This window comes from Phragmites australis, chromosome 3 (assembly GCF_958298935.1).
Source record: "Phragmites australis chromosome 3, lpPhrAust1.1, whole genome shotgun sequence".
Taxonomy (NCBI): domain Eukaryota; kingdom Viridiplantae; phylum Streptophyta; class Magnoliopsida; order Poales; family Poaceae; genus Phragmites; species Phragmites australis.
In genome coordinates this window covers 2,771,711-2,828,423 of record NC_084923.1, presented here as the reverse complement: position 1 = coordinate 2,828,423, position 56,713 = coordinate 2,771,711, and the positions used below count along the sequence as shown (strand labels likewise).

At 44.1% G+C, this 56,713-nt stretch overlaps 5 protein-coding genes, 1 long non-coding RNA gene and 2 pseudogenes across 10 annotated transcripts; 4 read left to right on the top strand and 4 right to left on the bottom strand.

The window, feature by feature from the left end:
• Window positions 1–15,332: 15,332 nt before the first annotated feature.
• Window positions 15,333–22,587, top strand: LOC133911560 (ABC transporter C family MRP4-like). The gene is made up of 11 exons (XM_062353856.1): window positions 15,333–17,948; window positions 18,027–18,347; window positions 18,426–18,512; window positions 18,763–19,437; window positions 19,517–19,681; window positions 20,373–20,667; window positions 20,804–21,018; window positions 21,209–21,514; window positions 21,592–21,655; window positions 21,758–21,997; window positions 22,172–22,587. Exons 1-11 carry the CDS (start codon window positions 15,900–15,902, stop codon window positions 22,273–22,275), a joined length of 4,521 nt encoding a protein of 1,506 aa, XP_062209840.1. The 5' UTR covers window positions 15,333–15,899; the 3' UTR covers window positions 22,276–22,587.
• On the bottom strand, window positions 22,407–23,537 carry LOC133911563 (uncharacterized). Its single transcript, XR_009908665.1, has 2 exons — window positions 23,031–23,537; window positions 22,407–22,656 (listed from the first exon to the last, which is right to left on the bottom strand). It is a non-coding gene; the product is annotated as an uncharacterized LOC133911563 (long non-coding RNA).
• Window positions 23,538–23,827: 290 nt separating this feature from the next.
• LOC133911562 (protein REVEILLE 5-like) lies at window positions 23,828–25,455 on the top strand (annotated as a pseudogene).
• A 430-nt stretch (window positions 25,456–25,885) lies between these two features.
• On the bottom strand, window positions 25,886–28,850 carry LOC133911561 (hypothetical protein At1g04090-like). The gene is made up of 2 exons (XM_062353857.1): window positions 28,684–28,850; window positions 25,886–27,728 (listed from the first exon to the last, which is right to left on the bottom strand). The coding sequence occupies exons 1-2, from the start codon at window positions 28,787–28,789 to the stop codon at window positions 26,182–26,184; spliced, it is 1,653 nt and encodes a 550-aa protein (XP_062209841.1). The 5' UTR covers window positions 28,790–28,850; the 3' UTR covers window positions 25,886–26,181.
• Window positions 28,851–30,500: 1,650 nt separating this feature from the next.
• On the bottom strand, window positions 30,501–34,079 carry LOC133911559 (RPM1 interacting protein 13-like). 4 transcript variants are annotated; one of them, XM_062353854.1, is made up of 5 exons: window positions 33,767–34,079; window positions 33,115–33,531; window positions 32,853–33,057; window positions 32,104–32,190; window positions 30,501–31,975 (listed from the first exon to the last, which is right to left on the bottom strand). In XM_062353854.1, exons 2-5 carry the CDS (start codon window positions 33,195–33,197, stop codon window positions 31,187–31,189), a joined length of 1,164 nt encoding a protein of 387 aa, XP_062209838.1. In that variant the 5' UTR covers window positions 33,198–33,531; window positions 33,767–34,079; the 3' UTR covers window positions 30,501–31,186. The 4 variants fall into 4 exon arrangements, with proteins under 4 accessions (XP_062209838.1, XP_062209836.1, XP_062209835.1 ...); XM_062353852.1 differs by having other exon boundaries at window positions 32,853–33,557; XM_062353851.1 differs by having other exon boundaries at window positions 32,853–33,531.
• A 3,711-nt stretch (window positions 34,080–37,790) lies between these two features.
• Window positions 37,791–55,116, top strand: LOC133911557 (uncharacterized). Of its 2 annotated transcripts, none has more exons than XM_062353850.1 (2): window positions 37,791–38,083; window positions 54,302–55,116. In XM_062353850.1, exon 2 carries the CDS (start codon window positions 54,320–54,322, stop codon window positions 54,782–54,784), a length of 465 nt encoding a protein of 154 aa, XP_062209834.1. In that variant the 5' UTR covers window positions 37,791–38,083; window positions 54,302–54,319; the 3' UTR covers window positions 54,785–55,116. The 2 variants fall into 2 exon arrangements, with proteins under 2 accessions (XP_062209834.1, XP_062209833.1); XM_062353849.1 differs by lacking the exon at window positions 37,791–38,083 and adding an exon at window positions 52,536–52,826.
• Window positions 40,459–40,627, top strand: LOC133913916 (U2 spliceosomal RNA; annotated as a pseudogene).
• Window positions 55,117–55,388: 272 nt separating the features above from the next.
• On the bottom strand, window positions 55,389–56,445 carry LOC133913402 (uncharacterized). The gene is made up of 3 exons (XM_062356544.1): window positions 56,126–56,445; window positions 55,762–55,934; window positions 55,389–55,633 (listed from the first exon to the last, which is right to left on the bottom strand). Exons 1-3 carry the CDS (start codon window positions 56,297–56,299, stop codon window positions 55,498–55,500), a joined length of 483 nt encoding a protein of 160 aa, XP_062212528.1. The 5' UTR covers window positions 56,300–56,445; the 3' UTR covers window positions 55,389–55,497.
• Between the last annotated feature and the right edge of the window lie 268 nt (window positions 56,446–56,713).

Genomic DNA, 56,713 nt, shown 5'->3' with positions numbered 1-56,713 from the left:
TGAATTGTTTATATCTTTTTTCAGAAGTGAGCCATCCTCTTCAACTTCTAGAAGGGAACTTGGAGTATGATGTAGCCACGTAGGACGAGCTTGGCTCCTCGGGTAGTTTCTTTTTTTCTTTCTTTTTTTTTTTTTTGAAACAACCACGAATGGAACTTGTATCAAATAAGAAAAAAGCTCCACACGTTGAGTTGCTCTCTTAATTAAGAGAAAAAAAGCGAAGCTCACATGGTACAACATGCAAACTATCTAGCTAAATTAGATCTATAATATTATAATACAACCTAAACTCTTAAACATCTAACTAGCTAGACTAGATTTGCGATGCTCGAGAATGCCCCGAAACAAAAGAAAGTCGAACCCGTGAGAAAGGTCTCTCATAGACGACGTCTCTAAAGAGGGCACCGTCGATCAATCCGAATCATCAAAGCCAAACTGAACAACGCTAAACCCTAACTAGACTCACTGACGCATCAAGCTCAAAGACAACCTAGACATTTACCCACACCGAGACTAACCACGGAAGCACACAATGCAAGGATCTCCGACCCTTAGCTTGGCAACAAGATGGGCGAAACTCAATAAGGCATTGTCCTTACTCTACACATGCCGAAGCCGCTCAAGAAGTAACTCACCAACGAGGCTTAAGGTGATGCAACACGTCACCAATGGCCACCCAAGTGCGTTGACTCACATAGCCAAAACCGGTGGCGGTGCACATATATGGACACCGTGCAGCCAAGTGTGTCCGCCTCCTGGACAAGGTCCATGCCCACTGGAGTCCGCAGCCGCCGCTGTCGCAAACCAGCATGCCGTTCAGAGTGGGGCAGTCTAGCTCGGCGCAGAATGGCAGGCTAGCACTGACCGTCGCGCCCGTGGAAATCGTCACCACGGTCGTAGACGCTTCCTCCACGGCCATCGTGTCCTTGGAAACTGCTGCATGTTGAACATGGAGGCGCGCAAGGACGTGGTGGACTTCCTCATCGGCCTCCTCCGGGTGCCCGCGGGCCTCATGGCGTGCGCCCTCGCCAAGCACGACATGCCCACCCCCGGATCTCTAGGCCAGCTCTACGCGAGTGTGTGGTCCCTGGACGACGTGTTCTTCGTCACTGCCTCCCCCAGCCACGACACACTCCTCAGCCCCGTGTAGCCATCCACTGTGCTCCCGCTGTTACTCGGTGAGGGTGCACTCCCGCCACCGTCACCGCCATATCCATCTCCGATGACACGGTACTTTCGATGTGCCAGGTACTCAATGTCATGCCGTTGGGAGCCGGGCCTCCGCACCATGCTCGAGCTTACGGATCCAGCCGCCAGTGGCGCAGATCTGGCTGCCGTGACATTGGGCCACCATGCACACCAATGGGTACGTGGATCCGGGCACCATGGGTGTGAAACCGGCTGTCGCGCCGTGTCGTAGGGTGTGCCACGCTGTGGATCTAACCGTTGGGCGCACCACATACCTGATTGTCGTCACGATAAGGGGAAGGTGAGATGGAGGGAGAGAGAGAAGGATAAATGAAGCCGCAACATCCGCCGTTGCCACCGCTAGCCGGTAATGGCGGCAGCGGCCACACGGAAGAGGCTGCCGAGGAGTGTAGGCAGAGTGTGGGCGTCGCTCCTAAGTCGCCTTAGGAGGCGACACAAGGGCCGGGGGTCCTCCTCGGGTAGCTGCTGAGCTTCTTGGGAGAAGCATATATTGCACGTTGGGAAATGGAAGGTGGTGTATGATGAAAGATGAACTGAAATGCCGTGTTGTTCTCACTTTCAGCATACCAGAATATGAGATATTTGGTGCCTTATTCATATATGTACGGTCAAAAATAGGCTACCTAGTTTATTTAGAGCATGTTTGGTCGCTCCTCTCACCGGAGCTGCCTGAGCAGGTCTAGCGTCCAATTTCGAACGCCTGCAGTTGGATGCATTGACCGAAGCTGAAGTTGACGTCCAAGGCTCCCATCAAACAAGTCATTATGCACAACGATTCCCTTCACGGTCAAGAATCTTTTGGAAGAAATTTTTGTTTCCTTCATCATTTCAATAATTACCTTTTATAGTTCTCTTTACGAATGAATTTTTAAGATTATTTCTTTTAAAACGAGATTCTCATTTCTTTTTACGAATCTCTTCAAATAAAAGTTGTTAGAGATGAGTAAAAATAAAGAAAATAAGAACGAAAAAAAGAATTAGGAAGTGAATAAAACGAAGGAAAAGGGCTTAAGATGGTCTCAGGCTGCCTTTATTGTATCGATAATACTACTCTTCTTACGCTCGATGCATCGGACGCTCAGTCCAATAAGTGAAAAAAATATATAATATTATGGTGGGTATTTTCGTATGATATTTTGTTGCAATTTGTGTTTTTCCGTGTTGCAGACTATATGCACAATTGTTTCAGATATTCAAATTTAATGTTTCAGATGTTATGAAAATTTATTGTCATAGTTATTTTCGTATGCTGCATTTTGGAATCTCTTACGTACAGATTCGGACAAAAAAAATTATCCATTTTGAGTTAATTACTATATATGGATTTTTGCCTAAAATATTACATGTAACATGACGGGATGTTGCGGTAGTAATTTTTCTCTCAGAATTGGATGCATACAACAAGCTATTTTGGTATATTTTTTTATGTTGCAAGTGTTGATTTTAGATATTGCAAACGCTATTTTTAGATGTTTCAACACACTATTAATTGGATCGGACAATGAATCAGACGTCTACGCCATGTTGCGTGTAACATATCAATATATTGTGGTGGAAATTTTTCGATCTCAATGGTATGGCTACGATGTGATTCAAGTAGTATGATCTGACGATACGAAATCATCCGGAGCTATGGCTAGATCGGACATCCGGACGTTAGGAGCATCGTTATTGTATATATTGTAGTCCGTAGGAACCAGCTTAACCATGATGACAACAGATTTTGAACTATAGTCTGTAGTTAGTAACAATTTACAGCCATCTAGTTACAAACAAACACGCAGACAAACATACGTTTCGGTATCTGGTATTCCGAATGGTTGATACGTAGCGATGGTCGATGCATTTGGTAGTATATTACTAGATCACTGAACATCTGAACCTCTCTGAATGTTTCGGGCCCTTGGTAGTTTTCACCGGACCAAGATCCTCTCCTGCCATGCAGTATCCGTTTTGGGCTCGGCCTAACCCGGCTGACAGTCACAGTGCGGAAGAGTGGCCGGAAAGGGTTCACTTCAGGCCCTGCCCAGCATTGCCCGCTCTGCGTTCGATCGACGAGGCCTCCCGGACCCGGCGCACTGGACGCACGTGTAGGGCGCCGTTTAAAGCCCACCTGGCACATGAAAACGATGACTCATTTAGCCGTTACGGCCCAGCCCAACGTGTTCAACAATGCCTACCCGGTGCAGGTCTGCTCTTGTACTACCCCAGGCCTGTGCTGAATTGTTGTGTCCTGCTTGGATTCACAGCATCCGACAGTCCCTTGGTCAGATGAGATGGGGACCAGACACACAGTGAAACTGAACGCTCAAATCACACAGGTAACTTGATGCTCATAGCCAGCACCTCGTACAGGTGACAGGAAGGGGCGAAGGGCATAGCCGTTTCGCTCTCGCAGACAGAAGATGCCGCAGGGCACAGAATGCCACGCTTTCCCCGAACAAAGTTTTCTTTTCAGCCTCCGTTGTTGACTTGTTTCTGCCGTCGCCTGGGGATCTTCAGGCAAAGACGCCTGTGCAACTTTTCCATGTCTGAAGAAACCGCCCGATGCTTCTGTAAGTACTCCAGCTGGGCCACTCACAGGGTGGGATTTGTGAAGAATGCAATGATGATGCTTCAAAAGGGCAAAGCAGATGATCCACCAGCAGTCGCTTGCAGATCGCAGATGCCTGAAATGTGCGATCAGTACAGTGCCGTCTTCATTTGATCTGTGTCACTGTGATCAAGATGGAACAGAGAATCTGAGAGAATAAGGCCAGCTACACCTACATGTGCACCACTAAGAGCATCTCCAACCAAGCTCTCATATTTGACCTCCTATTTCTCTTATTTAGGGGCTCCTTATCCAAATTGCATCCCCTATTTCTCAACGTATTCCAACCGACCTCTCATATTTGACCTCTATATTCGAATCACCTCTATTTTATTAACGGTAACTCTCTCTCTCCTCTCTCTCCCCTCTCTTCCTCTCTCTCTCCCCTCTCTCCCAAATGAGGGGTTGGATGAGGAGCCCCTAAATGTAGGGGTGAGGGAGGAGATTTGAGGGCTCCTCAAATAAAGGGGGTCGGATGGGAGGTCGGTTGGAGATCAATTTTCATCGTTTTTTCCTCAAATATAGGATAGGGGGTGAGAAGAGGGTTTGGTTGGAGATGCTCTAAGAGAACAATTACTGATGAACGCCCTCCTATCTGTATACTTCCGGTCAATAAATACATATCATTTTGGTTAAATATTTGATTAAAATTTTAAAATTTTAACTAACAATAATTTTCAAAATATTTAGTTTGTAAACTTTAACCTCATATGTAGCTTTGTCTTGAAAACCACTTTCATAAATCACAAATTCAATATATTTATAAATATATTCTAATAAAATAGTGGTCAAAGCAATGCATTTAAGATATTATCGAGTCTAAAATATTATATATTTATGACGAGATAAAGCAGTAACTAGAGTACACTATTTAATTGATGAATACCACCTCTTGGGTGTAGCTGGAGAAGAGAATCTAGCATGGCACATCTCGTATGCCGAAATCGCCGCTGTCACATGCTGCATGTACGCATGTAATTGCTGCTACCGAGCAGCCTAGGCAGTCCAGATGTAACAATAAAGAATGCGCACGGCACTGGTCCAACAGCATTCCTACATACACATCCCTTATATATTTGCTTCAACGGGCCAAATCAAAACAACTGACTTTTAAAAAGCCTACTGACCTGCCGGTGAAAAACCGGTTAAAAAAATAATAAGACGTAGGAGAACTAAAACATGTTTGGTTGGCATCCGTAAGTTAGCCGTGCCATATCGAGTTAGGTATATGTTTGCTTCGTTACCTTACTGTGGGGTGTCAAATAATGTTATGCGCGTCTAGAGAGAGATTCGTCATAACGTTTCTCGTAGAATGTCCGGTAAACGAATCGTTCTCCACCGGTTCAGCGTCACACCAAAGTCTGTGCTGCGATTACCTCCCAGGAAAAAAAATAGGATGCACTCTTGGCACGTGTACCTCTCGGTGAAAGTCTGCGCTACGATTACCTCCCAGAGAAAAAAATAGGGTGCACTCTTGGCGCGTATACCTCTCGGTGGAGCGAACCTGACCTTATCCTTTCTTCATCGTTGGGGTGCTCTATTCCCCACCTCATTCGGCGTGCTCCTCACTCGCCTGGTGCGCAGCCTCTCACCCCATGGAGACAGAGAAGATGGTGAAGGGCGCTTAGAGTCAGGGCCATGGGGCTCAGATGCGCTGCGAGGCTGGGGTTGGTCATCGGGCTCAAATTTGTCACAATTAGTTTGTGCGCAATGACGAGCAGCCGCCCGCCCGTCTGTGTATGTCAACCGATCGCTAGTGTGCGCCGATCGGCTTTTTGCCCATCCGCGTACACCAACTGGCCGTCTGCCCACCCGTGTACAGCGACCGACCGTTCGTAGAGAAATCTGCTCTACGGGTTCATACTACAGAGCCATTTTCACACACTTGTAAGATCTTCTTTACCATTCTAATCACTTTAGGAGGAAGGGATCATAGAAAAAAAATAGTAGGAAGTAGAATCTAGTGCATTATCTGATAGATAACTATTATAGAAAATAGCTAGTATTTTGCTGCAGGTCTCATATTGATAGATAACTAGCATTTAGTATTCCGCTATGTTCTTGCTCCTTGAATCCCTGTTGCCTTACAACGCATTAAGATATGGCAAACATCTTGATCATTTCACAAGCTGTTGCAATTTGTAGTTACGCAAGTTATTATCTTCCTGAACTTTCCTAGCAATGTTAATTCAGTGATTGCATGAATACTTCAAAGGAGTATTAAGTAGGGATTGTTTGATTCATCTTTATGTTTCTGACTACTATATTGTAGATTGTAATGATTTGTGATGACAATGGTGAAAAACTAGACTGTTGCAGGTTTAAAAGTTCATACTTTCTCACTATAGCTCCTGTTCTAACATTTTTCCTCTTATTTATGCTGCTAGGTGCATCTTCATGTTTAACTTGAGCATTTAGTATCATTTCACCTACTTGGGAGTTGATATGGAAGCGGACGACTAGAGCACCTATCGAATCATCACAGCTCAAAGCATTAAGCAATTAAAAAAAATCTAGTCAGCAATATTATATTGTCAAAGTATGATGTCGATATCTCTATTGTTGGACCTAATTTACAGATAGAGCAATTCTAGATAACCACATCACAACCAAACAGTCCCTAAATCGAAACAGCTGATGAAGACTGAAGGTGATGATTTGTAAGGCTGCGTAGAAAATGTTTGATTTGCAGTCGCAGTTTTGGTTCGCTTTATGTCACGTTTCGTACGTCGACGTTGACGTACTAGTCCATGACAAAAATTTCATTGTTTAGTCAAAAACAAAGCCAAACTTCTACATCACCTCTTCTCATCGACCTTTCGCCCAGAAGATCCAGAAGTAATAATTTGTGCCGAGGAAAGAGATGGCAAAATTGTTTGCAATTTTCTTGTGATGTAATTAATGCTTCGTTCAATAATAATAATAACAAAGTCTTTAATTCCTAAAAAAATTGAAGTAGATTGGAGATGAAACCCAACTAAAAAAACGAGTAACAAATGTATTAGTTATAGTAAATAAAAGTAATAGGAGATCGGTAAAAAATAGCAACAGGAGATCGGTAGCCTAACTCTGAAGTACTGCCTGTTCCCTCGCGAAAATAAATGTACTCTTTCGCTTTTGTAATTCATGTGAGTGCAGTGTGCTTCATGTTTTAACGGAAAAGCTATTTCGAAGTCGGGTGTTTCTCTCTCCTTCCTCACTCGATTTTTGCGTTTGTCCGATACAATCAAGATGCATGGTAGTCTAGCTCCTTCTCTGATGAGATTAGGATTTCTCCGGCTTGACTCTGGCGAGGTTTGTTAGGGGTTTTGGGGTGGGGTTTCATCGGAATGGATTTAAAAGGGAAGACTATTTCGGTATGCTAGTCTGACAATGATAACAGATGTGAGAGCAGTGTGATGAGAGATGGATCATCGGTTAGGCGGTACCGATACGAGAGCATCACGATGAAAAGTTGACAAAACCGAAATAGTGCGGCGATAACGGCGATGAGCTACCAGAGACCGGAGAGGTAGGTGGGGCAAAGCTATCATACAATAGTTGTGATCGTCGGCAAGGTGGAAAATAGTTAGGAGAGAAAGAAACAGCTAGCCGCTGGATCTTGATCTGTCAGCTGAGAAAATCGAGTAATGGGGTGCAAGAACGTTTCAGCGTTGTACAGAGGGATCCTCCTAGCTTTTAAAGTCGATGATGTTTCTGCACAAACAGTGGTCATAAGCGGGTACCGTAGTACTTAAGAAAACAGATGAATTGAGGAAGTGCTGTTATGGTGCTATCTTTTGTTCATATTTAGAGCATTTTAAAGCAATCGTTTCACAATACTGTTAGGGAACCATCAAGAACGATGGCTCCCCGCCTCCCACCGCTAACACCTGTTTTCTTTAACCATGGATCCACGTCAGATACACATCGGAAGTCGGCGCCACCTGCACGCTGCCCCCGCTCGTGGGCCCCGTTCGACAGCTCAACCTCTACTGGCGTCGTTTCCTCCGTCTGCGCGCGCGCGGTGCCGCTTTCCGATCGCGACGCTGTCCGCGTGGGCCACCGTCTAGCTATGCCTGGGCCTCGGAAGGCGGGAGCGTGGCTACATGCATGCCAGCATGCAGCCGCCCACGTGTGTGCCTCGCCTGCAGAGACCCCACATGTAAGGGTAAGTTTGTTTGTGTTTCTCTAAGTTTAAATAAATAGAATTATTGAAAAGTGATTTTTAGAAAGGTTAGAAGTCTGTTTTTAAAAAAATAAAATAGAAACAGAGAAGCTAACTGAGAGTAATTTTTCTGAAAAACCACAAGCTGAAAAGTTAAAATTTTGTTGTAAAAATTTAATAGCTAAAATCTAAAATCAACTTTTTAGAAAAGCCAAAAGCATAATTTTTTAAAAAAACTGAAAAAACTAAACAAACAGACCCTAAACACGATTCAATTGGATCTTTTGTCCAACAATGTAGATCGCCAATGGCTACATGATGTAACATTTAAGAAAAACATTAAGATGTTTATGGTCACGGGTTTAAATAAAGATAGCGTTAAGTATTTATAGGTGGAGTCAGTAAAGATTGAGTGAGGGCACATATTCCTGTTTAAATTCTTTTTTTATTGTACTTAGGTCTTTTTCATAAAATTGCAAATGCTTAGTCACTGGTATGACTCTGCTTAATTTTTAGGCTAGGTTCTCCCCCTGTAAGCACCTACATAAAAATTCTAATTTTCAATGCAAATAAAAATTACAGGTGTTTACATATAGTTAACTATTCTATTAGTACTAATATAAGCAATAATGTTTAAGTAAGCATATTGCCCTTCACTTAAACATCTGTGCTAATGCTGTTAAAATAAAAAACTTAGTTTTTCTATAAACACCTCATAAATACCTACTGTACATGCTCTAATACTACTTAGTTGTTAGAAAGAGGGAATTAAAGCCTGGAACTAATAATCGATGTGTTCTGGTGATTTGACAGAGATTGCCCATTTGGTTGAATAACTTGCCAACTTGTAAAGATCCATTAATTTTCCCAATCCAAGTCCTTGTCTAGGTAGTTGCCATTTGTCAATGTGTTTTCTCTAGTCGCTTAAAAAAACAAAAGAAAACAAAAGAAAGGTACATCCAGAAATTAGGAACCATAACACAGTATTGCAGGATTCTGACACTTGAGGGTACCTTTGGTTTGAGTATAACCTTGTTTCGTCTAAGTTTAGTTACGTCATATATTTTTAAGTATTTAGTTAATTACTATAACTATAACAAATTATACTTCGTTAACTCTCTACCTCACAAGTATATACTTAGTTTTTTTTACTAAATTTGTTACATATGTGACCAAGAATTTAGTAGTTATACTTTTTTAATAAGTTACACTTGACTAAATTTAGATGTAGCAAATATAGTTGTAATACAAACAGGCATCCGTCTCTCCGGTGAAGCAACAATTCAACCTCACGTGTTTCATAAGGAAATTAAAAAGAAGGTCGAGTTACCACTGTCCGGCAGAGAAAGAAATTTTATGAGATTAAATCCTTCATATAGGCCTGTACAACACCGCGACACGTGTCCACTTGTGTGTAGGCACGCACGCGCGCCGTCCCATCGGGTCCTACGCGTGTGGGACTAATAAAATTTCTTTCCCCCGGCCAGTATGTTCGGAGTCACTTTGGAAAACAGGTTCTGCTGCTTAGGGCACGCGTAATGTGCAAAAAAAAAAGAGACTTTTAAGTTCTACTTATAAAGCTTAAGATCAACTTATATACTAGGAGATCAGGTCTTAAGGGAAAAAAGAGCTAAAACCCGGCCTCAAGCTTTAGGTCTGGTCTCAAGGCTTGCATGTGTGTAGGAAAGGACGTGGAGGGTGGAGGAGAAGTAAGGTGGTTGATCTTTTTAATTCTTTTATTTACTAGTGGATCCAATCTTAAAGGCTATGTAGTCTTTATCACGTCACCATGTCATAAGGCCCATCTAGACCTTATACACTAGTGATGCCCTTGTATGCTTGGACAATTAGACGTGGATCCCTTGCATGCAGTTTTCACCTTGGACCCTGCATCCATCTGCTCCTTAATTTTCTGTCATCGAGCTGATACGCTGAAAGCCACTTGTAGGCTTGTTTGTAGCTGGTCTGCCGTGTCTCATTTCCTCCTTTTCTTTTTTTGAAGGAACCCTGCCCCAGCTACGTGATCACACACACATGTACGACCCTTTTACGCATGTGCCGCGGTGGCACGCACACTTGCACGACTGCTCTAGTTCCTCGGTCCCATTCTTCCAGACACACGCACGCACGCTTTTGAACCACCTCGAAAGCGCAGCACGCACGGGCATCTCCGCATTCGTCGGCGCTCATCCGTCCGTCGTGCACCCACCTGAAAACTTTCCTCCAATGCCGGTCGTTTGGTAGAAAATCCTATAAAATTCAATCTTCTCATAGAAAGACTCTTTCTCGTATATACTATATGTCTTTATTTTTTCTCTCAGTGCACATGTCAGCTATTAGATCACTAAAGTATGGTGTAAATCAAAATCTTAAAAGTGAAAATATCTCATAAAATTTATTTGGTTGGCTCACATATCATGTTGGTATACTCTGCTACAGTCCTGCCCGCACCACCGCTGGAAACCACGATATGTAAAACACGTCCATTCGCTGCAGGTCTAGTTGACCATTTTTTTTGTCTGCACTGCACTGTGCAGCCTCTTTGCAAAAGGGAAAGAAAATACACCGCTTTTGACGCTGCCATGAGTCATGTACTTTCCGTGGTCTTCGATCGATTTGCTTAAACAGGAAGAAGGAACTTGAAAGCATCAGCCATGTAGGAGTACTTGCATCGTAAAATTCAGTGCGTGCATGGTTGGTACACAGTGCCAGCTTTTCGGAGCTCGATCTCACTGGTTCAGAGTCTTCTGTGCATGCGCCGCACATGAGGCCGGCCGCGTGCGACACTTGTTTTCCTGCTCGGTGACACACGTACGGCGGGTCTGGTCACCACATGCTGCCGACCATGCGTGAAGCTAGCTGGACGCAACATGTAATTTCGCTAGCTTACATGTAGCAGTAGCCATATTTATGTTACGTTTAGCTCGTTATCCAGCCCTATCTGCAACTGCAATCGACCCTGATCCCGTGTGCCACAGCAGGCAGCTGGTCTCTGAACTGTGGACCAGTACTCCCATGTCAATTACCGCGTGAAACGAATCGATCGTCGAGCTGAGGCTGAGCTAGCTAGTATGGCTCGAACAGTGGCTGGATTGGTCCGAATGGACGGCGAGCGGCGACGAACGTTGGCAGCGGCGCCGGTGGTTGGAGGGTACGGATCGACGGTGGCGGGCGGGCGGCACTCGGAGGGGACGTCTCACACAGGTCCGATCAGTGACCAGGACCTCCGTTGGATAGCGGCAGAGACTGGCATGCCAGAGCACGATTGCACAAGTGCTAATCGGTGGGATCCAACAGGTGCCGCATTGGTCGACGCCGATGGACTTTTCCTTTGGTCGAAGTGGTGGTCAGCTCAATTGTTGTACTGCCTTACGCTATTTTTTATAGATATTTTAAAAATTTATCTTTTATAATATTTTTTTTAATATTATTATAATATATTTTATTTTTTTCATCTCCAGTAGCTACCTATTTTCTATATTCCATTACTCTTATCTTTCTTTCAGACTCACAATCATCATCTGTAAACAGTATTGAGGGAAGAGAGAGGGGCTGTAAATTTGAAGGATGTGTTTCTCTATCCGCTTCACTGTATTGCCTGATATAGCTCATGTTGGAGAGCGAAATAGCCTCTCCAATCAATAAATTTTGGTGCTACCGGATTTTACATGTACTATAGCAGTAGAAAGTGATCCTATTTAAAATGATCTTTAGTAGATACAAAAATTCATCCCCTATAATATTATTATAGCATCATCTTACACTATTACAATACCTTTTATTTTCTCTATTTCTAACAGGTACCCTATTTTCTACTTTCTATTACTCTTCTCCTTCATTCGGATCCACAGTCAACCTCTACAAACAGTATTGCGGCTGCTACAGTGTTTTAGCAAATTTAGTATCTTCTCCTCCTCTACTTAACACTGTAGCACTGGATAGCGTATTTGGTGGAAAGCAAATTCGAATGCTACAGTGTTTTACGGATGGAGAGGCAGATGACAACCCAAGTGCTTGGGCAACTTCTGTAAGTGTAGCGTGGCCCCGGCTCGATTATGTCACAAAAATTTAAACCGAACCGTCGGCAACAACACATCAGTGTAGCCCCAGTGCTAATATATTAGACATTGATTAGATGTCTAATAAAAGCTAACGTGGCAAGTAATTAGTGAAAGAGAGGAGAAGTTAATGGCTTACTGGAAAAAATAGGTTAGGCCCAAAATCGAACGAGAAGACATAATTTAAGCTTTAGCATACAATATAAGTAGAAAGCTACAGGTACAAGAATACGCTGGGGTGATGGATATATAGTGTCCACAAGTAGTTTATATATTCATTGACTATGCACTGTGAGCGTTAAATCTATAATTTGGTCTGGATGACGTGGAAGACAGAGACATTAGTTGCACTGGGAGAGTGGCCTCAGAATCACACGCATTCTTGTGACTCTTTCCAATTACGGTAGTGACCAAGTGATCACGCGTTACGTAATCAAACAATCCGGGCTAAACGTTATCATGCAATCCTATCTCATCGGATGGATCAAGTTACGCGGCATTGATTAAAGCCGGTTCGTGGTGTAATGCCTTCTCTGTCATACTCCATGCATCCTCTAGCCTCACCAGTCCGTTGACAAATTCGTGCCCTCCTAGCTAGCAGCACGATTCAATTCATATCCCCAAGTTTCACTTTATCAAACACAATTACTGGAGGATGTGCAAATTTTTTACTATACTTTAATTTTAGCGATTTTGTAGAACAGTAGAAATATTCCTTTGTTTCTCACGATCAAATGCTTCTTCGCACTAGATTTGCTTGCACGTATTCAATAATGATCCAATAACCGGTGGCCTATGGTTGAGCGATTGCTTCTCAGATTGTACAGATTTGCTTATATATTTCTACTTATATTTTTGTTCAATTGGAACACCACTAATTTTGCCTTTACATAGTTCTTAACTTGCTCTCTGAATTATTTTGAATTGCTTTTTGAAGGACGATGATTTGCTTATTCTTTTGGATGTGCAGAGGTAGATTGAGATGGACCATGGTTGGTTGAAGTAATGGTGCATCCATCAGTTCGAATCCAATTTTCACACTGATTCGCATTTAAGCTTTCCTTTGAGATTTTTTTCTGTTCATAAGGAGCACCACTTATTTGCCTTTAAAATGTTATAAATTGCTTTAACAAATTGTTTTAATTAGCTTTCTAAATGAAGATGACTTTCTTATTACTTTCAATGTGCATAGGTAGATTGAGATGAACAACTGGCTTTTTTAGTGATGAGTTTTACTTATTAAGTGCCTTTATTCTATCCGAAAAATGACCATCGCAAATGCTTTACATGCTTTGATTGTGTTGGGGCTTGCTCACTGGAGAGTCATTGGAGGGATCGTTTGCCTGGAGGCTCTTGACAGGGGCACGGTGGGCGGAGCAGGGAGAGTCATAAAAAAGAAAGTTGTGGGTATTTTGGTTCCTAATATGGATGTGCATGTTAAAACATAAAATCATATAGGTGCAGGCGTTAGCCCAGGTCTATTTTTTTTTTATACCACAACGTACATGCACGCATAATATAAGCAGGTGAAAAAACCAGATCAAGATCTACGCCGTATTAATTGAGCCGGGAATGGGATTGCTAGGAACTTTTTTTGTAGTGCGAGAATCGGCGCCAGCTCAAGACATTCCCCTGGAATAAACCTCGAACACATGCATCGCCGAACGCCGACTCCGGCCGGTCGACCCTTCTCGCCCGGGCGCCCGGCCCACCGCGCACCACATCATAGGAAAATCACGGCGCATTCGTATGGGGCCACGCGATATTCCGGTCCCCCCACCCCCCCTCGTGCCGCTGCACCTACGCACGCCTGCGCCAGCGCAGGGGCCGTGCATGTGCCAGTGTGCCACGTACGTGTATTCTACTCCCACACGGCGCTCGTTCCAGTACTGGCGGCCACCGAATGCCCCTGCGGAGTTCTGTTAGGCCGACTCAAGCAGAGGTCGTATCGACCGCTACAAGGAAATAACGAGGATAGAGATTAACAGTGTTAGCGAAACAGTGAGGATGGAGAGGAACCGTAACGCTGTTTATAGATGTTATATATGGATTCGAAAGAGAGAATAATAAAAGTTAAAGAATACCATAGCTGTTAAAAATAAAAAAATAAATAATAATACTACAGATACTATAACAATATTATAAAAAATAAATTTACAAAGTATCAGTTAAAGATGATCTGGCTCTCCGTTTCTGCTTTCTTATTTGGAGATGATGGAACGTTTTCACTCGCATGCAGTGATGCAAGTACACTCGTCACTGTTCAGATACTAGGAGTTACGACTGCAGATGATACAGCCCAAGCGTGACACAGTGATTTCGTCGTACTGTTGCGAATCATTGACATACACCAGCAATGCCGTAATTCTGAGGCAAGCGGTAGTCTGAACTGCATTGCACCACCCCCTATTGATTCCCTCCCGCGTCAGCAGCAGCCCCTTTCTCCCCCTCACTCCACGTCATTCTTATCATCTGAAATGCCATCTCTTTTTCTTTCTGAGAAATCTGAATTGCCGACTGCGGGCACAAGGTTTTAGATGGCCCAAAGGAAGAGGTGTTGTACTCCTACTCCAAAGGCGAAATCCCGTTTTCTCGCCTGCCGACTGCCGTAACGCCACGGCAGGTCGGCGAGCCCTGCAAATAACCCCGCGCAACAGGAGTCACCTCACCTAGGCTAAATAAATAGTACTCCACTACACTCTATAGCCGACTATTTTGAAAAAGTAAAAGAAAAGGCTAAATTAATGCGCTAAGGAGGATGATGCAGCAAGCCCCTACCTCGGTACATTGGGAGCAATTCAAGACCTCTTTAATTTTTAGCATAGGAGAAAAAACCCCCGCAAAAAAAAAAGCATAGGAGAAAAAAAGAATGAAAAAGAGAAAAAAATAGGAGAAAGAAAAAGAAGAAGAGCCGACATTGGATCCGCATGCAATTGCAACCAAATACTACATCCGTTTTTAAATAGATGTCGTTTTAGGAATTTGATTTTGTTCTTAACGGATGTTGTTTTAGGTTTTTAAGGTGGTGTATTATTAGAGTGTCTATATTAAAGGTTATTGAAAAGTGGAGTTTTAATTTAATGAGTGTAGTGAATTGTTGGTTTATGTGCTATTAATTAAATATTAGAGAAATTGAGAGGAATAAATATGTTATATATAATTTTTTTATTATAACTTTATTCTATATCGAAAGCTAAAATAGTATTAAAAAAACGAAGATAGTATAAGGGGGTAGGATAGCAAGCACGAAAGAAAAGCCCACTACGAACTCTCCTCTTTATCTTTATAAACCATCATCAGCATGCCCTCTCCTCCGATCATCGCCCCCGATCTGTTTGCAAGCCAAAAACACAGAGAAAAAGAAAAGAAAAGAAAAGCACGGCCCTAACCCACCCCCGCCTCCTCCTCCGCCTCGTCTCCCACCCCCGCCCCCGCCGGTTCGCTCCACCGATCCATCCCCCCAATCCTCCGCACGCCACCTACCTACTACCCCCACTACCACACACACCTCCGTCCCCATGGGCACGGAGAGGTGGCTCGGAGAGGGACCTAGAAACAGAGAGAGTTAGTTGGTGAGTGAGATCAGTGAGGAGAAGACGTAACAAGAGCATCAGCACATCCGCACTAGCGGGAATCCGAGCGAGCCTTCTCTCTCCTCCTCGAAGGAGGCGACCCTGCCAGGCCAGGGTAGAGAGAGAGAGAGAGAGAGGGAGGGAGGGAGGGGAGCTAGCGACCAAAGGCCTCGTTTGTTGCCATCCACCGATGCTGTAATCCGCCGCCCAAAGCTCGCGTCGCGGCCGCACCTCCTGCCTGCCGTGGCGAGGCCGCTGCGCCCCAGCCCAATGCCTTTTAAACCCCTCCCCGCTCCCATCCTGATTCCCACCGCCTACCAATGCCGCCCTTCTTCCCCTCCCTCCCGCTCCCGGAGGCCGCCGCCGCAGCCGCACACGCCTCGCTGCTCGCACTCGCCGCCCTCCTGCTCCTCCTCCGCGCCGCCCGCGCTCTCGCCTCCCGCTGCGCCTCATGCCTCAAGGCGCCCCGCCGCCGCGGGGTCCCCGTCGGCGCCGGCGACGGGGGGCTTGCCGTGGCCGCCGGCGCCGGCGCGTGGTACAGGGCCGCACTGGCGTGCTGCGCCTACGCCCTGCTCGCGCAGGTCGCCGCGCTGAGCTACGAGGTGGCCGTGGCCGGGTCGCGTGTCGATGCGGGGGCGCTGCTGCTGCCGGCGGTGCAGGCGGTGGCCTGGGCGGCGCTGCTTGCGCTCGCGCTGCAGGCCCGCGCCGTCGGCTGGGTCAGGTTCCCGGCGCTGGTGCGGGTCTGGTGGGTGGTCGCGTTCGCGCTCTGCGTTGGCATTGCGTACGACGAGTCCAGGTGGCTGATGGGTCACGAGGCGCGTGCCGTGGATTACGCGCATATGGTTGCCAACTTCGCGTCCGTGCCGGCCCTTGGGTTCCTGTGCTTGGTTGGTGTGATGGGTTCCACCGGCTTAGAATTTGAGTTTACAGATGCCAACGGTGTACATGAGCCACTGTTGCTTGGTAGGCAGCACAGAGAGGCAGAGGAGGAGCCCGGGTGCTTGAGGGTGACTCCTTACAGTGATGCAGGGATAGTCAGCCTTGCAACACTGTCATGGCTTAGTCCTCTGCTGTCAATTGGTGCGCAGCGACCGCTTGAGTTGGCTGACATACCCTTGCTGGCGCACAAAGACCGCTCGAAATCGTGCTACAAGGCGATGAGCTCTCACTACGAGCGCCAGCGGCTAGAACACCTCAGCAGGGAGCCATCACTGGCATGGGCAATTTTGAAGTCATTCTGGCGAGAGGCCGTGATCAATGGCGCGTTTGCTGCTGTGAACACAATTGTGTCATATGTCGGTCCTTACCTGATCAGCTACTTTGTAGACTACCTCAGCGGCAACGTTGCTTTCCCCCATGAAGGTTACATCCTTGCCTCCATATTTTTCGTAGCAAAGTTGCTTGAGACGTTCACTGCTCGACAATGGTACTTGGGTGTGGACGTTATGGGGATCCATGTCAAGTCCGGGCTGACAGCCATGGTGTATAGGAAGGGTCTCCGACTGTCAAACGGCTCACGGCAGAGCCACACAAGTGGTGAGATTGTGAATTACATGGCGGTCGATGTGCAGCGTGTGGGGGACTATGCATGGTACTTTCATGACATCTGGATGCTTCCACTGCAGATCATTCTTGCTCTCGCCATCCTGTACAAGAACGTCGGGATCGCCATGGTTTCAACATTGATAGCTACTGCGTTATCGATCGCTGCCTCTGTTCCTGTAGCAAAGCTGCAGGAGCACTACCAAGATAAGTTGATGGCATCCAAGGATGAGCGCATGCGCAAGACATCAGAGTGCTTGAAGAATATGAGGATTTTGAAGCTGCAAGCATGGGAGGATCGGTACCGGCTGCAGCTGGAAGAGATGAGAAACGTGGAATGCAAGTGGCTTCGGTGGGCTCTGTACTCACAGGCTGCAGTTACATTTGTTTTCTGGAGTTCGCCAATCTTTGTCGCAGTCATAACTTTTGCGACTTGTATATTGCTCGGTGGCCAGCTCACTGCAGGAGGCGTTCTTTCTGCTTTAGCAACATTTAGGATCCTTCAAGAGCCTCTGAGGAACTTCCCGGATCTCATCTCCATGATTGCACAGACGAGGGTGTCTTTGGACCGTCTGTCTCATTTTTTGCAACAAGAAGAATTGCCGGATGATGCAACAATAAGTGTTCCACAATGCAGTACAGATAAGGCAATCGATATTAAGGATGCCACATTCTCGTGGAACCCACATTCTCCAACACCTACACTTTCCGATATACACCTTAATGTGGTGAGAGGCATGCGAGTAGCAGTCTGTGGTGTCATTGGTTCTGGCAAATCGAGCTTATTATCATCTATACTCGGCGAGATACCCAAATTGTGTGGCCAGGTAAGTTACATATATAAAATACTTTTGTTCGTTCAGATAACAGTTCTGTTACATTTTCCTTCCCGCCTCCTTTTTCAGGTCAGGGTAAGTGGCACAGCAGCATATGTTCCTCAGACTGCCTGGATACAGTCTGGTAACATTGAGGAGAACATTCTTTTTGGCAGTCCAATGGATAGGCAACATTATAAGAGAGTTATTGCGGCTTGCTCTCTGAAGAAAGATCTTGAGTTGCTCCAATATGGAGATCAGACCATCATTGGTGATAGAGGCATCAATTTGAGTGGAGGTCAGAAACAAAGAGTCCAGCTTGCGAGAGCACTCTACCAAGACGCTGATATTTATTTGCTTGATGATCCCTTCAGTGCTGTTGATGCTCACACTGGAAGTGAATTATTTAAGGTTGGTACCACGGTTCCTTTAGTCTAATTATTTCTAAAGCTGTTTATGTTGCATAACGCCTCTGCTTCTGTGTTGCAGGAATATGTATTGAGTGCACTAGCAAGCAAAACAGTCATTTATGTAACCCATCAAGTTGAGTTTCTACCAGCTGCTGACCTGATACTGGTAAGTGGTAACCATATTCTCATATCCATTATGATAAGTATTGCAAAATGGGTATTCTATTTCCATTTTCATCAGCTTATCGAGTTGTTTAATGCAATATGCTATTCATCCGTCCTTTTCTGTTGAAAGCTAACCATGTATATGACCTCTACATAAGAGCTAGTTATCATTAGTACTAGTTTTCATGGGACTATTCATGGGCTAAGGGGTCCTGTATTGATCTCTCTTTTATGCTTCTGTCATGGTACAGGTTCTTAAGGATGGTCATATCACCCAAGCTGGAAAGTATGACGATCTTTTGCAAGCTGGAACTGATTTCAATGCTTTGGTTTCTGCTCATAGGGAAGCTATTGAGACCATGGAAATTTTTGAAGATTCAGACGGAGATACAGTTTCTTCTATTCCTAACAAAAGGTTGACACCAAGTATTAGCAACATTGATAACTTGAAAAACAAGGTGTGTGAAAATGGTCAACCATCTAATACACGGGGAATAAAGGAAAAAAAGAAGAATGAAGAGCGTAAGAAGAAGCGCACTGTCCAAGAGGAGGAAAGGGAGCGAGGAAGAGTTAGCTTAAATGTTTATTTGTCATACATGGGGGAAGCCTACAAAGGTACACTGATACCACTCATTATCTTGGCTCAGACCCTGTTCCAAGTGCTTCAGATTGCGAGCAACTGGTGGATGGCATGGGCAAACCCACAAACTGAAGGAGATGCTCCCAAGACAGATAGTGTGGTCCTTCTGGTTGTTTATATGTCCCTTGCTTTTGGAAGTTCATTGTTTGTGTTTGTGAGAAGCCTTCTTGTGGCTACATTTGGTTTAGCAGCTGCCCAGAAGCTTTTTGTAAAAATGCTAAGGTGTGTCTTTCGAGCGCCAATGTCATTCTTTGACACCACACCATGTGGACGGATTTTGAACCGAGTAAGTTATGATCTTGCTTATGCTAATATAATTTTGTATTATGTACTTCCTAAGTTTCCTGAATCATACTTTATATCAGGTTTCTGTAGATCAAAGTGTTGTGGATCTTGATATAGCGTTCAGGCTAGGTGGATTTGCATCAACGTCAATTCAACTCCTTGGAATTGTTGCTGTTATGAGCAAAGTCACATGGCAAGTTCTGATTCTTATAGTCCCGATGGCTATTGCATGCATGTGGATGCAGGTAATTGCTGTGATAACTGGATATTGCATTCTTACCTAAATTTGAAGTTTAGTATCATCAACTGCCTTTTCTTGATATTTAGATAAATTGGTATAGGATGGCGTAAACGGCCTCTAGATTTTTAGAACTCTAATCACCTTTTGCAAGATGGGTAGTATAAATTGAGTTTCCTTTCATGTAACCTATCCTTAACAAGGTTATTGGCACAGCATGTGTTCCACTGTCTGTTTAGTACTACATTCGTCTCAAAATAGATGACGTTTTAGAGTTGAGCATAAGTATTAATGTGAGAGATAAAATAACCATCTTACCCTCTTTTAATACCATTTATTGTGTGAAAAATGAGACTTGCATTGGGAAGGAAGTTACTTAATGGAGGGGGTAAGATTGGAAAACTTGAGCTAAAGTTACATCGAAATCGTAGAACGTCATGTATTTCGAACATTATAGAAGAAGCTAAAACTTCATCTATTTATTTTGAGATGGAGGGAGTATGTCATTAGTTCACTGTTGATGTCTTGGATTTTTTTTTGCATGCTAATGCGTATCAAATGAGATATTTCTATCTCTCCTCTCTTAAACTTTTGTTAACACCATTGCAGTGATAAGTAATTACTTATTTTAGAAGGATCTGGTTTCTCATAAATCATAGTGGGTTTTTACTAACTCTCAACTACAATCACCTTTGCAGAGGTATTATATTGCTTCATCAAGGGAACTGACTAGGATTTTGAGCGTCCAGAAGTCTCCAGTGATCCATTTGTTTAGTGAATCAATTGCTGGTGCTGCTACAATAAGAGGGTTTGGTCAAGAGAAACGGTTTATGAAAAGAAATCTTTACCTTCTCGACTGTTTTGCTCGGCCTTTATTTTCCAGCCTTGCTGCTATTGAATGGCTCTGCCTGCGAATGGAATTGCTCTCGACTTTCGTGTTTGCTTTCTGCATGGCAATACTTGTGAGCTTTCCTCCTGGCACAATTGAACCAAGTATGTCTTATGTTTCGCATGCTCTCCTACTGCGTTTTGCACTTGCTTCACCCAATCTTGTTAGATGCAGTAGAAACTTGGATGCTTGTGTCAGTTAAAGTTGTTTCAGCATCTAAATGGACTTCCTTATTGATAGGTATGGCTGGGCTCGCTGTCACATATGGACTTAATTTAAATGCTCGCATGTCAAGGTGGATATTGAGCTTCTGTAAACTAGAGAATAGAATTATCTCTGTTGAGCGCATTTATCAATATTGCAAGATTCCTAGTGAAGCACCACTAATTGTTGAGGACTTCCGTCCACCATCCTCATGGCCTGAGAACGGAAACATCGAACTGATTGATCTCAAGGTACTCTTTAATCTTTATTAGTAGTGACAGTTAATGATGAGGCTTTTCTTAACATTTTTATAAAGCTGTTCCGTATTTTTAGTGTTCTGTATATCGATTTATTTGCTCTTTACTATAAGTAGTTACCATCTGTATCTAATTTGGTCTATTTAATTTTGGCATCTAACTTTGCTTTTTTTAAATATGACAGGTCCGCTACAAGGATGACCTACCGTTAGTTCTCCATGGAATCAGTTGTATGTTTCCTGGTGGCAAAAAGATTGGGATTGTAGGGCGAACTGGAAGCGGTAAATCTACTCTTATTCAGGCCCTTTTCCGCCTAATTGTACCAACTGGAGGGAAAATTATCATTGACAACATTGACATTTCCACAATTGGTCTTCATGATCTGCGGTCACGGTTGAGCATCATCCCTCAAGACCCTACATTATTTGAGGGTACCATTAGAATGAATCTTGATCCTCTTGAAGAGCATCCTGATCAAGAAATTTGGGAGGTACGTCCAGGTCACTTTGATGGTATACGGATGTTGAATATGCATGATTCTGATGGAAGAAACATCTTCTCTTTCAGGCACTAGAAAAGTGTCAGCTAGGAGAGGTCATTCGTTCCAAGGAAGAGAAACTGGATAGTCCAGGTCAGTTTGATTTCTGAATTGATAAGCACTTCTTTGAAGAGTAAGCAGGAGTATTTTCATGCAATTATTTATTTTTCTTGGACATTTTTTGTGTTTTTGTAGTGCTGGAGAATGGGGATAACTGGAGTGTGGGACAGCGCCAACTTATTGCACTGGGTAGGGCGCTGCTCAAACAGGCAAAAATTTTGGTGCTTGACGAGGCAACGGCATCTGTTGACACAGCAACAGATAATCTTATTCAAAAGATCATCCGCAGTGAATTCAAGGACTGCACAGTTTGTACCATTGCCCACCGCATTCCCACTGTTATTGACAGTGACCTAGTCTTGGTCCTTAGTGATGGTATGAACTCTTCCACGAAATTAACCAAGTACCCTTTTTTTAGTTCCTACTAGTTACATTATCCCGAGTGTGCTTCTTTTTTCACTCCTTTGTTGATTTCTCTTAGTTTGGCTGAACAGCATTTGAATTCAGTAAAGTCGTTACAAATAATTTATCTCGTGGTTTTGGTTTCAGGAAAAATTGCAGAGTTTGACACACCCCAGAGGCTTTTAGAGGACAAGTCCTCTATGTTCATGCAGCTAGTATCTGAGTACTCCACTCGGTCGAGCTGTATATAGAGAGGCTTACCTTAAAGCCACCCCAAAGCAGGAAGTAGAGTACGGGAGGTAAGATAGCAGTGTCTGCCAGTGTACTTACAGCGTCAGCATAGATGGACGTACCAACACCATAGGGCGAGATAGACAGAAAGTGGGAAGAACACTGGGCGTTCCCTGACCTGAATAACTGTGTAATCAATCCATGGGGGAATGCAGTAGGCGCCGTGGGAGGAGCTTGTGACACTAGTACATTACATGTATGTATAACAACAATGCATACTACATCTCCCTTGCTAAATGGAGAATGAAGGGAATAACAATGCATACTACTTCTCCCTTGGCGTCGGATTGGAGTGCTTGTTCTCGATCTGTCTCCGTTACTGAGTTTCACACCAACTGTTCCTATCATCAGTAAAGAAAAATATCAAGCTGCTGCCGAACTGTCCTTGGCATCAGAATGAAGGTTCGGCAGTTTACTGAATGCCGAGGTTAGTAACTCATCCAGGATGGTCTAATCGATTAGGGATACACGGATATAAGTGCACTATCATATCATGACATGTGCAGACCAATTCTTCTGGTGAAGCTACCAACGACAGTGATGCTGCAATTCCAACACTAGCGGCTAACAGCATGATCCAGCGAAAACAGAACAAGAATACAGCATGCAGAATAATAGTATACTAATAGCAATGACACTGACCCAAATCATGAATTATTAGAATATCCCTAACCGATTCTCGCATCTATGTTGAATATTCGATGAAACAGGTCACCTCATTTACCCAAGTAGCAAACCAAACACCGTCTCCTGAATGACCGTCTCACAGATGGAGCGAACCCAGCAACCAAACGGACCCTAAGTTGCCCCTTCTCCGGGCAGGGTGTGGTGTGGTACGTTGCCACGGGCCACGGCCGGCGTTCCCGCGTGCGGTGGCTGGCCTGGCTCCTATCTTACCATCTGCCGAGGCCTCAGCTCGCGAAATTCCCGAGCCGCGCGCCTCCGCGGGATGTCGGCGCCCATCGGAAAGCCAGGGGCTGGCCGGCTGCCTCCGGTTCACAGGGCGCGGACATGAACGAGACCATCCGCTACAGCGCCAGCGCGGGGGGGATTGCTCGTGATCGACTCATCATTTAAGGCCTTCCACGGTGTAGCCGATGCCTGAACTTTTTCTTGGCTGTGATGCTTGGTTCATTTTTTACCCACAGCGTGTAGCGCTACTTGTTTCCCTCTTGGTTCGCCCCATCAAACAAAAAAAAAAAAACGTGAACCGAGTGGAGCTGTGGCCTGCAAGCGGTGGTGTTATGGCTGGAGTGGAGAAGGTTTGCACGGCAAAGGTTTGCCCACGAAGCTGCGTGGCTCCTACTACTTCTGTTTTTTTTATTTGTCATTAATTTTTTACTATAATAATTTTTATTTTATATTTTTTCTATTAAAAAAGTTTATACGTACTTAAAATTTTTATATAATTGGATTTGTTATTAAATATACTTTATTGGTATGATATACTTTTCATAAATTTTTCATAAAAAACACGGAAGGCTAAAATTACTACAGTAAAAATAACAAGTAAATAAAATACAGATAGTAATTTTTTAGGGTGGGCATTGGAGGTACAGTGTTTGGAGCGAAGTCCGGATGCTCTCTCCTCTTCAAGCTCTACTCGAGGCACAAACACTATGGAGGGCCAGCGCGTTCTCCTAATCCCCACGTTGAACACGCGCACTGCACGAAGCCACGTCGGTGGTCCGTGTCGGCCACACGTGATGCATTTTTTCTGCCTGCGACTTGAACGCGGCTTCGATCGACTCTAGCGCTCAGCACAACACCTATACATATATATATTCGAAACACTGGTAACACTCAGCTCACACCCAAGTCATGTACAGTTTGTACGTGCTCACTCTGACAGAGAGAGAGCTGCTGCGGATCAATGGCAGTGGCGGCGGGGAAAACGCCTCGGAATCCGTACACGATCACGAGACCGCGGGAGAAGTGGACCGCTGACGAGCACGACTGCTTCCTCCACGCCCTGCTGCTATTCGGCCGCGACTGAAGATGATCCAGCAGTTCGTCGCCACCAAGACGGCCACGCAGATACGCAGCCACGCTAAGAAGCACTTCCTCAAGGCTCAGAAGCTGGCGCCGCCGCCTCACCCCTGTCGCGCCGCTGTCCTTCCACGGCCACACAGCTACCCCGGCAATGCCGCGGCGGCTCTTGCAACTAGTTCCACTTCCATCAGCTGCATGGTTCCAGGCGGCGTGCAGCAGAGCGTGGACTGGCCGTGCACATCAGCGGGAGCTTGCTGGCCAACTCACGGCTGGTTCATGGAGACACCAAACTGCAGCGAGGAACAGGCCGGCCGGCGCCTCACCAAACGAAGCCTGGTTCGCCGATGCCTCATTGCGGGATGATATGATTCACTTCCCATTGTCGCCCGATGATCCGCATTTCGCTCAGGTGTACCGGTTCATAGGCGACGTCTTCGGCTCCGGCGTCGAGGCGCAGCTGCAGAGACTGCAGGGCATGGATCCTGTCGTCGTGGAGGCGATCTTGCTGGTGCTAAGGAACCTCGAAGTCTAACATATCTGCTTAGGACTCGAGAATCTTACGTCTTGTTAGTGCTGCAAAAAAAAAGAAAAAGAAAAAAAAAGCTTAGGCTCGATGAGTTACTCGAACTCAGCTCATGAAAAGGCGTCTGGATTTTCGAACCAAGCTCGCGAGCCTCAACGAGCCGAGCTTGAATAGCTCGTTAGGCCTCGTTAATTTTCCCAGCCCGCGTGTCATTCTGATTCGTGTTGCTGTTTTCTTTTACCAAAATAGCTGGAAATTACATCTAATCTTCGTTTACTTTTTGTTCTTCCACAGGAGGATGATGCTAATTTTATTTCTTTGCAATCAACTGAACATCCTTCAGCAATTTCGATAGTGGGCAGCAATTTGTTATTCCATTCGGTGGTCAACTTGTTCACTTATTACCCGTGCTTTCATGTGACCTCTCCCATGCCTAGCTGTATAAGGCATACTCGCTCCTATTAAGATATATTGGTAGTTGTTTTGTGATCTGTCATATGTAATGTAATCCTACTAAGTTCAAGACATCTATACTTCTATCATGTTGCTCTGCAGTCCTGTAAGGCTGTTTGCCATTATGTAAATGAGCCTGCTCGAGCTTAATCCATCTTTCTTTATTATTGCATTGCTATATCTGAAAATTGCTGCATTCCAGAACTGACATGTCCCCAAATAAGCTTTCTCAAGCTGAGCTAGAGCCTTGATCGAGCTGAGTACAAGCCTGCCTGCAGGTTCAGGCGAATCTTAGGCTCGGCTCGAGCTCGAGGTGCCAAGGCTCAAAAGCTCAAGCTCAGCTCGTTTATAGGCCTAATTCTTATGGCTTTTTGGATAGCATGGAACAGATGATAGGTTGCAGTACAGTTCCATGTATGTAACTGAACTGCAGGCTTTGGCCAGCTTCCCGTGGTAGATCAGATTTTTAGCAAATGAATTTAAGGCAAACAGATGGTAGGTGCAAAGAACTCTGGGGCCCTGTTTTTAGTTTCTTGAAGTGCTTAAAGTTGGTTTCTTGTAAAAAACTAGTGAACAAGAATCCAATTGTGTGTGTGACGAAATTCAAAGTAACATGGTAGAAATTCTGTTTAAAAATAACTAAAGCATAATTGGTACAATACAAGCACAATTTGGCAGTCACACAAGTGGTCATGCACGGCACCACTGCATCCAGCTGAATAAACAGAGAAATGTCCAACCTGACAAGTGTCTTGAATCCTTTATGCTTTGCCAACATTGATCTAAAATATCTAGTAGTAAAATGTTATGGCAAAGCATAACATATCAGTCTTTCCATCAAATACAGCCTTAGGGTACATATGTAGGAAACTGGGATGGATCATGAAGGCGACAAAACTTAGCATCTCTCATCGCCTTCCCAGTTATTTTTCTCCTTCGGTCCTGTAGGACCTTCCTCCTCGTACAATTCTACCGGAAGGCTGTTGAAGATTGCTTGCGCCGTGAACCGGAGAAAGAACGGTAAGAAGCTAAGTACCGTGTCTATCTCTGAACGTGAGTTGTATGTGATGGTCGGTCCCCACTCTCTCATGTACTGCAGCCAGCATGGTTCGACAACAGCATCTCCCAGGTGACCTGCAGAGATGATTTTATACTGCGTGCACGAGTCAACTGAAAGATTACTTCGTGCCACATCATTTCTTACTCCGACACCAAGCTTCTCAGATCCCATCAGATAGCAGCCAGGATGGGGGTAGCTTGCATGTCCATTCCTCGACGAATAAACGATCGCTTTGTTTCCTGATATGAACTCCAAATCACAAGCATCCACCCATTCACCCCCACTGTGCTGCGAGAAGTAGATGGATGAGAGTTCACCAGAGAAGTTACTGATTCGGAGCGTGAAATGTTCCCAATCTCCAACATGCCTACCAACTTTCTGTAGAGCAAAGCTTGCAAACCCAACCTTGATTGTTGCTGGCCCATTGAACGGGCAGAACACCCACATTGCAATGTCAGTGAAGGTCCCTCCATGAGCTGGCTTAACATGAGCATAGAGCTCAGCACTCTTCAGATTGCCAACTTTGGCAAACTCAGTCCTATCATCATCAGGGAGATCAATCCAATACTCGCCGTCATTCTTTCCACCAGCAGGCAGGTTTGAGCCATCAGGAAGTATTTCATCCCCCATCTTTATACCTTTCTTGTGCAGTGTAGCTCCATTCTCAAAGAACCAAGAAACTGATGACGCTAAATAGGTCTCTTGTGGGTGGAAGAAAACAGTCGGCCCATAGTGCTTGATCAGTGCATGGATCTGCTCCAAATTAGGCATGGCTCTCAAATTTGAGTCAATGTTCTTCAAGCAGGGAGTGCTTGATTCCTCACTATTGACTGAATCTGTTTCACAGGAGAATGTGCCAACTGGTATACCTTGTCCTGTCACCCCACGGTGGCAAGGCCTTGTCTTCCAAACGTGGCATGCACTCTCCACATTTACAATTGAACTAAAGTTTTCACATGCATCTGTGAGGTCGCGTCGCACGCATCGAACTGCTTCCACTGAGGGCTTCTTTGGCCCTTTGGTAACAACATAGCCAAGGGCATTGTACCCATCTGGTGGAGATGGTGACCAAATGCAACCACAATCACTATTGTCATCTTCATTTAAGTCAGCGCTAGTCCAAACAAGGGAGTAATCTAATGGTTTCTCAAGGGCGGGCCTGCTATTAATCAATTGTTGGCTAGCCACTTCCCTTGCCACCAGAAGAAATCCCTGTAAAGATCTGTCATTCTGTTGGGCATAGTGCCCAAGGCAGTGGAAACCATCAGGAATTTCTTCTGGCTCATAAAATGTAGCTCCTGAGCAGCTCCATATACTCCGGAATTTGGTAATATTTACAACATCAAGCTCTCCTATGCATATTGTGCCCTTAGAGAAATCCCCTCCTGTGAAGGAATTGCCGAACAAGGTTAGTAAAAGGTTCGCATATTCGGGAAAGCAATCTGCCTAGCAAAACAAATCCAAGCAGATTGAGAAATGCAACTTTATTTGAGCGCGTTTATTGTTTGTGACACAACTAAGAACATAATTCCAGTTGCAACTTCATGCCCAAAAGAACTGACTTTGAGTTGCATGAAAAATCTAATTTAATTAAAGATTTTGCTCGGCTAGATACTTCTCATAGAGTCATATAGTATATGATTGCAAATTACCCTGTGCCCCTCGAGAGGACAGACACCTTCGATCATTCAGGTGCTTCCTTCTAATAATTAAGCCACCAGACTTCAGAGTAAAGCAGACTGATCCTAGACAAATCACAACTACTTCACCACTTCCATTCTGTGCCTTAGCGGCTAACCAACACGGAATAACATAGAAACAAGGTAGGCACCAAGCGAGTGGCAAAAGCCACTGCAACAAGCCGATTGCAAACAGATTCCTATACTAAGTCCTTGGATCGGACGAATCAATGACCAAAGCAGCCGGAAACCACATTCTAAACCGCAAAATTCCATCTTCACAGGACTTCATCTCTCTATCTTTCTCAGTTCAACTGCTGCAAGGAGTAAACAACCTTTAACGACCATGCCACAAGATGTGAATTCCATGCTACAACCATCACTGCAGAAGCGCCTAGAGTAACTAACCAGGATCGATTCTGCTAGTTATCATTAAACAAATTCCCTGCACAAACGGGGAAACGAACAAATCGGCCAATACTTTAACAAAAGAAAGCATCCAATCTATCGATAATCCACACGAAACAGCTACAGCTCAATCAAGAAACATCATCTAGCCGAACAGGTAGCAACGATTAACGAACTGGTTCAATAACCAACGAGCCTGGACAAGGAAAGCAGGCGTAGTAAAGAGGAGACAGAGAGAGAACAAGCACCAAACCTTGCGGCCACTTGGGCAAGGGCGCCGGAAGCTGGAACGGCTCGGGAAGCCGTACCCCGCCGGCACCGGCGACCGATCCGCAGCAGAACCAGCTCCACCCGCCCATCGCCGCCCCCTTCCTTCCTTCGCTCTTTGTCCTCTCCCAGTCCACCCCCAGGTCCTCTTTGTTAGGGAAGTACCGTATTTATCTCACTGGTCAAACCGGCGGCTCGTGGAGCGGCACCCGCGATCCCATGAGCATGTACATCTGTTACTATCTCTATTAGACGTTAAAGATAGTTAGATAGTTTTATCTCTTTTTTAACTATTTATATTGTATCCCTTGGTATCTATTTAAATTTGTATTTATTTAAAGTGATTTAAAATATTTAATTTTGTTACTAAAATAAAGTTTAACACAAATAGCAAATCTTAGTATTGGTGTCATACATTCTAACTTTAGCATCAATACCTACATCCCTTAGCACCGATGGTAACTTATTTTTCTCTCCCTTAACTTTTTCTTAACACCAATAGATATACATGCTCTAAAGGAGGGAGGGATTAATTATCATTTTTACCACCCTAGCTAGTGACACATCTAAAAAAATCACCATCTCAGAGATGATATGCTAATATATCACTGATCCGATAAAACCTTACTTATTTGTCACTTTAAACTATTTTTCACTATAATGTGGTATTTTTCTCTTTTTGCATTAGTTGACGTAACTTATCACGGAAAATGACTACTCTCTCATATCTTCCTCATCTTCTCTCTTGGTGGCCTGCAGGTGCCATGTCAAACGAATCAGTCAGAGACGCCGACAAGGAGTGCGTTGACGCGGAGGCTTCGAGAGTGGGGGCCGCCACTGGCACGTCGACTGCTGCTTGGCCATTGAGCACGTCCCTATCCCGCCACTTCTTGGACACCGCTGACGTAGCATTCTTAGGCCATCTCCAAGTGAGTCAGTTTTCATACTGTAAAGTACTGTAGCGTTAGAAATGTCGATAGTTGTGCCTCAGCTTGCTCTCCAACTGAGTCGGAAACAGGCTCTACAGTGATACGGGAGTGGGAAGACTGGGAAACGGCAGCGGCAACTATACCGATAGAAAATGGAGCCTCCATCACTGTTTCCTGAGTATGCACGTGGGTTCGAAGGGAGGAAGAGAGTAATAAAAGGTAGAAAATAAGGTAGTTGTTGAAGATAAAAAAATAAATGATAATGTAATAGTATTAGAGGATACTGTAATAATATTATAAGGAACAGATTTTTAAGTATCCGTTGAAGATATCCTTCCTTCCCGGCGAACACTTCCGCTCAGCTAGACCCCCCCCCCCCCCCATCAGCCCACCTCGCCAGCGCAGACTCCCCGTCGACCACTACCGACTGTACGCCCCTCTCTCTAGCAAGCCACTCTTCCACGACCCTTTGGTCGGAGCATGCACATACGCATCGACGACAGCACCGGAATGCCGGCCGGAGCTAAATCGATCTTAACGCGCTCGAGCGGCAATTGAGGCACGCACGGCCGAAGAAGCACAGAGAATAATCCATAGAGAGTTAATGCCAGATGTAAGTTGTCGTGATTAAGCTTAATCTCCGGAGAGGTCATCTCGTTTGAAAGACAGAATATCTGTTCCTAGGTGAAAGTAACCCCTGTAGTTTCCATTGTACAAGGGCGTTCCATGTAAAACATGTTCCAGAAACTAGCCACTAATATCTATATCACCAGAAAACATATCCAACTAACAGAAAGTTAAAAATCTTGATATATCAAGATTCGCAGTTGTTCTGCAATTAATAACAAAGTAATAGAACAGAACTAAGGGAAGCTGGACAGTAAAAAGCTGATTAGGAATTTAGGATCTATATCCAAAAACAAAACCTGGTAAACATTAAGGCAATTCCCTTGTTAAAAGAAAAGAAAAAATCAGAGCAATCGCCATTAGTAAACATCTTTCTGCAATGAAATATACAAGCAAGCGGCACAAGTTCTATGAAGGACTATCATGAATGTCTTGCACTGAAAATTTGACCATTAATTCACAGCTTTAAGCCGTTACGCTAGAAAGGTCAGATCCAAGCTCTCTCCTAAAAGAGTGCCTTTCTACTCTCCACAGACAGCCTACCAAGAAGTTTGTTGATGATAACCTATCTGTAATATAAAACCTATCTGTAATATAAAAAAAAGACTAAGAACAAAACAAAAAGGGAACAAAGAATCTAAAACTGAGGACAGTCAGGACACCCTGATGATCAGTTTCCATCAATGTTTCAAGGCAGGGGAAGCTACAAAAGTACTCGGAGCTGTTTCACTTGGAGTAAGACTGCTCTGAGAATTCAATTGGCACAAGGGCTACTTAGTCTGAATAGAACCAGATGAAAGAGCAATACCGCCAGATGCATGATTTGGCAAATTATGCCCGCCGGAAGGCCTCATTTGTGATAGTTTGGCCCGCCTTAGCTTGAGCAAGTAGCTGATTAGGATCTAGAGGTTGAGAAGGAGTGCTTGCTGACTGTTAACCTAGTGGTTGGTCGATATTGTAATCAGGTACTCCCAGTTCATATGCCAGATTAGCAAGTGCATTCTTCAATATAGTATCTGCTGATGGATCTTGCGGGTGTTGTGTTCCTTGAGTGGCCAGTGAGGTGCACCGTGAAAACGGCACTCCACTACCAACCACCGTGTTAGGAGCAACCTGAGGATATGATGGAGGTTGATAATGGTGTCCCTGAGATCCTATTGGTGCATTGAGACGAAGCAGAGAGCGGTAACTCTGAAAAGTTCCAGCACTGTTATCTCCTGGTGGTACTTGTGCAGTCTGAAATGCACGAGCGTATGCTGGCTGCATTCGGCCATAGCTAGGAACAGAAGGTTGCAAATGATTAACAGTTGAGGGTGTATAAACTGGAGGAGCAACCTGAGTTCTTTTGGATCCATTGAGCGGGATTGTAGTTCTTGGCATAGGAGATGGTAGTCCCAGCATACAGATACCCTGCCCCAAATTCTGTGGAAACATAGTAGGAGGCACCTGCTGATTTTGGCTCAGCATACTTGAAACAGGAAATCTTCCTGTAGGAGGTAAGATCACATTTGCAGCAGGCTGCGAGGAAGGTGTTGTTGAGCTTGAGTGGAAGAAATTCTGGATATTTCCCCGTTTAGACATCAGCTCGCTTTTGCACTTGGATAATTGCCTAAGTTTCTTCCATTTTGCATCCTTATCCGTAGCATGACAATGATCGTTAAGCATGAAGCCTTTGCCCCAGAAAGTGCAGGGAGCAGGAGAATCACAGACATAACAGTGGCACTGCATTTAAGAAATAAGCACAAATATGACAATGTGTCCATGTTGGAAAGAGTAGGAATTGACTACGTGCTAACATAGACATCATAGATTATATAATACAAACAGAGGAAAGGGAGTTAACTACTGACCATATTACAATGGTTTGCATGAGAACTGGTGCTGAATGGCAAGCTAACACATAGATGGCGTGGGTGAGGGAAATCCCTGCATGCTAACTGAAAAGGAATATAAAATTGTTAGGTCACGTATACCTTCTTTAAAGTTGTAGCTTTGAGATGGCTCTAGAATGCATAAGCCTAGCAATTCGAAAAAATACCATAGAAGGGAACCCATAAAAGACATCCATAATGTGCGGCATTACAAGGAGGCAGCACAACATTCAAATGTATGAGTAGATTGCCTAACTTCCCGTAACAGCTCAAACTTTTGGATGAGTTAGTTGATGCATAAAACTAGACATTAACAGCAGTGTCTTGCGGCAATGATAATTATTAACAAGTTACTCAGAAATAATAATTATTAACAACAGCATATGCACCCATGCAAATGTTAATTTTTTACCAAAAGATAGGTTCAACAGTGCCAAAAAAGAAATCAATTAAACTTTGGCTCAGCAGCTAGATTCTGAAAACAAATTCGTAGATAGTGAAATATAAATCTTCATGCAATAGCTACATATTGAAACGAAATACAATAGCTACATAACAAGAGCGCAAAGTGTCAAGAGGCGCACCCACTCAAAATCTTTCTGCGCTATAAACCAATGATGGCGTAGGCATATGACTTGGAATTCAATCTCTAGTGAGTCACCATGATGACGATGTGTAACCCGAAACGCAACGAGACAAAATAAAGGAAGTAAGCAAGAGAGCAATACCTCTCCTTTCTCGGCGACTATCTGCAATTCATCTTCTGAGGCATCTCGCCCAGGTCCCTCCTTGGCAACGGCAACCGCCTTATCAGGGTCACCGTCCAGAATGACGCAATCGTCGTCGTCGTCGTCCTCGTCGTAAGCATCACGGCCGCACCTCTTGTCATCCACCACACTCTCCTTCTCATCCACCACAACATTCGTTGTATCCACCAGAGATTCCAAGAAGTCCTGTATGAACGCAAAATCATCTAAACCCTCCCCAATTGCATCGCTGTCTTCTTCACCTAGTCTTTTCTCGGCCCACTCAAGGGCATCTTCGGGTGACTTGCGCTTGCCAGCAGCAGGCATCTTCTCGCTGTCGTCTTCGTCGGAACTGATCTCAACAGCAGCCGCAGGCCGCAGCCGTCGACCTCATCCGCCCCCAAAACCCTCTGAAAACTGCACTCCGAACAGGAAAAACTCAACTCGCAGAGCCCCAAGAAAGCCCACGGTGGCCAAAGGTCCCTCCTCCGAACGCCGCTGCACCAGCCGATCACCGGGGAGACCTAGACGCTGGCCACGAACTTGGACCAAGAACGGAGAGCGCTTCTTGGGGACGCGTCATGGAGGACGCCGGGCCTATCAAAAACACAATCTGGCCCCGGAAACACCAGAGTTTTGCGACTGGGGATTGCAGCGGCGCCTGGGAGAAAGAATCAAAGAATGTGCCTAAATAGAAACCCAAGCGATGGAGGTAAATATCACAATTTTGTAATCTCGCTGGACTGTAAAACTTGCAAAGCCCAAACCATCGTCGGAAGGGAACAACACAATACTATGGCACTAGTAGAGTAGATCAAGAACAAAAAAAAGGAAGGACAAGTAGCGGATTGATTAAAACAGTAGGACGGGGACGGGCGTGAGAACCAAATAACTACCTCGGGGTTTCTTCTTCGTTGTCTTCGTGACGGGCTAGGGCGAGGAGAAGACGAGATGAGTCCGTTGTTTGGGGAGAGGAAAATTGGACGGGACTTGAGGAGGCGGAGCAACTGCAACGGACCCCTCTCGCTTCCGTCAGGCTTCTCGGTCCTTGCGCCTTGCGCGCTGCTCTGCCTCGCGCACACGCGGCCTACCGACTCCACGCTCGCGGGCTTACGAGCTCGTGTGGGTGGGGCCCGACGTAGTCCGGACCCACCCGTCGGTGGAATCTCTTGCCATTCCCGCTTTGCTATGCTTTGCCCTCTTGAAAACCTTGGGGGTTTATCAGCGTTCCGCGCCCCGGGCGGGCCGTGGTCGCGTTGGACGCGGCGGGGACGCGGTGTGCGACTGTTGGAGAGAGAGGTGAGCGGACGGTGAAACCATTTCATTGCAGGGGTAAAAATCTAAAAATAAATAATATATTTAAATGTATCAGTTAAAATAGATAATATGTTGACGTATTATAATTTTAGTTTCGATATTCGATATATCATTTACCAAAAATAATTTTTAGTACATCGTACCCCGAAAATACACGAGTCATACTATATTCGGCATATAGTGTGCTGAATATGGCACTGTAACCCATATTTGACACACCGTGTACCGAATATCAAACGTATTTAGCACACGGTGTGTAGAATATGGGTTACAATGTATAAGACATAGTATTAAATAAGTATTATTTAAATATCATAATTGATATATAAAATTTCATAATAAATAACTAATAAATAAAGTTATGTGTCATAATTATTTGATAAATATTAAATAAATTAAAAATATTTATGTTAACAATATAGTGTATAAGACATAGTAAAGATGACTACAACAATATAGTGAATAATACATGTGTAAGCGTCTGGCGGATACGTAACAATAAGTACAAGTGTACCGAATAATTGTAATGGCTACTCAACGACAATGCCGCCGCACGTAATCCCTAGGAGTGTAAGTGTCTGACGAGTGTGTGGCCCTCGTCATAGCCGTTTGCGCTGGGTCCTACCACGTGTGTCTTTGCTCGTCATCATCATCGTCATACCCTGTTGGACCCTCACCGAACGTGTATCCAAACCCGCTAACTCAGCCCTTCATGTACTATGATGAAAGATCCTCATGTGGAAGTGTGGACGAGTGTAGTACGTGCTCTAATGGAGTTCGATGTGCCAAAGTCTCACCATACTGGTACCACTGTGAACCCCCAGATGTATCGAGATATTAGAAGTACTTACCGCTTAGGACCTCAGTGAAGCTGTCAGTCTGCATTCTCACCGCTTAGGACCTCGGTGAAGTTGTCGGTCTGCATTGCAGCAGCTCAGTCAAAATCATCTGTTCCGTTCCAGTTAGGCATCTGCTGCGTACGGTTAATGATGTGCTCGTGATGAGTTGATACTGTAGGTGGAGGTGTCATCATGGTCTGAGAAGATTGTGTCCACTAGGGGTTGTGAACCCACCCAATTATTGTGGTAATTGAAAATCACATATAATTGTTGTACCTGCTGTCCTGTAAAAATCAGTTTTTTCATGTGATTCTCGTCATATCGTAGCTGAAAAAGCTTGAAAAAATAACTATAGGCCATGACAATGATATCAAACTTCATGATTCAATAAAAAAACAATGCAATTAAATGGATTACATAACGTAAGTACTAATCTAAGTATTAATAAAATACAACGTAACTACGTAAGTACTCTAATTTATCAACTTAAAATTATTTACTAAGCGTGATTAAACACATTAAATAATCTACTAACTCTAATTATCATTATTAATCTAAATATTAATTAGATACATAATCTAAATATTCTAATTTATCAAATCTAATTGAATGGATTAAATAATCTATTTTTTCTAATTATTATTACTAATCTAAGTATTAATTAATTACCTAACCTAAATACTTTCTATAACTGATCTCGCGTTGCTAAGCCTCCTCTCCTCACGTCGTTGGTCCTCCTCACCTCGCGCTATGCTGTTGCTCTTCGTCTGAGCTCCGCTACTCATCTTGCGCTGCCTCTGCTACTCCACGCCTCTGCTGCTACTCCTCATCATGCACCTTATAGTGAGCAGAAGCAACACACTCAGCAAAAAAAGCAACATGCAACACACTTAGTACTAACACAAACAGTCGTGCCGAAAGCACCGACATCATAAAACTCGACAAGACGTGACACAACAAAGAGACGATGACACGCGGACCCAACTATATTCGATACACTGTATATCGAATATGAGCTACAGTATTATATTTACGTGGTGCCATATTTGCAGCAGCTATTCTCTTCGTTTGCACGGCTACTTTTTCGCGTGGTGCGCGGGGGAGAGAAGGGGAACCATGCTAGCGTGTAGAACTGGATTACTGGGACTTGACTAGAGGTATCATGTTCATAGAAAAATATGTAACAACTAACAAAATAACTAATTCGAAAGCGAATAGACAGACGGCATGGAAAATTGTATTCTAAAACATTACTTTTGAAATATCATAAAATAAATTCAGAACGATATTTTGGACTGTTATGTGTAAGGAGGATATAATCTCTAATAAATACTTAAAAATTTATCATCTATACTTATTACAATATCTCTTAACACTATTATAGTACTTTTAATTTTTTTATCTCTAACAATTACTTTATTTTTATTTTTTATTATTCTCCTTTTTATTTTAAACCTACTGTCATCTTTTATAAACAGTATTATAGTACCTATAAACAGTATTATGGATACTAAATTTAAAGTATCAGGCTTCTCTGTATCATTGTAGTACTTGATATAGTCTCAGCTCGAACCGCAGCCATCCCTCAAACCTGTCAGTATCGAGTGCTATAGTGCTCGAACAGTAATACAGAGGTAGATAGATGCAGATGGACAGAGAGCATTACAGTGAGGAGTCTAGGTGTGGACACATTGTGCCTATGGAGGGATAGAGCATAAGAGGCACACAAATGGCAATAAAGTGACAAGTTGGGGTGTGGACGGGTTACTAAGAAAGAGAGCATCCGAGGAGTCATATATCGTGCTATTGGCCCGAGCTTCCATACATATGCCTTTTTACGTTAATCAGCTCACACAGTGTTTGAACCCCTTTAACACTAGGGTTCACATGATGACAGGAACATCGCAGAATTCCACATCAGTCTTTATATGTCCAATGGAATCCTATAAATTTTCCGTACCCAAACTAGAACAAAGTTTAGCACTCATATGTCTTTATTGAACCTTTGGTAGCAGATGGCTATTACCAAAGGTATTGACATAAAAAAAAAGTATTGACATCCTGAATATCGATATGGTCTCCAAACGCAACTTCGGTCATTACATCTTCTGTAAAAATGATAACAACAAATTGTAAAATCACTATGTTAAGAACATTTTATTCGCGACAAATCCGGTGATACAATGTCCATTTGACTAATTATAAAATAGATGGACTGATACATTATAATTGGATGGCATCCATTTGGTTTCATTGTTACAGTGCTGGGTTCTTCTCTTTGTTCAGGAGGAGTTTCGGTTCTAAGAAAAGACGAGCGTTTACTCGCAACTCACAATAAGCACACACAAGAAAAGGACTTAGCTGATGCGTGTACGCGTCGTGAATAAATTTTAAATGGGTTCATGATGCAACACAGAGATTGCCTGACGCGGGCACGACACGGCGCATCATCGCCCATTCCCAACCACCATGGGAAATTCTTGGAAACTTCTAGGAACGATCGAAATCGACCTCTCACGCAAGACACGGCTCCCACGCGGAGCCCCCGATTCTGCCTAGTTTTCTCCGAGACGCTCGTCCGCCCACCACTTTCCGCTGCGGGCCGGGCGTGACCGACCGAACACTACGCGCGGGGAGTTTCATGGCAAGCGCCAGAGCCACATGCATGCGTGTGCTCCGTTCCAACGCAAGCGAGCCGGCAGAAAATGGAAAGTCTGCAGGCTACCCTTCCGTGTGGCAGCGTTCATGGTGAGAATGCAAACTGCAAAAGGGCTTTCGCTCGAAATGGTCGACTGTCTCGCTTCAGGTCCAGTCTGCACAGGTAGCCGGTAAAGAAAACGGTCCAGACTCTAGACGAGTAGCGCGGACGCAAACGCACCCATGAAACGTGCTAGCAGAACATTTGCCATGTTAGAGAGCAGCCTTTCTAGAGAACTCTCGAGGCGAGGCGAATCGGAGGCGACCAAGGTGACTTTGAGGCGAACGGCGATCGGCCGGCCCCCTCGTCCTGACGGTCTGCTGGTCTCGACGGAGGAGGGTGGCCCGGCCTTCCTGATGGTTAGTACTAAGTATATTTAGTAGTTAGTTTACTTTATTATCTAATTGTTAGGTTAGTTTGTAGATTTTTTCGATGGATTTTGTTATAGATCTATCGGTGCTTTTGTTTCTCTGTGATTTCTCCTTTGAAGAGGATCCGGAGAGGTTATTTTATCCTTTGACTTACCGGCTTGCCATATCGGTTTCTGTTGGTATCGTTGTTCCTACTTCCTCTAAAAGAGAAAGGTATATCTTATCCCGTCTGACGGGGTCATCTAATTCATTCAACGGTCTAATAGCGCTTCGCGCTGCTGATGATGGCTAAAAAAACTTGATTCGTCTTTTCTGGCCCTACCTCATCGGTGGTAGATGTATCGATGTCGGCTCCTCCGATCTAGCTTGGCAGCGATAATCTGGAAAGCTACGGATGTTACGGACTAGGACCTGTATGCGTATTGCTATGCAATCTTTAGGTTCCTGATTGTACCAATAATGATCGAATAAAGTCACATTATTTCTTAAAAAAAAATGAAACGTGCTAGCAGATAGCCTCGCAGCTAAGGATATATTTGTTTGGACTTCTATTTCTAAAAATCAGAAGTCTAAATAAACAACTTATTTTTGCTAATTTTTTGCGTAGTTTTTAAAGCAAAATTAGTCTTTATTATTATACAAGCTACAAAAGCTGTAAATAGTGTTTTGCTGTCTTCTAACAGCAGTAAGCTTCTAAAAACAACAACTTATATAAACTAAACAAACATATCCTAAATATTACTATCAGATATCATATTGTGAAAACACCGTACACGTAATAGATGATAATCAAAAGATGAATTTTCGTTAAACCATTCATTTACCATTGCATGCGTCCGTGCGCTGCTCGTCTGTTGAATGGTTTTAACCTCCAACGATGGAACAAATTTGTGGTACATTTGCATCATCGCAGGGCATTCCCTCAATAATCAGTAGCAACACTACTGCAATTCTGCACATGGGACACAGATGAAGTAGAGTAACTCCCGGTCTCCCGGAGTTAAAAAGTCATACACTGTCAGGGATAACAGAAGTAGGCTGGCAGGGCCAAAATCTTCGTTGCCCCATCTGCAGATAAGCAGACAGGAAGCCGCGGCTCACTCTTGCGTACAAATTATTAGTCCGAGGGTTGTAATAAAAATATAAATAGTAAATGTGTTAATTTTAAATATAAATTTAATGTATGAAGATTTAGATACGTTGTAGTAGCGTCATCAAATAAATACATCAAGAGTGATGTTATAGTTTGATTTCAGATGTGATCCGAAAAAGTAAGAAGAAATTATCCATTAATTTATTTATTTATTTTTATTAGTTAAACGGTTCTTATATTCATAGCTGATAATAAGATGAGCAGTTTGAAAGATAAGAATGGATGGTAAAAGTGAATAAATTATTTGAATTTTAAGTTTTTTTATTAGATAGGAAGAGAGTAAAGGAAAATGTGATGCAAGAACAACTCATGTTTTATATAGTAATCTCTTCGGTCAAAAATTTATGATGTTTTTTATTTTTTATAGTTTTCAACTTTGACCACTATTTTCTATTAAATATAATTATAATAAAAAAATATAATATTATGAAAATATTTTTCAAGTTAAATTTACATATATAATTTTTATATTTTTAAATTAAATATTTTAAAAACTATTGATGATCAAGATTTTAAAAATTTAACTAAGTACAGGAGGGTACAAGCTAGCAAAATTTCACTCTAAGGTCATCTCCAGTAACTATCTTAAATTTTCATCCTCAAAAATATTATTACAGCATCCCCTATCACTATTACAGTATTCCTTATTTTTTCATCTCCATCAGCTACCCTATTTCCTAACTTTTACTCCTCTTTTTCTCTCTTCGGTCCCGCTGTTTGCTTCTGTGAACAGTACTGATACAGTGCTGGTACAGTACTGGTACAGTGCTGGTGCTGCTACAGTACCAACGGAATTATCCCTCCAGACTATTTGCAACCTATGTAAACAGTCCTGCTACAGTACCACAAAGTATTGTAGCACTGATTCTGCAAATTTGATTCTTATGCTGGAGATGGCCTAACAAGTCAACAGACTCCAACGGGATCTCTCGAGGCAGGACAGCCCTTTGATCTGGCCACGTGATTTGTGTCGTGCAGGTACAGAGCGTACTTGTGTTCGTTCGGCTGTGCGCTTTTGAGCCCTGGATAATATGGGCTTAATGGGCCGGTTTCACCATCAAGCCTAACAGGATACTACGGCCGGGTTTTGCTTGCATCGGTCGGATTGCGATTAACGTTAGTTGCGGAGGATTAGTACCACATCACGGGGCCATATCGACGGACCTTGTGAGGCGCATACAAAACAAGGGGCACCGCGCCAAGAAGACTCATACCTTTCTCTGTTTTTTTCGCTAAGATCAAATGTAGTATCTATTTTTATCAATTTAATTTTGATACGTGTGTTATGTGTTTATTTTGATATTAAATTTATTTTGTGGGTAGGGCCTACAATGATAGCTTGCTACTGGGGCTCTCGAGTGTCGCCCAACTGACCACCTAATGAAATCAAATTTAAAAATTTATTCTAGAAACTAGAATTGAGTTTTGTCAATTCAATTGTTGGGATGTCCTTAGAATTTAAGTCATTTTTTATGGAACTAAATAACACTTGGCTCAAGTAGCTCCAACCCTCCAATTTGGGTGGAATCAAGCACTCCTTCCTCCTTCAACCTCATGCCACCTTTCTTCCCTAACTCTTGTCCTAAAACAGGATACTCTTCGCCGACCACTAGCTCCACTGCAACATTCGTATCCTCGGCCACATCCCCCACATTCTCATTTGTGACATCTTCTACTACCGGTGTTCGCCTAAATACATTTAGACACGTTTAAACGCTAAATGGCGGTCTATGTGCAGTTTAGGGCATAAACGATGAATTAAAGGTTAGGTGCGTTTAGACGGTCAAAAATGATTTAAACTGAGTTATTAAACGTGAGTTGGACGTGTTTAAACGACTACACACGTGTCTAGATGACCGTCTAGTTGATGGCGAGCGGCAGCAGGGCGCGATTGAGCGAAAATTTGGTTTGGTAAATTAATTTTGGGTTGAAATCTTAGTGTCTTGCTGATATTTGTCGTATTCTTTTGTTGGCAATTCAAAGTGTTATGATAATTACTGGATTGATCGGAGAACAAAACATAAGATTGATTGAAGTAATGAAGCTGCATTTCAGCCTCTATAAGTGTTAGGGAAACGCCCCAGCCTTAAGATATTTATCCGACGTACGGTTGCATTACTATAGCGATCATAGTACCCCAGTTATCATGTCACATGTAATAGGGTGAAAGGCCCAAAATACCCTCCTATGCACATGATTGTAATATAACATCTTAGGAGCATACTATTAATTTCCCCTTTCTCTTCTCTCTATAAAATAAGCCCGCAAGGGGTAGGTCCACTCTGGACGCAACTTCAAGCCACTTGCACATTATCGGTTAGCGAGTGGCACACATTGGAAAGAGACGTGGGCCATGGTGTGGTCAGCTAGGCCCACCATGGCATGAGTCGGTCACATGCGGACATCCTGGCCAGCAGCACATGGGCATATCCACATTCATTGTTTGGTGTCAAGCCTGTTGCACATTTATTTTTAATAGGGTCACTCACACGAGGACGCTGAGCAAAGGCATGAAACAAGTTAAACTAATAAGACATTTGGCTGGCACTTAGTCGTAGCACTCGTCACTTCATACATGTCGCTTGAGGGCCTGAGAGCGTAGTATTAGCTACTAGCTAGTTTTATTTTTAATAGGTAGGTTTGAACTTCTGGAGACCGTGAGTTGTGGGCATGGTCATACAAGTCTGCCGGGTTTATGGTAACATGCGCACGATAGGTATGTCGACATGTTTACTACCTTAGTGCACTGTGCTCAGCGTACTATAAGTGTTGCCAGCTAGTCATGTCTTGTTAAGTTATTTATCTCTGTATCAATAGACCGGTCATGCAACATGGCTACAGTACAAGCTAGTACTATTGGTGTATTATTACTAGCAACTACTCGTTGCCACATTGACCATGCAAGGAGTATCCACCTTCGCACGGGAGGTGCTCAAAATAGAATCGCAAAGCTCGCCGCACCTCCACGGGCCATCGCGTCGAGGCTGCCTCCGAACAGGGCTCTGAATAAGCATCCGAACGAAGCCTCAGAATGAGGCTCCGAATAGCGTGCCCTCCGAACAAGCCTCTAAACAAGGTCTCCGAACGCCCAAAATGGAGCCTCTAAACGGGGCCTCCAAACAGCAAGCCCTCCAAACGGAGCCTCCGAACAGGCCTCCGAATGAAGCCTCTGAATGGGGTCAGCAAGCGGGTCCTCCGAACAGTGAGCCCTCTGAACGGAGCCTACGAACAAGCCGTTGAATGAAGCCTCTGAATGGTACCACCGAGCGAGCCTTTGAGCGGGGCTCCAAACAACCCTCCGAATAACGATAGATGAGGCTTGAACTCCCGACATCCTATTTAAACTCCAAACGATAGATGAGGCTTGGACTCCAAATGGCCCTCCGAATAACCAGGTACCCCCGACATCCTATTTAAACTCACAAAATTTTGGTATATGGTAGATGAGGCTTGAACTCCAGAATTGCAGCACATCGAGTCACAACAAGGATGCTTATGACTAAATGGGTCGCCTCTTGATTATGACTTGAAAGGATCAAATGGCCTAAGGGGGTGAATTGGGCAATTAAAACTTCTACAGTAATCTAGAATAAATAACAACCTTAGCCTAGAAAAAAGGAAATACGACTACACGATCAATCTAGGAGAAGACAACAAAACAAGCAAACAAAGACACTAAGAAAATGCAAAATTAAAAGCTTGCACAAATGTAGATGCTCAATTAAATTGCGGAATGGTAAAGAGATGGACAAGAGAACACTGGATTTTTTCCTGAGGTATCGAGAATTTGGCACTCCCCCTAGTCCTCGTTGGAGCATCCACCAAGTATATCGCTCTCTCTTGAGTCACCAAGACTCAAGTGCTCCCTCATGATTGTCATTTCTCCATCTTCGGATTGACAGACATCAAACCAAGTATATAGCTCGTCCCAGGGCTCCCACAAGAACTCTAAGAGCTTACTAAGACACCTCCAATCACCAAAGACCGGCTAGGTGTTGCAAACCACCAAGAATAACAAACCAATAGCTTCACTTGACCAAGATCGAGCGTAGACTACAGCTAGATGCACATTTGCTACTCTTCAAGCACTAATGATGTCTTTAATCTTCAATTAGGGACTTGGAAATCAAATCAAGTGCTCTCTCTTGATTCTTGATGACACACACAATATCTGAACTCCTCTAGGTCGCAAGAGAGCCAAATGAAATCAAGTGGAGGGGTATTTATAGGCAAGAGATGATCCGATGAATACAAATTTCAATCACCGTTGCCTATCCACCCAATTTTTCTGTTAACATTGGATGATCCGTTGAGTTTCTCCTTACTCACACTAGACAATCCAATGAGTATAAATTTCAATCCCCACTGCTAGTTGTCATTAGCCGTTACTGCTGAGAGATAGTCCGGTGTTATCATCCGGTGAGTGCACACTTAACACAGGACCATCCTGTGAGTACAACATAGCAAAGCTTCCATTTTGCAACATTCTCTGAAAAATATGATCCGGTGATGATTTCATTGCCATCACCGGACTATCCGGTGAGTTAAACTTCTTGTACCTTAAAAAAATTCTGCAGGAAATGCTCCGGTGTACATATTTGTCCATCACGAGACTATCCGGTGAGTAGAACTCCTTCACACCATCCGAAGCAACCCTCTCTGGAAATATTGCTCTGGTGATGAGAGTCTGGTGTACACATCATGATCACTGGACCATCTGGTGAACTGAAACTCATACTTATCACTTGGAACCGTCTTTGGAATAAATAGTCTGGTGATTTCATCATTGCATTACCGGGTAATCTGGTGAGTTGAACTTACTTTTTCCTGAATAATTCCAATTCTTCTGAAATTAGTCTGGTGCTCTGAGCAAACTAACACCGAACATCCCAGTGTAACACTTCTAATATTTTTGGACACATGTCACCCAGAAAAGCTTTCGGTGATTCCACAACTTTAATCACCGGACCATCATGTGTTTGAAATGTGTTTTCTGGCTTGATAACCAAACATGATCCAGTGAGAACAAGCTTCACAAGACCGGATCATACGATGAACTAAAAAGACTCTGAGCTCGTCCAATTCAAACTTTCTTGAGCTCCAACTTCTCAACATCTCAACCATGGGCTTCTCTGAGATACCTAGTGCTATAATTTCATAAGTGTACATTAAACCAAGTCTAGACTTACTAGGTCAAGCTACTACTCTTAGCCTCTCTTTATAGTATAGTCAAAAGACTAAGGAAATAGACCTATGCTACTCTAAGTGTCCTTCATCTTCTTTATGGCACTTAGAACTAGAAGATCCTTAATTTTGTCACATATGTCCTTTGATCATCCATATAATCACTTTAGGGACCAAGCATACCCAATTATCATTGTGAACTAAATTTTTGATTCCCTTCAAAATGAATTGTTAGTCACAGTAATACGATTGTTATTAATCACTGAAACACTTACCACTTGCCTAGGGGCCTAGATGCTACATGACTGCTGCATACTACAAACTCTAAATAATGTGGATGTTCCAAGCTGCATACTGCAATCTCTATCATCGTGATGTATTCTAGCCCCTGGTTCACAAGTGAATATGCATGTCACAGAAGGAGGCTTTATCACACGTGCATGTGATAATAGAGTGTTAGATGCACCATCTCACATGTATGAAATCGACATGTTAGCTTGCCAGCTTACTCCGTACCTCATAGGCTAAAAGTCTCGTTCATGTAATGCACTGCCTCAATGGTCCCGTGCCTTGGCCAAAGCCAATAACGTGGCATAAATAAGCCCATCATATCGGCACTAGCTCCGCACCTCGTAGGCTAAAAGCCTCGGTCGCGTGACACACTTCCTCAATGGCTCATGCCTCTACAAAAGCCCATAATGATGGCATAAATAAGCCCATCACAATGGCACTAGCTCCGCACCTCATAGGCTAAAAATCTCAGTCGTGTGACGCACTGCCTCGACAGCCTCGTGCCTCGATAAAAGCTTATGACGATAGCAAAAGCCCATCATTGTGGCACTTGCTCTGCACCTCGTAGCTATAAGCCTCGGTTGCATGGCACATTGCCTTGATGGCCATGTGCCTCAGCAAAATCCCATGACCATGGCAATAATGCCTCAACGACCCTAAGCCTCGATGGACACCTCGATGGCTCTGACTTCGGTGTAAAAATAAAAGCTCACCAACGTTGCAATAACACCTCAATGACCCTAAGCCTCGATAGACACCTCGATGGCTATGACCTCGATGTAAAAATAAAAGCCCAAAACCATGGCAGTAACGCCTCAACGGCCCTGGGCCTCAGCGGACACCTCGACGGTTCTGACCTCGATGTAAAAATAAAAGTCCATCACTATGGCAGTAGCGCCTCGATGGCCCTAGGCCTTTGCGAACACCTTGACATTTTTGTCCTTGGTGTAAAAATAAAAGCCCACCATCGTGCCAGTAACACCTCACAAGTCGCATGCCTCCGTTACTCATGAATAGTGTAATTTCATAATTTTAGATTTAATTTAGATTCTTTTGCCAAAATTCATCTAAATTCATGATCTACCCATCTATCACAGTGTGATATCCATTCGAACTCATTTGTCTTTCCATTTGGTGTTAATTAGTTCTTCTCTAGTATAGCTTGTTACTGATCGTAGTCGCAATTACAAAACTGCCAGAATTCTGCGAGTGCTGTGCAGGAAGCATCAGGAGCGAGGAAGATCCTGATTTCAACCAAGATGTTGAAGAAAACCTCGAAGAAGGAAAGTCATATCTCCTTGATCGTATTGAACCTATGTTTTCAATTAATCTACATAATCAACTTAAAACTGGACTTATATCTCATATGCTATGTATTGCACTTTACAAAATGCTTGTAGTAGTTAATCCTATCAACACTTGCCATGTCATAAATGTTATCATCCAAAATACATATCACCTTAGGATTGCCTGTTGTTATCTATATTAATGACAGGCGACGCCTTGATATCTAGTATGTTGAGGATTGAATACATCTTCTCAGAGATGTCGCTTTTAAAACGCCTCTCATAGGAGATAAGATTTACTATTATCAATGATAACTCGTATACCATGAATCCTTGATGGTTTTGAAGTCTGTAATGGTTGTGAAGTTCTTGATGTCGTGCGGGATGTAGAGGGTGATGTGTAAAAATGGGTGAAAATTGTTTTGGCGGGGGCAAGTGGAGTAGTACTTTGGATGAGGATGCTCCCAGGGCTTGAGTTATATTTGTGGTATTCATTACTGAAATATACCTGCCCTGGCCATTTAAAGACCGAGTCACTACGTCGTAATGCTTAGCGACCCTGTGCAATCAAGCGTCCTGAATGGGTAGGACTTGACCTCTCCTTCACCGGACTGAGTTGGACATCATACTAGGAGGCTGAGAGCAGCGAGGAGTTAAGACCATCTGTCCCTCTATTTGAAGGTTGCTAGTACCGATCTAGGCTTAAAAAGGGGGCTGACATTCAATACATGGACTCTAGAGCTTGGGGACAAATCTTGTAGAAAAGCCCAGCAGGAAAGTTATTGGGAGGGTCTCGATATGATTTGCTCCTCCGTTTGCAATAGTAAGAGGCTGAGCATATCGCGTGGGTAAGCTGTATAACCTCTGCAGAGTGTAAAACTATTTAAATAGCCGTGTCCACGGTCATAGACGTGCGATAGTGGTAACCGTTTTGACTAGACTATAGGCACGTGTGTCGGAGGGTGAACTCCACAAGCGGGGATCCGGAGGGACCCCCTTTGAGATTCGGCCAGGGGATGATTCTGAATCTACCTCGTACGTGAAATAAATAGGAATAAATGAGATGCAGGTGGAATGGATGATCGGATGCAGGAGGAAATAAGTGCTCTGAAGATTTTAGACAGGTTCGAGCCGCACGGAGCGTAATACCCTACTCCTGTGTGTATGCTATAAATGCTCAGAGAATGTCTCTCTGCGGATCTCTTATGTTACAAGGATGTCTGTCTAAAACTAGAGCTTCGTGAGCTTGTCTCGGTCTTGAAGAAGCCGTTGTCTTCTATGTATCTCGATCTTCTCAATTCGGTCTTTCAATCCAGAGTTGTTCCTCTCTCTTCTCCGGGGAGCCCGTCACTCTTTTATACCCCGTCGGGGCGGGTGGCGTGCCCAGAAAGGATGGCGCCAGTTTCAAGGTGCTATAAATGGAAAGCAACCATCATGGGCTGCAGCTTGATGTTACGGGGAGGGTTGAAAATGCGCCCCCATCTGGTCTTGTCGTCATCATCCTGCTTTTTAGCGGGTGCTGCGGGGCGGGCCCGCCAGGCAGCCACCGAGCAGCCCTGCGTGCTCACCTGGTCAGAGCGAGCCTGACATAGCAGGGCAGCAGACGATATGCCTCGAGCCCTGCGACGTAATGGCGAGGCGCGCCGAATGACGCGCGATGGGACCCGCGCATTAAATGTCCCCACGCCTCTCTACCAGACCGTGGTAGGGACTGACATCAGGCGTGGGGGGAGTGGTTGGAAGTGACAGGCCACGCGCCCTCTTAAATGCAGCATCGGGCCTCTCACCAATTGACACCTCACCGTTGAGCCCATGCAGGGACCACCGGTGAAGGACTTCTCAGGTCCTCGGGGAACTGTGAGTGCTCAGGGACTACTGTTCACAGCCCCGAGCACTCTCTCCCGGATATGCTCTTCCTTGGTCCTCGGAGAATTCGGGTTCTCGGGGACCACTGTTCATGGCTCTGAGTGCCCTCTCCCGGAACTTGACTGCTCGGGTCCTCGAGGAACTTGGGTGCTCGGGGACCACTGTTCATGGCCCTGAGCACCCTCTCCCGGAACTATGACTTCTCTTGTCATCGGGGAACTCGTGTGCTCGGGGACCACTGTTCATGGCCCCGAGCACCCTCTCCCGGAACTTGGCCTTCTTAGGTCATCAGGGAACTTTGGTACTCGAGGACCACTGTTCATGGCCCCGAGCACCCTCTCCCAGAACTTGGTCTTCTCGGACATCGGGGAGATAATCCCCGAGGGAGGGCGCCACGTGGCACTCTGCTGTCCTGGCCTCGGGACTCGGGAACCCCTGGTTCCCATATTACCGACAGCGTGTGTCTTGATGAATTAGTGTGTGGACTAGATGTCGGTGTGATGAGGTTCCTAGCTTATTCTGCCAGAAGCTATGTGGTACTAGAGGTACACCAGATGTGATAATAGGGATTGCGGAGCAAGGTGTAGCCCCTCCCAGGACTAAAAATCCCCAGGTATAGTCTGTTACCTGATTTGAACTATTCAAAACTATTTTCAAGTTAATCTAGATAATACAAAGGAATACTTGCATAAAAACTGCATTAGGCTTAAAACTAAACAGTAAAGCCTTGTCCTTGTTTCATCCCTTATGCATATATCAAACGCTTTTAAGTAGTATATGACTTACTGAATACTTTCTGTACTCATTCTTGCTGTTATTCAGATGAAGAAACTGATGTCGATTTCACCGGAGGTGAAGGCGAGGATGAAGAGTAGTCCTAGAAGTCACATTCGCACCCTCGCTGCTTATGGCTTGGGCTTTTGCTTTCCGCTGTGTTTCGTTGGCTGTTAGACCAGGTTTGTAATATATGGTTCGGTTTGTAACCTTTTGTATTATGGACCATAATACTTATGTATGAAGTTTGACTGTGATACTATTATTGTTATACTGTCCGTATCAACTACTTGATCCAGGGACTGATACAGGAGGTACAGAAGATCCCAAGTTTGAGGTCTTACACAAACGGTCAGAGCTTATTGGAAAAAGGTTTACATGAGTACCACTTGTATGGACCTGTATGGTCATACAAGCCGTATGATCATCAAGTCATGTAGGTAAAGGAGTACCCTTGTATGGTGTAAAAATATTTTTAAATGCCGCGCTCTTGGTCATGAACATGATTTTATCCATTTACAATAGTCGTAGAGTTACGAGTGTGGAGGTGGTTGATGGGTTGATATAGTGATTTACATATATTATTCTTGTGATTTTGTTTACATATATGTTCAGTTGAGGCTTATGGGTTAGATAGTCATGTTGATCAAGTATAGATGCTCACACATGTTTATGTTAAATTTGCTTTCACATATAAAGTTTACTTAACCATGTGGTCTTTTCTTGCTAACATCCAGATACACGATCCTTGGAGTCAGGCTATTTATAAGTGCCATTTATAGATTAAGTCTTGCAAGTACCTTTATACTCATGTTGTTATTTCAAGTTTTACCAGTGAGGATGAGTTGATCTTTAGCTACTTCACACCTATCGATGGTGGTGACAGGCATGAATAGATAACTACTCAGAGGTGGTGATTTTCTGATGGAGTCTAAGGGCATATGTGAAAGTGCCTAAGGGGGGGGGGGGTTGAATAGGCTTTTCTGAAAATTAAAACTAAACAGCGAATTAAAAGCTGCCGGATACTCCCATGAAGGTCGGATACTCCGGTCAGTCTGGAGTATCCGGTCTAGTCCGGAGTCTCCGGTCTATACAGGATTTCAAGAATAATTAAGAATTAACGCGAGCAGCTAGAATCTAAAGGTGATACTAAGTCCACTAGATATCACAAAGCTTAAACAACAATAAATACTAGCAAGATGATCACTAAGACAATTTATATGAAAATTCTCAAAGCTACACAATTAAGTAAATTGCACAAATAAAAACACAAGGCATTGTCCCGGAGTTCGGCCACCTCACAAAGAAGTGCCTACGTCTCCGTTGAGCAGCTCACAAAGAGCCGGGTCTTTTCCAACCCTATCCTCTTCTAGCGACCACAAAGATCAAGCTAGAATTTCCTTACTCAATTTGAAGTCGATTACAAACTTCTCGTGGCACTCCACAAAGATTGTGTGCTCTACGGGCGACGCCTTGCCGTCTAGAAGCACAAAGCTCCAAGAGAAATAATCATAGCAAATGCTCGATGAAGAACTCAATGCTCAAGTGCCTTAATCTCACTCCAAACCCAAACTCACTAAATTTGCGCAAAACTTAGCACTAGAGATGGTTGGAGGGACTTTGAATGCTCTTGGAATGCTTTAGGAGTGAAGAGTTCAGCACAACAGCAAGCATTTAATACCAAAGGGTGTGGAAGTATATATAGCCCTCTCTCAAAAACTAGCCGTTACTGTTCTGACAGACCTAACCCGGAGTATCTGGTCTCAATTCCAAAACAGCATCAGAGCGGTCACAGAACTGTGTCAGAACTAGCCATTACGATTCTGTTAAGTTACCGGAGTCTCCGGTCCTGACAGGGCTACCACTCAGACTGAGTCCGAAGACTTGCCGGACCCTCTGGCTTCTCCAGGTACCGGAGTATCCGGTGAACACCAGAGACTCCGGTCCTTTTTATCAAAAGAATAAATATTAACTGAGCCACCATAGCCGGAGTCTCCCTCAGAGACTCTGGTAAAAACATTTTCTCCTACCGGAGTATCCGGTGAACACCGGAAACTCCGATCTTTTTCAACAAAAATAAATGCTTAACCGAGGCTCTCTGGCGGAGTCTCCCTCGGAGACTCCGGCCTTAAAACTCACCAACTACCAGAGTATCCGGTGAACACCGGAGACTCCAGACAATTAAAAATAAAACAGAACCGAGCACCCTCTGCCGGAGTCTGTCTCGGAGACTCCGGTCTAAATACTGAGTACCGGAGTATCCGGTGAACATCGGAGACTCCGGACTCAATGAACTTCTGTCTAACATCCCGGTGTCCGTGGATGAGTGTGTGTCTCAACTTATTGGTTCTAAAGGATATCTTGAGCATTGAGACACTAAACAAGCAATCAAATGCAACTCTCTTAATAGAGCAGCTATCCTAGACTCAATTTCAAAAATAGAGAAATTTAAATCCTATTGAGTACTCCTCGTTGCTTTTCTTTTCTTTTCGAAGGGCGTCAATCGTCATATATCTTCTCAATTCAGACTTAGACCTGTTCATGACTTCGATAAACATATTAGATCCTTAATCGTTTTGTCATTAATAAGCTAAAACTCACTTAAGGGGTCTAGATGCATATTTAATATGGTTCTATCCTTCTTTTGTTGTATAGTCTTTGATCTTCCGTTATGTAGTTTCTTTTATTGGTTAGAAGTTGAGTCGGTTTTTATCTCCTTCTAGTTGTTCTTTTTGCTATAAATTATAATAACTTGGTAAGAACTTGTAATCTAATGTTAATTACTCGCTCTTTATTAAGCTATATTGTGATGTTAAAATTTGGAAAGGCATGCGTTCCAATCTTAGGCATAAAACACATGTCGAGACTACTGGGATGGTATTCCAATTAGTTACGAGAGTTGTGATTAAGGAAATGATTAACTTAATGACTAATTGAAATATTATTTGGACGATTTCTCATATTTACGGTGCCATAAACTATCTAAACCCGATACATGTCCTAAAGGGGGCTCGCATAGGTCCCCTTTGGGGCCACCATCGAGTTCCCTCTGCTCATCTTCTAGGAGAATTCGGTCTAACCCGCAGGTTCCTCGAGGGGTAGGCATTCGTGTTCTTATCGAAGGTCCTTGTGTCGCCTCTCTTCGTCCTCTGGGCTTCGTTGTAGCCTTCATCTTTTGATCCTCGTCGTATCCCTTCGTCCTTTGGTCCTCGCGTCCGGGCTTCGCTACCGCTTCCATCCTTTGGTACTCCTTTCTTCACGTGCTCCCTTCGGGATCATCACTTATATCCTTGGACTTCCATTACGTCCTTCGGCCTAATCCCTGCAGAGCATAGGGGGAAACACATATCTGTCTTGACGTAGCCTTGCTATTTTGCCTTTGCGATTAGCTGATATGACCGAGGTCAACAAACAAGAGCCAACATGACACCATTCCCCCAATAGACTAGTAGCGCGGGTGGGAGGTAGCGCTGGTGCAGCAATAGGGAGGAGGCGGAGGCAGCGCTTGGGTGGCTGAGGTGGGGAGGAGCAAGGGGAAGGGTGCAAGCTTAGAGGCAGTGGTTGTCGGAGAGGCACGTATCGTCGACGGGTCTTAGATATGGATCTAGAGTGTGCATGTGCGGATTCGATTATCTCAAAGTTGGCAACCTAACAAAATACTTGAATTGATTTGTCTCATTTCCATTTTAACAATTTTCTTACTAACCAAACAAAAGAATTGAATTACATTCTATTTCCATTTCTACCTGATACTGATTTGAGGCCCAATTCATTTCAGAGCGTGCCAATTCAGAGATCCAAACGGAGCGTAAGAGATAATGTGATGATGCAGCATGCTGTTATGACTTATTTTGGACTATATATACTAATGCAGATCAAAGTTAACTTCAAGTGGTGGTATGCCAGATCTGCCCTCGAGCCACTCTTGGATACTCGGTCGAACCCAGCCGATTCCAAGCCACCGACCGAGACCCGGACCGCACCACACGTCCACACCGTTCCTTCCCCAACGCAACTGGCGCTCCGCCGCCCCGCGCACCGAGCCCGCCTCCTTCTACATCGAGGCATCCTCCCGCTGCCACTCCACTTCGCTTCCCCTTCTCTCGTCGGTGGCTCGTGCTTGGATTGGCGTCGAGTGGAGATCCATCCGGATTTGGACTGATTTCTTCTTTTGTTGGTAAGGAAGCCAAGTTTGTTTGGATGGGTTGTTCGATCTGTTGTGCGGAATCTTTTCTTTTTATGTGAGCTCTCAATTTATCGAATCCGTAGCTTCCTTTCTGGGATGGATGCTCCAATCCATCCAGCATGTTGCAGATTTTTTTGCCGCGTGGTGAAGTACCAATTGAAGTTGTTCTCCCCCCTAATTTTTTAGGGTTTAACTAAACCCCAATGCCTCATTCTAGTCTGCTGCTCCCTTGCTTAGTAAGAATGGTTACCGGGTTGCGCTGTGTGCATCACTATAAGCTAGTATGTAATTCTCACTATCTTGCTATGAGACTAGCATGCCTAAACATGGAAGATCTTTTTTTTTCCTGTCCTTTCAGTATATGCCCTTGGTGTGCTGTGGTCCCATGGTGAATGCATGTTTGCCCACATTTTCCGTGTACTTCGTAGTTGTTCTCTTCAAGTCTAAAATGCCTATTCTCATGATTCAAAGGTACCGGGTATTGAATTGCTTGTCTAGAGATAAAGAAAGATTATTCTAGAATTGGGCCGAAGAGGTTTACATTTTTCACAGACATCTCATGATGCGCGTGCCTGCATTTCTTACCTTTTGCTCTATCTTACAAGCTAAGTCCTGTCCATGATCATGTCTAGAAACATGTTCCGGGTTTGTCAAACTTTTGTTTGATAATGATGTTATTTAATGGTGATATGCCAATTGAACTTGGTAACTCGTGATGAAGTCCCATTCTTTTGTTTTAAGATACTGGAAACAAATATGTAGACATTAGTGTTAGTCACAAATTCCCAGGTCGATGGTGTCGAGGAACGGGATCGAGGAACACGGTACACTACTTGAGAAATGTTTTGACAAGGTGGGGACCAGATTGTTCCTGCGTTCCTGAAACCGGGACAACATTCCCGGGACGAGGAACACGGCATGGTTCCACGTTCCCGGTGACTATGTGTTAAGCAATGCAGATTGCTAGGTGGGAATTTGTGCCGCGTTAAGTAGATATTGTTATAGCTTAGACTGTTACTTGGATACTGTTATGCCGCTTTGTTGTATGTTTACTACATGGTGTTTCAGCTTTTGAGTAATAATTGGAAACAGTAAGTCTGTAGTTCTGTACTTGTCATTCTGGAACATATTTTTGTTACCTAGCCCTTCTTCACGAAAGTAGTCTCATTAAACAAAGTTTATCGTCCGAGAGACATCCTCCTAGCTCTTAGTTTCCTGATTGTTCATGCAATTTTAAACGAATGGAAGTTTTCATGACACAGTATACCTTCACATTGAGTAACCTGCTTTATGTGGACAAAGCCTCCAAGAAGGTGAACCAAAACACTTGCATTGCCTAGATCACTTTATTTTAAAGGTCCTAGTTTGTACTTCATTTAAATTACTTTGTCCAACTGTTGGTAATTTGAGGCAATGACTAATTCTTTGCAAACCTGTCGTGCTGATGGTATCAACTCTTACTGCAGATTTAGTAAAGCTGTAACATGGCAACTCTCAAAGATGCTGCGGCGAGAAAACCTATTCTAGCAACAATCCGTCTGATAGTCCCTGCTGGTGCTGCACGCCCTGCACCACCAGTTGGACCGGCCCTGGGTTTTTATAGGCTTAATTTGATGGCATTCTGCAAAGATTTCAATGCCAGGACACAGAAGTACAAGGCAGATACTCCAATGCAAGTTACTTTGACTGCCTACAAGGATAGCACTTTTGAGTTTGTAGTCAAGTCACCCTCAGTTTCATGGTTTCTGAAGAAAGCTGCAGGCATTGAGACTGCTAGCAGTCGCCCAGGCCACAACAATGTGTCATCTCTCACACTTCGCCATGTGTACGAGATTGCAAAACTTAAGCAGGCTGATCCATTTTGCAAGCACATGTCACTTGAGGCCTTATGCAAATCCATCATCGGAACAGCCAACTCTATGGGCATTGAAATTGTTAAAGATCTTTGAGTGGGCTGGCGGTCTAAACTGAAGCACAGTTCGCTGGACTAATCAGTTTGCTTTCCGGTTTTTTGTTTGACCAGGAAGCAGAGACATTTGATTAGTGTAGGAAGTATGTGGCGCTTCTTTCTTGTGGATTTATATCTCAGCAACTAAGGTTGACAAGTAATAAATTTCTGCCTTTATGTTTTTGCATTTTCAGATGGTGTCTTTAAGCTGAATACTATGTTGTCTAGAACTCTATCGATTTGCAACTTCATTGCCTTTGATGTGAAGATGTTTGCTTCAGAATTGAACATTGCGATGAACTGATAATGAGCATACTTTTGGCTTGAGATGCACATGTACTTTGTTGTGGGTCAACCGTGCCTATGCTACTCTGGCATCTGGTGTTTTCAAGCGCCGAGAGGAAATGCATCGTCAGGCGTGAACCGATTTCGTTATGAACTGTTTCGTGGGCATTGGTTTGGCCTATATCCTAGTGTCATATCCCATAATACATAGGAGTTTAGTGTAGGGCGTCAGAGGCTGTAATCTGCTTGCTCATTGTTGACTCAAAACAGTACACACAACATAGGAGGCTATCATCCTTACGAGCTTTATTTGGAGGCCACTGAAACAAACACAGACTATTGTCATGGTAGCTTCAGAAACAACAGAAGAGCAAGCACAAGACTAATATAATGGTGACATGGTAGCTTCAGAAACAGCAGAAAGGCTGTTCAGGTTGTTGCCGAAGCCAGAGACGAACGAGCAGGAGTAAAACCCGCGTAGCCCAGCGCGTCGCCGCTGCTCCCTTCAGGCTCGTCACAGTCATCCGTGTCCCACAAGAACGCGGCGTGCGCGGCAAGGACACTGCTGCGTTGCACGAAACAGGTGATCAGGATTCATGCCAGTGATCGAGACGAGGACAAGCTCGCGTCAGGAAACGGAAACAGATCGAAATGTTGTGGCTTTTATCATGTAGGTGAAGCTGTGAAATGCACCTGTCCTGCGGGGAAGCCTTGGCTGCCCGCTCGAAGTAGCTGGAGGCGCGCTCCTCGTCGTGGTGCACGTCCCACACCAGCTTGGCGTACTCCGGCAGGAGCTCGCCGTCGTCTGGGTCGGACAGTATTGCGCGTGAGTAGTACTCCTCTGCCCTCCGGTAATCCCCTTTCACCTGAAGTTGAATTTGCAGGTGGCATCAGAAATGTTGCTTCTGTTTTGCAAGATCTGAGGATCCAAATTGGCAGTAGAAAAATAACCGCACTAGTTTGGCGCGCTAATTGCATTATTGATCAGATTTCAGAAGTATTTTGACATGTTCACTTGACATGCAGACTTCAGATATGACCAGCTCAACAAAATCTACAGAGTATGGTTGCCCTCCGAACTGGTGAGTGAGTGGCAGGAGATGGCCGGCGGGTGGTAGGCGGCCGTCGGCGACTCGGCGAAGTGGACGGCCGGGGAGGAGGCCGCCGGCGAGTGGCAGCGGGACGGGTGGAGCGCGCCGAGGACCGGCGTGGAGGCGCTCCTCACGAGCATGGCTAACGCTAGTCAAGATTCAAGACGACTCCTTAGAGCATCTCCAGCAGCATTTGTAACCAGCTCGTCATGATAAATATGATCAAAAGTTGAAAACCACGAATCTAGCAAGCTCGCTAAACAGCTGGTCATCCTTGTAGGCTCGTCATCCCTCTTCACTTGGTTGGCAAATTTGACGGTCACCTCCCCGCTCAGTATTCGACGACAACGCCGTGAGGAACCTAAAAAGCTAGCTAACTATGTGTGCACTATGTTTATTTTCTTATTTTATTTTATAGTTCTGTTTGATGATCTAAAAATCATATCGATTTTTATACTCATAGAATAAATAACAAAGAATTATCATTTAAAATTCTTCAAATTTAACTATTTTTTACTTCGCTTGAATTTTTGGGCATAAATTTAATTCTTAAA

What these genes read in the sequence shown, in the direction of transcription:
- LOC133911559 (XM_062353852.1), bottom strand. Translation starts at nt 33,197, where the DNA reads ATGCCTGCTGCTGGCAAGCGCAAGTCACCCGAAGATGCCCTTGAGTGG. An exon ending in TAGTCGCCGAGAAAGGAGAG is followed by an intron (nt 32,191 to 32,852) that starts GTATTGCTCTCT and finishes ATTCCTTTTCAG; the next exon opens with TTAGCATGCAGGGATTTCCC. An exon ending in ATGCAAACCATTGTAATATG is followed by an intron (nt 31,976 to 32,103) that starts GTCAGTAGTTAA and finishes TCTTAAATGCAG; the next exon opens with TGCCACTGTTATGTCTGTGA.
- LOC133911560 (XM_062353856.1), top strand. Translation starts at nt 15,900, where the DNA reads ATGCCGCCCTTCTTCCCCTCCCTCCCGCTCCCGGAGGCCGCCGCCGCA. An exon ending in TACCCAAATTGTGTGGCCAG is followed by an intron (nt 17,949 to 18,026) that starts GTAAGTTACATA and finishes CTCCTTTTTCAG; the next exon opens with GTCAGGGTAAGTGGCACAGC. An exon ending in CTGGAAGTGAATTATTTAAG is followed by an intron (nt 18,348 to 18,425) that starts GTTGGTACCACG and finishes TCTGTGTTGCAG; the next exon opens with GAATATGTATTGAGTGCACT.
- LOC133913402 (XM_062356544.1), bottom strand. Translation starts at nt 56,299, where the DNA reads ATGCTCGTGAGGAGCGCCTCCACGCCGGTCCTCGGCGCGCTCCACCCG. An exon ending in CGGAGGGCAACCATACTCTG is followed by an intron (nt 55,935 to 56,125) that starts TAGATTTTGTTG and finishes ATTCAACTTCAG; the next exon opens with GTGAAAGGGGATTACCGGAG. An exon ending in AAGGCTTCCCCGCAGGACAG is followed by an intron (nt 55,634 to 55,761) that starts GTGCATTTCACA and finishes CGTGCAACGCAG; the next exon opens with CAGTGTCCTTGCCGCGCACG.
- LOC133911561 (XM_062353857.1), bottom strand. Translation starts at nt 28,789, where the DNA reads ATGGGCGGGTGGAGCTGGTTCTGCTGCGGATCGGTCGCCGGTGCCGGC. An exon ending in CTTGCCCAAGTGGCCGCAAG is followed by an intron (nt 27,729 to 28,683) that starts GTTTGGTGCTTG and finishes ATTCCTTCACAG; the next exon opens with GAGGGGATTTCTCTAAGGGC.
- LOC133911557 (XM_062353850.1), top strand. Translation starts at nt 54,320, where the DNA reads ATGGCAACTCTCAAAGATGCTGCGGCGAGAAAACCTATTCTAGCAACA.